Source organism: Engraulis encrasicolus, chromosome 7 (assembly GCF_034702125.1).
Source record: "Engraulis encrasicolus isolate BLACKSEA-1 chromosome 7, IST_EnEncr_1.0, whole genome shotgun sequence".
Taxonomy (NCBI): Eukaryota; Metazoa; Chordata; class Actinopteri; order Clupeiformes; family Engraulidae; genus Engraulis; species Engraulis encrasicolus.
The window spans coordinates 20,555,799-20,627,887 of NC_085863.1; the positions used below are offsets into that span (position 1 = coordinate 20,555,799).

General features: G+C 41.9%; 3 protein-coding genes and 1 long non-coding RNA gene across 4 annotated transcripts in view; all 4 read left to right on the forward strand.

Moving 5' to 3' along the window:
• Positions 1-14,597: 14,597 nt before the first annotated feature.
• LOC134452590 (GTPase IMAP family member 4-like) lies at positions 14,598-26,413 on the forward strand. Its single transcript, XM_063203053.1, has 5 exons — positions 14,598-14,772; positions 15,899-15,929; positions 22,710-22,757; positions 22,853-23,409; positions 26,335-26,413. The coding sequence occupies exons 1-4, from the start codon at positions 14,752-14,754 to the stop codon at positions 23,266-23,268; spliced, it is 516 nt and encodes a 171-aa protein (XP_063059123.1). The 5' UTR covers positions 14,598-14,751; the 3' UTR covers positions 23,269-23,409; positions 26,335-26,413.
• Positions 26,414-26,487: 74 nt separating this feature from the next.
• LOC134452587 (golgin subfamily A member 6-like protein 25) lies at positions 26,488-29,263 on the forward strand. Its single transcript, XM_063203046.1, has 2 exons — positions 26,488-27,003; positions 27,239-29,263. The coding sequence occupies exons 1-2, from the start codon at positions 26,556-26,558 to the stop codon at positions 29,191-29,193; spliced, it is 2,403 nt and encodes an 800-aa protein (XP_063059116.1). The 5' UTR covers positions 26,488-26,555; the 3' UTR covers positions 29,194-29,263.
• A 35,372-nt stretch (positions 29,264-64,635) lies between these two features.
• On the forward strand, positions 64,636-65,286 carry LOC134452591 (uncharacterized). Its single transcript, XR_010035482.1, has 3 exons — positions 64,636-64,701; positions 64,798-65,121; positions 65,268-65,286. It is a non-coding gene; the product is annotated as an uncharacterized LOC134452591 (long non-coding RNA).
• A 6,506-nt stretch (positions 65,287-71,792) lies between these two features.
• The window catches only part of LOC134451738 (mucin-2-like), a 1,581-nt gene continuing 1,284 nt past the window's right edge, over positions 71,793-72,089 (forward strand). The window contains exon 1 of the mRNA XM_063202139.1: positions 71,793-72,089. This exon is cut by the window's right edge and continues 336 nt beyond it. Coding sequence (XP_063058209.1) covers positions 72,078-72,089 — 12 coding nt within the window. The 5' untranslated portion in view covers positions 71,793-72,077.

A 72,089-nucleotide genomic window follows, 5' to 3' on the forward strand; every position in this document is an offset into this window, starting at 1 on the left:
TGTGTGTGTGTGTGTGTGTGTGTGTGTGTGTGTGTGTGTGTGTGTGTGTGTGTGTGTGTGTGTGTGTGTGTGTGTGCATGTGAGAGTGAGAGAGAGAAATGTACTGTGAGAAAGCAAGAGAGCGGAGAAGAAGCAAGACGTTAAATGGTTTCAGTGTTTTTTTTTCTCCTTTTCTTCTTCTGTCAATCTTTTTTTTCCTCATTCCTTCGTTCTGTCTCCTGTTTGGTTCCTGAAGCACTTCCACAGCCTCCTCTCATAGGATGTAATGGTTGAGAGGGCATCCCTGACACACACACACACACACACACACACACACACACACACACACACACAGTAATGCCTGAGAGCCCATAGCCCATGCAATCCCTAGCCCCCGCTAGCCAACCTTGACTCTCCTCGGCCTCCTGTCGTCTTCTTCTGAGAGGAGAGGCTTCATCCTGAGTCTGTGTGTGTGTGTGTGTGTGTGTGTGTGTGTGTGTGTGTGTGTGTGTGTGTGTGTGTGTGTGTGTGTGTGTGTGTGTGTGTGTGTGTGTGTGTGTGTGTGTGTGTGTGTGTGTGTGTGTGTGTGTGTGTGTGTGTGTGTGTGTTTGCATCTGGTCCCTGGCTACGTCTGAGTCTCCACAGGCCTCTCCTTTGCGTATCTCCTGTCCATTTCTTCCCTCATCCCTGCATTCCGTTTTCCACTGCCTGGTTCCACTAACGTGGTGTTTCTCAAAGAGGGGCTCTACAGCCCCCCCAGGCGGCGTTTGGGAGCACTAGAAGAAGACAGCTGACACGGCACAGTCTCATTATGAGGTCCATATTCAAAAAAGGTTGAGAAACAGTGCACTAACGCCTCAGAGACTCTGCCTGTCTGTCTGCCTGTCCTGACACTCCACTGCCTCCTGTAGTCTTCCCGTGTGACATCATGGCATAAGTATTTCACGTTATAGTGAATTCCGCATTGAGGTGTGACGATTTTGAAAAACCCACCCCTAACCCTAACCTGTCACGGGCCGTTGTGGAGCACGACTTAACATGCAAAGTCGTGATGCGCTAGCGTGATAGACGGTTCAAGATGGCGTTGTTGTATGATGTCATGTTGAGTCTCCACAGTCATTCATAGTCCCAGGCCACCCCAAAACCTCAAGCAGTGTCCCCTATCCAGCCCTGCTGTAAGGCCTCAAGCACATTATGTGTGTGTGTGTGTGTGTGTCTGTGTGTGTGTGTGTGTGTGTGTGCGTGTGTGTGTGTGTGTGTGTGTGTGTGTGTGTGCGTGCGTGCGTGCGTGCGTGCGTGCGTGCGTGCGTGCGTGCGTGTGCAGGGAGGCTGACAGTGGAGACATGTATTGGGTTTGGGGCCCCTTCGTATGTCTTTGTCCTGGGCCCATCCAAAGCTGTCAGCGGCCCTGTGTGTGTGTGTGTCTGTGTGTTTCTGATGCCTCAGAGTCTCGACGTCTTTTGTCTCCACAGGCTCCTGTAGTCTCGAGCCACCCCCTACCTGATGCTGTCTCCACCCCCAACCAGCCAGCCAGCCATCCAGCCAGCCAGCCAGCCAGCCATCCATTCAGCCTTGATGCCACACATCAGAGGCCCCTCTGCAGGCTTCCCCAACTGTTTACAGCCCATCCCTACTGCCAAATTGCAGCCAAGATGTTCTCTGTGTGTGTGTGTGTGTGTGTGTGTGTGTGTGTGTGTGTGTGTGTGTGTGTGTGTGTGTGTGTGTGGGTGGGTGGGTGTGAGAGTGACAACTGAAAGGATTCAGTCATGGTCAACAGTCTACTCGGTGCATCGCACACACAGATGGAAAGTTCTAGAAAGGGCTACACCCCCACCTCCGCTCCAGCAGAACAAGGAGAAATGACGCAGTGGTGATACATGGGTTCGCAGTGTTTTTAAACATGATGTTATGAGGAGGGGCAAGTCACTGGCAGCCAACCACGTCAGCTAATGTTTTGACCGACAGCGGTTTCCAACAATCAGAGGTTGAGTTGTGAGCAGCTAGGTTCGCACAGCCATGGGAAAACAAACATTTAGAACCCATGTATACCTATACTGTGTGTGTGTGTGTCTCATGAAGCCTTTGTTTTGTGTAATTTGTTTAACCTGCACTGTGGAGTAACTTGTGTCGGCCGTGCTGAACATTTATACTTATTTGCAAAGCGGACTTCAGGCAACAGCGGTGTGACAGTGTTTGAAAGGGCTACAAGGCAATGGCTCTTATGTGAGACTTTGTAAAAGGGCTACAACAGGTGTTGAAGGCGTGGAAGTCGGCAGAAATAATTGACGTGAAAGCTGCAGAAGCGTTTCTAGCTTTCTAGTTTTCTGTGGAAAATAGGCTATAATGAGCTATGACATGCTTCGACAGCAGTAGGCAGCAGCCAATGGAGTGTTTACATATTTCTAAACACAAGCTGCGGTTGGTCGCTCTCCCTGATGAAACGTTAAAGCTTGAATGATTCGCCACGTTCATCACCCCTGATCTGTGCAGAGACAGGACAGACTTTAGCTCTTTCAACACCTGCTGCCTGTTCCTACAGTAAAAGGGCTACAATAGGCAATAATGAGAGCAGGATACAATCAAAGCATTCATTTGGGATTGGAGAAAGGTGTGTGTGGCTTTGTAGTTTGTGAAACATTTCAGATAGTTAATTTTGTTAAAATTTGTTTTTATTGTTTTTCATTGTTACAGCGAAAAACGTGTTCTTCCTCTACTGCATCATCATGTGTGCTTCTTCCGAACCTTTACCAGACTATTGACGTCGAAAAGATGTCCACAAAGACAACATTTGGACTAAAATAGTTCCTATAAGGACGTACTGTGGACGTTCATTAGATGTCGGGTAAAGACGTTGCCTGGCGTCACAGTCTGCACATGCAGATGGCTTAAATCATACGTCCAAAAATGACTTGGAAAAAAAACGTCATATAAATGTTGGAAATGAAAACATGAAGTGGAGTGGATGTCGGAAATGAAAAAAACATCATATAAACGTCTCTTTGCTCAGTGGGTTGACCTTCCTTCTCCAGTCAACACCATGCAACAACACAGCCCCTCTTTTCTCCCCCTCTGTCAACTCATTGGCACCTCATTTTGCCTCCTCTGTCTCACTACACCACAATGCCACCCCACTGCCCTCTTCTCTCTCCCTACATCACACCACTGCTTCTCTCTCCCTACACCAGTGGTTCTCAAACTTTTCCCATCATTCCCCCCTTTTGAGGGTCTGGATGCTTCCGAGCCCCCTCCCAAGCAACAGAAGTACTCGCGCAGACTGATTTTACGATCGCTGCGCGGCGCAGAATCAAAGGAAAGGTGACTGGTGAGATAAAACAAAGAGGGACGTTGTGTTCATCACGCCCCCCCAGCAATGCCTCCGGCTTGCGCCCCACTTTGAGAAACACCGCCCTACACCTTGTCAATTCAGAGACTTTTTTCCTACGTACAACCAAACTCAATAAGACCCGATTCTGGTCATTTTGCTGTCGTGTCATATCGATTTTGTTGTGACACTGTGGAGGGGGCATTTGTGATGTGTGTGCGTGTGTGTTGAGCAGGTAATGGTTAAGTTGTCTGTAGTGAGAGGGCCTCAGATAAGCATTGAACGAATCAGCATGCACGCACACGCACACACACACACACACACAGTAGTGTGTAAGGCTGGCCTATCCAGAGAGAAGATATAATGTAATACATGTTGATGCCATTTACACACTACTGACGTGTTAAGTGTGTAATCCACTAAAAACTTTCCTAATTGACCTGAATTGTAGACCAAATTGTGTCTCCAGTTAGATAAATCACCAGGGACTGCTGATTTGTGTTCATTATGCAAGAAACCAATCAGAAGGTAGTGTGTGTGTGTGTGTGTGTGCCTGCGTGCGTGTGTGCCCTTGCTCTAAACAGCAGACTACCATATCTATGATTGGTGCTCATCTTTGATAACACTCCCTAAACGCCGTGTGTCGACAGGGCACACACACACGCACGCACACATACATACAGAAACACACACATGCACACAGAAACACATACCCATGAAAACACGTCATTGTCTTTGTCTGATAACAGTATTTAGCCCGTCAGGGGTGCTGTCTCTTCTGATTGTGTGTGACAGGTACCACACAGACACACACACACGCACACACACACACACACACACACACACACACACACACACACACACAGACACACACACACGCACACACACACACACACACACACACTCAAAGGCATCAGGTGTAGAGCAAGGGGACTCTGAGGACATGATAAGCCTATCTCTCCTCTGCTACTTTGGTCCATTTTAATCCTGTCAAACTCGTTTTGGTCCTTGGGCCACATACAGTCAATTTGATCTCAAGTGGGCCGGGCCAGTAACGTAATTACAAAATATTGAACATTTTCTCCTTCTTAATATCAGAATCACATTGCCAGTCAATCAGCTTAAAGGTGCATGACAGCGGGTATATTAGGAGCATTGATTGTAAATGGTGAACGAATAAAGGCAAATTTGTTCTCAAGTATTGAAATCTCAGACACCTGCAGGAACTTTGTAATGGGTTAGAGATGTACTTGTTTGACATTCTTAGTTTTTTTTTCTCTATGAGTCTGGGGCTGGATTAAACCATCTGGCGAGCCGCATCTGCCCGCCGGGTCATCATGTTTGACACCCCTGCTCTAACCTCTACTCTGCTACTTTGGTCTAGTCTGATCCTCTTCTGAACATGTCAATTCGGTCTGTCGACTGAAAGTTTAGCGATTAAATGAACAAAGGGATTTAAGTGTGCAGACATTTTTCTTTCCCCATACCTTTGCTAGTAGGGCTTTTTCTCCGAGTCATCCTCATCCTCGGAGTGATCATACCCAGTAGGGACATCACAGAGAGTAGAGTAGAGTAGAGTAGAGTAGAGTAGAGTAGAGTAGAGTAGAGTAGAGTAGAGTAGAGTAGAGTAGAGTAGAGTAGAGTAGAGTAGAGTAGACATCACAGAAGTTGCCTTCACCTCCCAGTCACCAGAGGGTGCTCTCTGTTCAGATAACACAGATGTATCCATCTGCTGCTCTGTAAGGCCTTAGATAACCAGTTGTTGCCCTTTTAATGTATTTTGATTTTGTTTTGTGTGGTTAGCAAAAAGAGAAAATAACTGAACCAACACCAGCCTGCTGGTTGGAGCTGTTAAATAAATACTGACAATTGTATCACTTGAACCCATGCATCTGCCTTTATTTACTTACCTGTGTGCGGGAAACCCTGGTTTAAAACTTGGTCTAAGAACCATTGTTATACAAGTATGTCTGGTGGTGAAAGGCCACCAGTGGCGTAGTCGTTAAAAAACACAGTTTGCCTAGACCTCCAACTTACCCCCGGTTACATATGGGAACCTGGAGGAGTATGTGTGCCACAGGCTTGGATTCCGTGTACTGTAGCATAGTAATCATTTGTTCACTGTGTCTACTGTAATTCTTGCCTATTATATTGCACACTTGCATTTTTTCCACTGCTTGCTGCCTGCCTTGCTTGTTGGCCTCTGTTGATTATTTGCCTGCTGCACCTCTGTGTTTACGTACGTTTGCGTACGTGTCTGTGTTTACGTACGTTTTATGTGTGTCCTCTGTTGTCTGTAAGCCTTGTGCATACATCTCTTCTATTGGTCTATATTGTATTGTATCTTGGCCAGGATTATCTGGAATAAGAGATTCCTGTGTCTCAGCGCGAACTTCCTAATTAAAAAAGGTCAATTTATGGGATGCTTTCCCCACGTCAGGGTGGGGAGAGACATATTCTTGATCACGGCAAACATCATCCATATTTTCAGCAGCAAGTGGAGAGGTGTGTATGGTTTGGTGTTTCTTTACTTCTCTTATCGTTTTCTTTGTCCTTTGTAAAAGTGTTCAATGTCACCTACAGATGTCAGGGACTTCAGATATGGCACACATCCGTGACCTACTCTCACTAGGGACTTCAACCAGGACCTACTTGTAGTACGGAGATATCTCAGGCCCTGGTTCTCCAGGAGGTCCCTGATGCTTTGGCAGGTAGTCCATTAAAAACAGGTTTTTACAATACATGACACGAAATGTCTTCAGCAGTAGGCCCACATTTCAGGAAAAACAAATGGACAATTGGTCGTGGTAACAGATTTTGGAGTGTGACTGTGAGGGGGTCCGTGGAAAATTTTCTGAAACTCAGTCATCCCCGCAACACACTCCCATGGAGACCTCTGAGGGAGCTTGTGTGTCACACTGCAGGCTTGAATTCAGCGTAGCCATGGCGATAATTATGGGATGTTTCTCCATGTCAGGGTGGAGAGAAACGCGTGCCTAATTAAGGCAAACAGCATCCTTATTTTCAGCAGTGCAGGACAGGTGAGATTAGCCTTTACCTCTTCACCTGTCATTGGAGACACACAGCACTGGCTGGAGTCTACCTCCACATAACAGGAATCATACTATTTTTTCCCTTGGTTTCTTTGGTTGTTTCTATTTTTCTTCTCTTCCTCTCCTCTCCTCTACTTTTCTTCCTCCTACTCTCCTCTCCTAATCCTTCTCCTCCTCTCAGATCCTCCTCCCCTCATTTTCCCTTCTCCTCTCCTCCACCTGACTACCCTCCTCTCCTTCTTTCCTCTCCTCTCATGTCTCTTTTCCTCCTCTCCTCTCCCCCTCGTCTCCTCTCCACTCCTTCTAACCTCCTCTTCTCTCCCCCTCCTTTCCCTTCTCTCCGCACCGCTTCTCTCCCCACCCTCTTCCTCATTTCCTCCTCCTCTCCTTCCCTCTCCTCTCCACTCCTACTAACTACTTTTTTCCTCCTCTCCACTCTTACTAACCTACTAACTACTCTTCTCCTCCTCCTCCACACTCTTCCTCTTCCAGCCTGCTGAGAGGGTGACCTACTGCGTCTCCATGGTGATCCCAGAGGGAGTATTGAGAGTTCTAATTATTATGGGATGGGATAGCCCATCAGCCAGATGGGGGAGAGATGCACTCCCCATGAAGGGGAACGCAGGGGTCATTTTTGTCTTTCATATTTTACATTGGACGATTTATTTATAGTACAGAGAAAAACGAGTGGTGCAATGGGAAGACAAAGGGAGTGGAGAAGTTGGAGGGGCTTGTTACAGGGGTAGGGGACTGCTTTTTGAAGTGGAGCTTTATATTTGTAAAATAACCAAAAATTAAAAAAGAGGGCCTGCGCCTTTCAATGTGGCTTTAGTTATGTGGTGGTGCGTTGGCTTGGAATATGGAGTAATGCAAAGTCAGAAAGTCTGGAGCTCGCACTCAAAAAAGACTTGAAAAGAGATGCCCAAATAAAGTGGGTTTTTAAAAAAAAAATGACAAGACAGAAAAAGTAGCTGTAATCACGTGGAATATGTGACAATGTGAAGACAGTGACAAGGCTGACCATGTGAACGCTGTCGCTGTCTCTCTCTCTCACACACACGCACGTGCACACACACACACACTCAGGGCGCATTCATGCCAACTGCTGACTGCCGTGCCGATGCCCGTTCCCGCACCTAATCGCAAACCAGCTGTTGTGTTCACGCCACAGATCACACAACAGAAAGTTGGTTTCGCAAAATACTCACTAATTTCTCTGTGAACCATGACAACAACGTGGCCGTCAGCAGGTTCATCCGGGTATCACAGTCACGTGCAGAAAAAGTTCAGAGACCAGTATGAACACGGGTGGTTCGCAGCTAAGCACTTTAGTGCCTAACGTAAATGGTGCGGGCACTGGCTCCATTCTCAGAGACAAAGAGTAGTCAGCCTTAACTCACACATAGAACTTAGATATAATTCCAGTTATATACAGCATGTCAGCTGCAAAATCCACACAGATAAGATCTATAAATCCACACACATATACACACTCTCTCTCTCTGTCTTTCTCTCTGTCTCTCTCTCTCATTCACACACACCTTTCATTTATTTATCTTTAGAGGAGATGAAAGACAAATACGTTTACTCTCTTATTCACCTGTAATGAGATGTAATAAAAGTAATCTTGAATCTTGAATCACCGGCCTCTACTGTTTCACTCTACCACCATACAACTTCGTAACCATCGGGTCCTTGGGTGCAGGAGTGTTTGCTGTTGAATGTCGGCTGCAAAACTCGTTCATAAAATATTTTTTTTTAAATGAGTCTCATTCAGTCTCCCTGAGTGAGACATGCAATATAACCGTATATTTCTTTATACATCCAGTCTAACTCTTTTTCCTACCATTTGTTTTGGGACTGTGGTTGTAGAAGTGTGGAACTGTATGTTGTAGAACTGTGGAACTGTAGAACTGTGGAACTGTACAGTTGTAGAACTGTAGAGTTGTAGAACTGTGGAACTGTAGAACTGTGGAACTGTACAGTTGTAGAACTGTAGAGTTGTAGAACTGTTGAACTGTACAGTTGTGGAACTGTTGAACTGTGTAATTGATGGAAGAATGGGGAGCGACTGCCGCAAAATGCCAAAAGCTTAATTTCTGCCGACCTCGTGTTTCAGCTCACACACACATACACACACACACACACATGCACACATACACAGAGATTTCTCAACACACACACACACACACACACACACACCGGACCGTTTCCCTCTTTCTCTTTCCATGCTGCAGTTTTCATGGCCGGTTCCGAGGCCTTTAATAGCCACCCTGCAGATTAATCTCGTTACGATCACAGCGGTCTGCTGCCTCATAAAGAGCAAAGTTCTTCTCCGCTAAAGGCAGACCATCCGCGGCACTTTCCTCTAAGACGCCGCTGAACTTTTTAAATGGAGAGACATTTACTGGCCAAATGTAACAGAAAATGGAACAGGAGGCGTTAGGAGTTGATTTATATCAAGTGCAAACTAAGGGTTCTATGGCCTCCACCAAAACACACGCTGCTCTGAACCAGCGAGATGCTGATTGCTTCTTAGGACATTCATTCATTCATTTCCATTTCTGTCTTGGTGTTTCAATGTACACAGGTGGGGATGTATGCTGCAAGCTCAGAGAGATGTAAGCACACAGGTAGAATAAAACACAAATGCCCTAAATGTCTAAGGAGAGTGTCGGTGCTTCCTAACACCTGCTATAAACCCAGGAGCCTTCATGAGGTTGTTTCATTGCCTCTTCCCAAAAAATACACGCTGGTCGTCTGCATGCACCAACGAAATTGCTTTTTAGGACATTCATTCATTTAAATTTATGTCTTGGTGTTTCAATGTACGGTACACAGGGCGTGGGGGAACCTGCTTTGGTGACGTTCGGGGCTACTACTAAATGATTGACAACCGAAGGCGGGCTCAAGGCTATGTACGTACCTGGCACGGCCTAGTCTCCCTGAGTGCGTTGCAATATGCGACCTTGCCTCCTCCACTTGCTTCTCTCCTTGTACCAGGAAGTAATATGTCAGAGTCTTTTTCTCATTTGCAATTAGGATGGTGAATGAAAAACAGTCCCTCAAAAGTTGTTGTGGCTAGGCTGACAGCTGGGAAACGTAACCATTTTCTCCACGAAGGAGGGGCCAGGAGGCGGGACGAGGAGACAAGCGCAAGTGGAGGAGGCAAGGTCGCATATTGCAACGCACTCCCTGTCTGGTGGCTTCCGCCTGCTGCCAGGCCGCATTGTGGGCACGCATCGCTTGTTTGTGAGAGAGACCGTGAGTCGAGGGAATATGCGTCAAGCTTTTTTCAAAGCTCGTCCTGTTGAGCACTCTGGTGCTGCGTAACATTAGATGCTGGCCCAACTCAGCTCAGTGTAAGTGCGCCTGTATCCAGACGATAAAGCACTTAATCTGGTTGATTTGTTGGGTCCTAATTTGAAGTGTTTGTTTCAAGTCAGTTAACCAGGAGGACGTGTGTCCTGTGACGTGGTGGCTCAAAGCTGCGCTAGTGATGCGTGAGTTCAAGGTGGGTAGCCCAATGTGCCCTGCCAACTGGACTGTCATTATACCTGGCCTGCACAGCTCATTCGCACGTTGGCTTGGCCGCTCTGGTTGCGGTTGATGAACACCTGTGACTGCAACTAATCACCTTCCTGAATACCACTAATTGTGTGCAGTGCATAATTGTGTGTTTTTTGCTTTTGTCTTTGCATGCTGGCTTCATGTTTGCAGTGGGTTTATTTTCTTATATTTAATTTAGGCCTACCGTGTGCCATTGCTCTGATTTGTATTAATTGCATGTCATGTGGTATCAGAGGGTATTGGCCTTGGATCGCTTTCTTCAACTCCCCTCCGAGTGTGCTGTCTGTGCATATGTGCGTGGGTGTCAAGTGACTTGCCAGTTTGCACAGGATTTTAAATATGGAATTTATATGGGATTAATAAAAATGATTGCATGTTGGACCCTCGTCTTTGGTTTCTCCGTAATGAACCTGTGTTCAGCCTTTGGTAAGGTAAATAATTTTTAGTGGTAGATTTCTTATCTACCCCTAGGTGGCGTAGTCGAGCTCGAGATTAAGATTAAGTGAAATAGACAAAAATAGTTGTCCCACTCTGCTACATTTGCACACATGAAGAATAAAACAGAAAAGTTTTAAATACCTAAGGAAGGGTGTTGAGTTATATCCAATTTTGTAGGGTGTAGTTTCATTGCCTCTCCCAAAAATACACCAGCTTGCTGCACCAGCAAGATTGTTTTTAGGACATTCATTCATTTAAATTTTTGTCTAGCCCGAACGCAAGAAATCATTAGATGTTTCATTGCCTCTCTCAAATATATGCTTGTCTACTCCAACAATGTGTCATTTTGTTTTTTAGCACATTCATTTGTCGTATTTTTGATGTGGTGCGTAAATGACACATGCATTCAGGGCCGCGCTGACAGCCTTGGTCAGACCCAGTACAAAGTCATCTGACAAGGAGAGTAAGCTATTGCAGCAGGTTCACAGGTACTAGAGCATGAGCATTTCAAATGCTGTCGCCCACATGTATCCATGTATGGATACATACAGGTAAGTATACATACTTTGTCACAGATACAAGGATGCAGGTAGTGGTGTCAACAATAATCGATTCGGCAATGCATCGCAATGCTGGGCAGGACAACTCAATTCAATTCGGCAAGTGCCATAATCGATGCGGCATAGTTTCAATTGCTTCCGTGGATATTTCCAGAGCAAAGGAATGATGAAATTAAATAAAAACACTTCAAAGCATTGAAAACGGCAAGACTGATGCAGAAAACAGCCGATAAAATGTTGTTCAGTATCTGACTACTTGCATTGCGTCATCATGACTGAAGAAAAATCTGCTTTGCTTTCAGTAGAAATGTAATGCATCGTAGAATCGAATCAAATAAAATCGCTACTTCCAGAATCGTAATCGAATCGAATCGTTAGGGCAGTGGCAATGCACACCACTAGATGCAGGTATATCCATATAGGAATGCATGCATTCTAGGTGCCATGCATAAGGGCAGTTTGGCCAAGGTTCTATGGCAGGCATGGGGTCATGGTTGGGGAGGGGATCTTAGAGGGTTGCAGGTTCGAATCCCACTTTCACCTCTCCTTACATGTATCATAGAACCCTCTAAGATCACCTCCCCAAACATGACGCCATGCCTGCCATAGAACCACAGTGAAAATGCACACACAACTAATTAAGTCTCTAAGTGGGGGAGGCGAGACAAGACGTCTTTCAAGCTACCGGTACAAACAAAAAAACAAGTCCAGCTGCCAAGATCTAAACTGTTCTGACGTAATACTTCCTAATCCCATCGATCAGTGAAAACATATAGGCCTGCTGTGTAAAAGTATGAGGAGTAGAAAAGCCACGCATGGGGAAAAAAGAGAGCATTATCTCCCTCACAAACACATTGCATCTGGCACCTGCGTCTCGTCTTGCTCGGACCTCTCAAGTCGGGCACGTAGCCAGAGTTAAAATCAATACTCACTCAGGCTTCACAGAACATCATTTGAGTTGACACAGCAGCTCTGGATTGAAAGCATACTATGTGGATTAATTAAGTACGCACCCACCGAGCATGACTTGACTAAATACTTTTCTTGACAGTGTTTTTTAAGTAGTTTTTTAACAGACACCTCAAGTAAGCACTTTTTTTATTTCATTATTTGAAAGACGCTTCCAACCAGCACCGGCTTTGGCGGTAAAAAAAAACAAAACAAAAAATTGATGAGATCCCTGTCACTTCTTTGAAACATTAAGCATGATATGATTATGTAATGCCTTTTTGAACGTGGAGACATAAGAGTAGTAACTTTATGCTTTCACAAGGAGGACTGATGGTGAGGGAAGCAGTGGGCAGGCACTCTTTTAACCCTGGTGCAACAGTGCCATCTGCAGGCCATTGGTGGGAGTGTCGGGACACGTGGCTGTGACACATGGGGCTCGCGCCAACGATGAGGGATACAGCAGGATGTGAGAACGCAGACCATGCACACACACACACACACACAGACACAAACACACACACACACACACACACACAAATGCACATGCACACGAAAAAACACACACAGGCACAATTAGACACACACATACACGCACACACACACTGACATACTTAGGCACACACAGGCACAATTAAACACACATAAATGCGCACATACACACACAAATGCACACGTAAACACATACAAAAAAGTCCATGCACTTACCCATGCACTTGCACACAAAAGCCCATGCAAACACACACACACACACACACGCAAATGCACACGTAAACACACACACAAATGCCCATGCACTTACCCATGCACTTGCACACAAATGCACACGTTAACACACACACGCACGCACATGTAAATACACACACCCACAAATGCACACGCACACACACACACAGGCACAATTCGACACATACACACACACACATACACACACACACACACAAGGAGTATTTGATACTGACATCACATTCACACACACAGGAAAGGTGTTTGATATCTACATCAGAAAACCTTCGCAGCCCAACCCTTAGACAGCAGAACAGGCCTGTATGTACACACACACACACACACACACACACACACACACACACACACACACACACACACACACACACACACACACACACACACACACACACACACACACACACACACACACACACACACACACACACACACACACACAGCTGTAAATCTTGCTCACCCCAATGATGGCAGCACAGGTGTGTGTGTGTGTGTGTGTGTGTGTGTGTGTGTGTGTGTGTGTGTGTGTGTGTGTGTGTGTGTGTGTGTGTGTGTGTGTGTGTGTGTGTGTGTGTGTGTGTGTGTGTGTGTGTGTGTGTGTGTGTGTGTGTGTGTGTGTGTGTGTGATGTCTTCATGTTAAAGTTGAGCTATAAAACCTATGCTTACTGATATGATAATACTGTGTTGATATTCATGTACTTAGAGCATGATGATTGGTCTGCACCCCTGACTTTTGCTGTCCATCTGAGTCCCACACTATGTGAGGTGTGTGTAAATGTCCAGGAGGAAACAACAATCCAATAGTACTCTTAAGTGTCCTGCTGCCCTGCCACAGACAAGTGACCCTATTGGAATAGAGTGGCAGACTAACATGTATCTGTTCAAGAGACTATCACCCTAAGGTGAATCTGTCTTGAATCCTTTGCTGAGCTTATACCACTTGTAGGGTAGTATAAAGGTGTGGGAGCTCTGCAACATTGTATCTCTCTGTCTCTCTGTCTCCCTCTCTCTTTCTGTGTGTGTGTGTGTGTGTGTGTGTGTGTGTGTGTGTGTGTGTGTGTGTGTGTGTGTGTGTGTGTGTGTGTGTGTGTGTGTGTGTGTGTGTGTGTGTGTGTGTGTGTGTGTGTGTGTGTGTGTGTGTGTGTGTGTGTGTGTGTGTGTGTGTGTGTGTTCGTGTGTGTCCGTGTGTGTGTGTGTGTGTTCCTTTGCTGAGCTTATACCACTTGTATAAGTGTTGACAGACTGCTCACAACTGCAAAACTGTGCAGGAAAATACACTGAAGTTCGATGTCAAAGTTGCAACATGAATATGAACCATGTACTGCACTCCCATGTACTGTAGTCTCCATCCAGTTAGCAAGCTATTAGCTTGAAATGACTCAAGTGTTTTCAACCATTAATATGACTCATCTATTTTCATTCCTAACTTCATAGGACTCGTCTGATTTCATTCCTAACTTCTCCTCACAGATGCTGAAGCTTTTTCTACTGTACATTCTAAGGCCCTGTGTGGTTACATACTATATACAGTAGGTACGTACAGTAGGCCTAAGCTTGAGCAGCTAGGTAAATACCTATGGAGCTATGTGACTATGCTCATGTTACAGTGCTTCATGTCAATTACAGTACAACTTCCTCATGTCTTTGCTTCACAACAGAAAGCCTGTCACAACTGCAAAGATGACATTAATATTTTAATATTCACACACATTTACAATGATTGAAAATGTGTATACATTTTATTGGGACACCCTGTGTATGTAAATCAAGATTACCAGGCAAGAAATAGCCTAATTATTTTACTCACACACACTCAAACATACTCGATCTCCGATCTGAGTTTAACAGATCATATGTCACGGGCCACAGTCTATTTATATCCAGTGTGTCTGCGTGTGTGTGTGTGTGTGTGTGTGTGTGTGTGTGTGGGTGGGTGTGTTTATTGCACAGTTGCTCCGTAGATCAAGCCAAATGTGCTTACACTCTGAGTACTATCACATATGATTAGAATTTTTGCAAAATTACGAGTTTGCACTATGACGTCAAAACCATTCTGTGGGGATTTTAAGCACAGAGTTCTATGAGAGCGGTAGAATGTCAGAGTAAAATTCTAGAAGAAGTGGACTAAGGCTGAAAATGGAAATGCACACCAGCAAGGTAAATGTTTTCATTCGGTCACGGCACAGTAGGCTACATAGTTTAGCCTTCTGTAAATAGTCCTGCACGTGATAATGCCTTATTATGATTAATTTGAATATTGTGTGGTGTTAAGCAGCTAAGTAACACGGTGTCACACATTAAATAATGCCACAGGCAGCTGGACATATAAGCCCCATCTCTGATCTTATTTTAAATACAGCAAGCTATTTGACACTTGTGAACATGGGGTGGTCTTACGATACAGACTTCAACAAATTCACTTAGATTATGAAGTAGGGCACGAGGCTGGCTTTCTAAGCATATCTTACATGGGCACAGTCACAGCCTGTGTATATGTTTTATTTGTTTATGAACACGGTGTTGTGAGGAGGGGCAAGACACAGGCATCCAACCACGTGAGCTAATTTTTTGACCGACAGCGGTTTCCAACTATCAGAGGTCGAATTGTGCCCAGCCAGGGTCGCGCAGCAAGGGGAAAACAAAAATTGAGAACCCATGCATAGTAATAGTGCATCATATACAGTACAGGGCTTGACACTGGCACCCGCGTACTGGCCAAATGCTGCTAAAACTTGGCTGTGGCTGATAACAATTTCAGTGTCACTAGCCAATTTGTCAGGTAGCTTATTCTATGGTATGACATATCAGAATAGTGTATATTCTGCACGTTGCCCCCTGTGTAACAATTGTTTGTATTTAAGTTCAAGAAAAAGATCAGTTTTACTCAGTTTCTATTTGTTTGCTTTATTTCAATGTAGAAACTCATGCACTCATTTCTTGCTAAAAGCACCTCATCTTCTGAGGTTAGATACAGCATGATGATTTAAAAAATCGAATTTTTGGCTAGAATAACTGGATGACTAGTGACTCTGGAAAACCTGTAGCCACAGTGGCCGGCAAGCGAGAAAGTTAATGTCAAGCCCTGATACAGTAGCCATTTACAAACAAAGAGAGTGAAGGCCCTGCCATGCGTTATAGCTGTCCTTTATTTAAAACAAATTAACCTAACTGCTGTCTATCACTGATCTACAAGTCCACTTAGATAAAATCACAACGTGTGTGAGTTGTATGTGAATTGCACACAATCCATTTTTCACATTCACATAAATTTTTCTCCCCTCAGCTCGATGAAAAAAGGCCGGCTATGGAAACATGTGAGTGCATCTTACCTCTTATAGTCCACGGGCCAGGTGAGATGTCGGTACCACTCAGAAGGGCAAAGGATGACTATATTTTTTGAAAAGATGCATGTCTGAGGATAACATTTTTGTATGATAACCCTTCTGGATTTACAGCCAAGTCAGGGTTATCAACTGTCAAAGTGACACCCCCCCATTAAAATTAGATGCTTTTGAGACAGGTGCATGTCTTGCTACTGGCCTTTGTTCAAGGCATATAGAACAATTTCATATTGCCATGTGTGATACCATTGTAAAGGGGAGGCTTGGAGCTTTCATTTAAGCCCTTCCGTGAACATTTTGAATAAGTATAGCCAACCCTGGAGCTCCTCAAACATTTCCTCACACACATTTTTCAACCATTTCTGCCCAAATCATCTTTTGTCGTTTAGTCCTGTGGCATCAGGGAGTATCATAGAAACCAAATCAAAACACTAACATAATGCCATGGGTCTGAGGAATCCGAAAATGTGTCATTTACTCATATTAACTCCTTTTAAGGGGGTGATTTGGAGTCTTGTATCACACATGGCATTTTTCACAAATTCACACAATTGTCAGGTGGTGGCATCATCATAACAAAAAAGATATAAAGCTACACAAATAACATCACTCAAAGCAATATTTTTGTTATGTTCAGTCTTCTGTCAGACATAGACCTTTTTGTTTTATTCCATTTCATCATTTTTATTCTTTTTTTTGTATTTTTCACTTTTCATCCTTTTTTTTGTTTTTGCTTTTTTATTTGAAGACATAAACTATAGACCAAAAATGAAACACTAAGCAGACCAAATACAGTATGATTATCACTCTAAGAGTTCATCACTATCTTCATCTGACTCCCCAAGTTCAAAGCTCATCATCTCCTTTTTGGTTGGTGCAGGTTTGCAACTTACACATGTCTGTGCATTTCAGTCCATTTGACAGACATGAGCAATTGGGAAGTTTGCATAAACAGACACACTTGCATGACAGAAGCTCCAAAACAACTTCTGGTGCAGGTGGGGAACACATCCAATGAATGGCCAACTTGCCATCACTGACTGTCCATCCATGCAAAGTTGGGCTTGGCACCATGGGACATTTTTGAAGACAGCACTTCCAAATTGCTGCTTGGTAATTTGACCGTCGGACATGCATGTACAGACAGACAATCTCGACACGGTGGCAACTGGCTCGATTCAATAGTTCCTCTTTTGGCACGGAACAGCTGGTGACGCAATTCATTCACTTTACTTGTGCTGCTGTTGATTGCATACATGCAACAGGTAAAGTGTTCAATTTTTTGGAGAAGGTCCTCTGTCACATCCCACGACTTTCCAAGTTGAGTGAAGGTCTCTCGGAATGAGGCATCCTTTTTCACCATCTTCAGGGCCTTCACCTTCCCCTGTCCAGCGAATGCACTGACTGTATCACAGCCAGTGAAGGCATGTAGGCCAATTAGACTATCACACACACCATATCCAACTGAGCATGCCAATTTAGTGATGTCAATAAAACGAGTACGAGTCTGCGTTCCACATTTCTGATAAATAGGACAGCCGATATCTTTCTGGAATGCAAGACAAAGCACCATGACATCAGTGTCTTCAGCTATGATGATTACTGACTTTGATCCTGCATTGGATGCATGCAATGCAAGCAGGAGCAAACGTGTGTCAGCTTCCTCATGTGTTGACTGCAACTCTGTTTCTTCCTCACACTTCTCCATTGTCAGCTTGTAACATGTTTCCTCACATGTCATGTACAAAGTTTTGCCCTGCAGCAGTTGTCTGTGCTGTGTATTTTTCCATTCTGCCACCAAAAACTTTATGAGGCAGGTCTTGTTGGCAGAGCTACACAGGAATTTCCTCCACTGTCTTACATAATGTCCACCAACAAGATTCTTGTGCTAGACTGCAGATTCTGCACCCCGGTGTATTCGTTCAGCATCTTTGATGGAGGTTTGATGATACACATCGAAAACAACATCTATTCTCTCACTCTCTTTACTTTCTTGCAGGACCATCATCAGCAGTGACTTTGCCACCTGTGCAAAGGTTTTATTATCGCCATTCATTTTTTGAACAAGGCTCATTCCATCAATAATGCAGGTAGATGGAGTTTGGATGTGCTCTGCAGGAGACATATTCTTTTCAAGCGCTCTAGCCAGTGCAGCCTTGTTGGTTTTTCGTAAGGTACCATCAGAATTTGCCAGTGCCCATGGCAATGGACCAAGGGGATGAGCAAGAACATCCTTCATATTAACATTCCTGCTTTCAGCCACAAGTATCATGTGACTGAAGAGGTTTCGATCAGCCTTCAATACAACATCCTGACCTTTCATTTTATGAGGTATTTTACTGTTTATGTTGGAGAATGTTTTCAGGCCTCTTTTGGTTACCTTCTCAAGAAGAATTTTAAAGATGTGGGGTCCTCTTCCAGTCTTGACCGTTTAAATTCCTGATAAGCCACTTCCCCTACCTCTGAGGCTTGCAGGAGATCTGTGGTCACATCAGGGGGAGCAAAGGAGCCCGTTGAGAGGCTAACCAGGTCCATGTCATTGGGGGCCAAAGGATTGAGCCAGACAGCTTGGAACTGCCTTGACCGATCATGTCTCTCAGCTGTCTGAGGAACAAACATCTGTATTCAGCTGTCAGGTAATATTTTGTCACAGCTGCTGGCTTCAGACTGAACCCCTTTGTCCCTCCTGCTGTCTGAGTGTCTTTGTTTATTGTTTCCTCTATGGTCTGGTCAACAGGAATGTGACCAAAGGGATTGGTGGAGCCCATCTGAACCGAGAAATAGCCTTCCATGAACTCTTTGAACACATCTGGGTGTGTGGACGGTAGTTGAGACATTTGTGAATAGTAGAAACTAAGGTAGCGTGCATAATTTATTCTGTCATATGCAAAGCACCAAGGGATCATTGCCCGAATGTTTGCCAGGTGCAGTATCCAGTCTCCCTCTCTAGATGCCCTTATGAGTCCTAACACAATTTCAACCATATCCAAGTAGGACATCCAGAAGGCAGAAAGAGTGCCATTGTCGTTTTTAAGAAACTCACAGTACACTTCGAACAGCTCGAAGATGTGAGCACAAGGGCTGCTCTCAAGGACCTCCTGCAAAGCATCCTGTGACATTTCTTCTCTGAGGCTACAAATTGACTTCTGTGTCTCCTCAAGGTGACCTTTGGCATTGGGGTGGTTATCTTCCAACCAGGCCAGGAAACCATTCCAGGCCAGCCGCATTAATGCCTCATACAGAAGTTTATGTACTCGCACTGCCCTGTTGTACTTATGGCCATCCATTACACCAGCTATAGAACCTTCAGCTACAACACCAGATTCAATGCAGAGGTCTCGCAGGCCAGCATCTACAAAGCATTTCCCTAGAATTCCCAACATTGCGCAAATTGTGTGGAATACACCAAGTCTGGGGATGATGTTTTGGAACTCACTGTGTTTCCATGCAATTTCAACAGCCTTTGCATTAAGAGCTTGGTCAAACACACAAACAATCTTTGTAAGGCCTAACTGTTGCATGATCTGTAATGACTGGTGAAGCACCTCATTGACAGTAGCCAGTTGTGTTGCTGGGGCATTGATAGTGGGTAGGTAGCCTATATTGTTGGGGAGGATCAACATTTTATCCCGAGTGAGGATGTTGAAGCCTGTCCAACTGCTGATTGATTGTCCCACTTGTTGTTGCATACGTGACAGAACCCATACAATGTTCTTTTTTCTAGCAACCCGAGTATTGACTGCTGTATGTATGTCTGCACATTTGCTTTGTGGTGGTCCAATTCGTTGCCCAGCATTGTAAGAAGGCAACATTGTTGCAGATGCACTGATGCTTCGCTGCTTTGTTTTGGGTACAGTGGGCATGGGTTCAACGGCAACATTGTCATACGTCTTTGCCTGCACAGCAATGCCATTTACCCTATGAGACGTCCCTTTGCCACTGACTGTTTCCTCCATGCGGTCAACGTTGTCCCATGCTAGATTAGTGAATAAGCCAGGATGGATGTTAGTGGGCAGAGCTATGTCACTTTCAGCCAAAAGAAGTTTTTGAAGACACAAGGCTGTGTCAATCTCCTCCATTTGTGAATAAGACACACAGTGGCCTAATCGGTTTAGAATATTTATTAGCTCCACATTTCCTGTCAATGACTTCACAGTAAATGGGAGGATAATGTGCTTGGAGGGTTTTATAGCTCCACATGTCACTGCATACACAATGTCTCGACCAAATGACTGCACAAGCCGCTGGACTCTCACGGTTGTGTGTTGAACATCCTGAGAGCCATTGAGCAAATCACACAGGAAAGCACAAAGACTCTCTAGAATGGTAGGGCATTATCTTTCTCTTTTTTTAACATCAGGTGGCCAGGATTGAAGAACATCCTGTTTCTTGATGGCTGCTCTCAAATTCATTGCTACTTTTGCATCATCTTTGGCAGTAATTTTTAGCCTGTTGTTTTCCATCACAAGTTCCCTCATGGAGAGGTTGTCTGGATAGACCAGGAGTTTGCTATTGTGATCAGGAAAGATATGCAGTGCTCCTCCAAATTCTTGCTCCAGTTTTCGCCGAATGTGCTTTTTTGTTGTATTTTTCACATGGGTTATTCCTCTCGATTGCATAGACAAAACCAGTCTAGATGTCAGATCAATCATAGTCATCACTTCAGGTTTGGCAAAAATCTCCACCTTGATGAACTGGAATAGCTCATCAAATGATGATTTTACAGCATCTTCATACTGGGCCTCAGCAGTACATTCATTATCACAGAGTGACGGAGGTTTAGGGATGTCTTTTCTTGTGCAAGATCTGTAACATGATCTGTGGTAGTGTCCCTTTGCTGCTACAAGGTCTCTACTCAAAATTGCCAGGATTCTGCTGTCCATTTTCTTTGTGGCCACCTTCCGTATGTTTTCATCAGCTCGAAGTTCTCTACACTGTACCAATTTCTCCTTGTTATTGTTTCCTACATATTTGTGAGTTTTCTGACAAAATAGGCATTCGTCACTGTAAGTCCTAGATGTTCCAGAGACCTGTCGAAGTGATCTTTTGGGTTCTGTCTTCTCACTAAAGCTACTAGAGTTTTGTTTCTCTTTTTCAAGAATGCTGTCAAGAAGTTTCTTCATCGTGAAGATACTATGGCACTTACGGTGGTAATTAAGTGTCGGAATCTGGCCCTCGGGAAGGTCTTTCAGAATTTCAAGAATTGGAACATGATTCCGTATCTGAGCTGCCCTGAGCAGAGATCTCCAAGACTCAACTCCCTGAAGTGTTACCAGGTTACTTTTATCTTCAGAGCAGTGAATTACACACTCCATTGGTTGTTGCATTTGCTGTTGACTGTCATTTACTTCCTCACTGGACATAATGATTAATACACAGTCACCATAACAGACAGATGTAAAATGGTTGTTTCATAGGTTGATGTGCTGGCACTGAGTAGCCTAACTGGCCACCAACTCTCAAGATTGAAACCCTGCAGAGCTGGGGCAACATTCACTAAGCTTAAGCAGAACACTGACCAACAATGCTGTCCCCAAAGAAAACTGCTCAGGTAACAAACTAAATAGAAATCAGACTGAAAAAAACATAAAGTACAACCCACAAACCCATGAAAAGCCAATAGCATTGAAAACCTGAGTAATTACCAAACGAGCAATTCCATCGTTATGGACGTTACACCTGGAGTCAAATGAAGAGAAAGGCAATTGTAAAAGTAGCAAGTTGTCCATGATTAAGCTCATCAATTGTTATTGATTGCTACATCTAAAATATAGAGTGTTGAGGTTTGCGTATGTGACAGAGTTTCAACATATTTACCTACATGTCAAAACTGCCCATAACTGTGCTTTGTGAAAAATGCCATGTGTCATACAAGACTCCAAATCACCCCCTCAAAAGGAGATAATATGAGTAAATGACACATTTTCGGATTCCTCAGACCCATGGCATTATGTTAGTGTTTTGATTTGGTCTCTCTGATACTCCCTGATGCCACAGGACTAAATGACAAAAGATGGTATGGGCAGATATGGTTGAAAAATGTGTGTGAGGACAAGTTTGAGGAGCTCCAGGGTTGGCTATACTTATTCAAAATGTTCACGGAAGGGCTTAAATGAAAGCTCCAAGCCTCCCCTTTACAATGGTATCACACATGGCAATATGAAATTGTTCTATATGCCTTGAACAAAGGCCAGTAGCAAGACATGCACCTGTCTCAAAAGCATCTAATTTTAATGGGGGGGTGTCACTTTGACAGTTGATAACCCTGACTTGGCTGTAAATCCAGAAGGGTTATCATACAAAAATGTTATCCTCAGACATGCATCTTTTCAAAAAATATAGTCATCCTTTGCCCTTCTGAGTGGTACCGACATCTCACCTGGCCCGTGGACTCTTAGTTATGTTTTCATGGAGTCTGTTTATTTGCCAAGCTGTCTGGGTTTGCTTTGTTTGGACATTTGGCATCTCGGGTAGTTGCTAAATGCAGGAACACAGTACAGAGGAGAGGAGAGGAGAAGAGAGGATTTGTTTTGGTTGTTTCGCTTGGACAGTTGGCATCTAAGGTAGCAGCTGAATGTTTGAGGTGTGGTGCTTACAGTTCACAGTGCAAACAATTAAGGCCTTAAATAACTGTAATAATAATAATAATAATAATAATGAAGTGCAATTTTATAATAATAATAATGTTGTGAGTTTCTGCTTGTCTAACTGCTCATTAGAGTTAAAATGCTAACATGTGCCTCTGATTTTCAGCGTGTAAAGGTCCCATGATCAGGAAGAGGAGGAGCATAGATATGCCAGGTGAGAGCTACATGTCCCACACTTTGTGTCTACTCCATTATGCAAACACATACAGTGTACTATAGGTTGAACTAACTATGCATGAAATATTACAGTAAATTTCAGGATTATGTTGGTCGGAAACAACTGGCTAAGGACTAGCAAGGTGGGCAACACACTCCTGGACAAAGAGGTGTTTGAGTATAAAGACAATTCCAGCCCAGGGAAGAATCACAGCTCAGCATTCACTGGATATGTACGGAATACACACACAACTGTGGTCTGTCCAGCTGACCTGTTCGCCTCAGACTTCACAGATATCACTGTTAGACAGAGGGTGAAGGAGTGCACATCCCTGTGTCATCCTGGACCTCACGCACTGGTACTGGTGGTGGACCCCAGTGACTTCAGAGAACAGCACAGGCGGCGGATGGAGCAAATCATGGACTTCTTCTCAGAGCAGGCCCGCAAGCATGCAATTGTCTTCATCTACAAAGAGAAAAGGGAGAAAATAAGGAAATTGAAAAAATAATCCAAAGTTGTGAAGGACGGAAGCATCTGTACAAGAAAAGTCAGAAGGACGCACTAGGGTCCATAGAAGAGATGGTCTTGAAGAATCACCACAGACTTCTAACCTATAAAGATGCAGATGATGATTTGAAAAGCAGCTTAGGTGAGTCTGGTAAATTTACATTTAAGATTTTAATAATGTAGAATTATGATCTAAAGGTGCACCATGTAGGACATTGGCAGAGTATGTAGGTATTGAAACTTCTGCTCATTGATATGCTGTCTATTGCCAAATTTGAACATGAAGGTTTACTAAATAAACAAGTTTTGCAGCTAAATGTCTATTTCTGAACATTCAAAATGGTGGACTTGGAGAAGGTTCACATTTTCATGTATAAAAAATGCAATTTTACCAGTCACAATGAATAGTTAGAATTTGTGGTAAGTATTCGTGAAAAGGGGAACATTTGTGAAAGGGCAGCATGAAAGAAACTGCTAAATACATTACAGCGTGCACCTTTAAAGAATAATTACTTACTCTTGCCTGCTGTTATGTTTTTTTTGTCTGTGGACACTTTATAATTTGGTGTGTGTGGGGGTGGGTGTATGTGTGTGTGAGAGAAAGTGAGAAATCTGCCTTGGGCTATGTTAAGAGTGAGCTATATATGGTTAATATACTGTTTGTGTAAGGATGTGTGTAATGTATGTGTAATGTCTTCTGTATTTCTGTATGTATGTATGTATGCTACTTGACACCTTAACACTAGAACTACCACGGAGGGGTCAATTGACCTTTTTACCTAAAAGCCCCACAAGGGGGTCATTTGACCCTTTGGACCCCCTGCGGACACTCCTTTTGTTGTGGAAATGTGGCTGTTAGCAGCTCACAGCTGTCACTTGAGACAGAGTGTGTGTGTGTGTGTGGATCATTTCCAATGCCTGTTGAGTGCTGTATCTCTGCATCTTCGTTCCTTGGAGAGGAGCTTCTTTCACCACAACATTTTTGAGGGAAATTAAGCAGTAGTCCACATGCACTGGTATTTATCAATCTAACAATTGCCAGGTTGCATTCACATGAGTCGTTATGGTCACATGGCATGGGAGATTCACACGTTACAGTTTTTCGATTGGTTTGGCTAATTTCTCGAAACTGAGATGACATTCTCAAAACAACACGGACAAATCCCCAAACCAACTTGCAATTTCCCAAAACAGAATGGCATTTTTCATTGCTTTCATCAGATATCAAATGCTTTGTACATGTCTCAAATGTTTAGTACATCTCTGCAGATGGATATGTACAAATACCCTTCAGTTGACACATTCAGCATACATTCAGCACATTTTCCAAATAAATTCACCTTGCTTATCTAAACGAATTAGACAATTCTCAGTCTAATGGTTGCCCTCTCCAAAACACGTCAGCATTATTTCATTGTGTAAGTCATCATATGCAAAGTGGTCTACGTAGTTCCCAAAACTGTCAAGGACATCATATTTTAAGAATTTCATTACATAGTAAATTCATGGCAGTGTTCAACAGGTCAGATGGTATTGTAACTTTACTAGTTAGTAGAAAATAATTTTACAACCGTGTATACTACAGTTTCCATGTTATTTGGCTAATTTCATGACATTTTTTTCAAACGACATTCTGTTTTGAACAGTTGCTAGTTGCTTTGGCATTTGTCCATGTTATCTCTGTTTTGAGAAATGAGCCAAACCCATGAGAAACCTGTGATATTTAGGCATTACTTTCTGTATATGAATTTACAGTAAAGAAAGTTACTGATAAATGTCCTTGGTAAATTATCTGTGTTGTCAAACTTCAATAGTTTCACTCACTTTTCATTTTTATACATAGTCGAAATCTGTTAGCTGAACGTAGATAAAACACCTAACCATTTTGACTGGCAGTGCTTACACAATGGCAAAGGGACAATGTATTTTGAGGGTACTGATGATATATGTGGGGAAGAAATTTAGTTTTGACACATGGGTAAACTGTTTTTGTGGTGATATGAGCGAGTGATGAGGATCCATGTAGTTATGCTGAACCATCCAGTTTATTTTGACAGAAGGACTAAATGAATGCAAATGAGCCAAAGCAATTGAGAAGGATCTATGCCATTTTGATGGTACTGACTATTTATATGTCAGACGGTTTAGTGCTGATGCAAGAATGAGGTGTTTTGGGAGGTATATGACATTTTGCTAGTTATCTGAACTGTTGTGCAGAAGTGTAAGACTGTTTGTCCAAATGACCCAATGGTTATAGGAATGTCATCTCAGTTTCAAGAAATGAGCCAAAACAATCGAGAAAAACTGTAATTCAACCATTATCTGGTTGCAGTCATATGATTCGTCATGATCACATGGGACATTCACACGTTCGTTCATTGATGACTTATATGAAGAAAATGTGCTGACATGTTTTCAGGACAACTATTACACTGAAAATCAACCAATTGGGATAGATCAGCAAGGTACATTCAGTTGAAAATTCTACGAAATATAAGCTGATTGTGTTAACTGTAGGATACTTGTACATAACCATTTGCAAGGATGTACTAAATGATTGAGACATGTACAAAAGCATTTGAAATTTGATGAAAGCAATGATAAATGCCATTCTGTTGTGAGGAACTGCAAATTAGTTTTGGGATTTGTCCATGTTTTGAGAATGACATCTCAGTTTCGAAAAATGAGCCAAACCAATGGAGAAAAACGGTAACAAACTGTCCGCCAAACTGTGCTATCTGTCTTTATTGCTGATATCCTCATGCAAGTTGCTATTTACCTGTGGTGACTGATTTTGGAGGCTGACAGCCCTTGGGAAGAAGCTGTCTGTCCCTCTGTCTTGGCTGTTAGCACTGTAAGGTGTGACCCCCTCACCCCTCACCCCACACACGCCCCCTAACAGCCTCATTACCATAACAAAATGAGTGATTAGTGTATTAGGTAAAAGCCACCGGGTCAAATGACCCCTCTCTGGTACTTCTAGGTAGGCAGAAAAATCCTGGTAGTTCTAGTGTTAATTTCCCCCTGGGATCAATAAATGATACTCTACTCTAAATTGTATCATCAGGTGCTGTGTCCTCAGAGAAGCTAACTCTGGTGCTGTGTGGGAGCGATGCTTCATTGAAGTCTACAGCAGCAGACTTGATATTTAGCCTGGATGAGCGGACAGGACATGGCCAACAGTCTGTGGCTAGAGCATGTCTGAAGAGAGAAGGTTGTGTGTCTGGACACCACGTCACCCTGATTCAGCTGCCATCACTGGAAAGCTGCCAGGCCTCTGAAGAGGACATGTGGAAGGAAACACTTGAATGCCTCCGTCTCTGCGTTTCTGGAGTCGACGCCTTTCTACTCATAATTCCGGAAGGCCACCAAACAGATGAAGACAAGTCAGCTTTGAAAACAATTGAGCACTTTTTTGGAGAAGAAGTCCGTGCCTTCTGCCTGACAGTGCTTATGAGACCATCAGAACAGCTCTCAGAGACTAGACATGGGGACTCTGTAGTACATCAGGGAACAGGAACTTCAGAAGGGCCCGATTTCATCATGGATCACGCCTCGAAGGTTAAGCCACTCTTGGAGAGGGTCATGAAGATGAGAGAAGACAACAGGGGCTGGTACTCCTGTGAACTGCACAGCGACTCTCAATTGAAAAACCACCTGAGTTGCCACAGTCAGTTTAAAGAGAGAGTTTTTAAACTCGAATGTGAGATCAACGAGTTGAAAAGCTCAAAGCAAGGTAAGAGTTAGACCACATTACGTGTGTTCTGTGTGTTTGTAACGAAGTATTGTGCTCATGTGTCAATGCTAGAAGTGCAAAAATTCATCTAGGGATGAGATTCAAACCCATTCATTTTAATTTTTGGTGTTCAGTTGGGATGAACATTTTGGGCTTGGAACTAAAATTGTGTATGTGGTAATTGTAGTATACAGTACCCTGCATGTTAATGAATGTCACAATTTTACATTTTCAGATCTTCAGGAAGACACAAAGAATCTGAGAATTGTGCTGCTGGGAAAGACAGGTGAAGGGAAGAGTGCCAGTGGAAACACTATTCTGGGGAAAGAAGTGTTTAACGAGGATTCAGCCTTTGAATCAGTGACAACTGTTTGCCAGAAGGAGACTGTCATTATCAATGGAAGACCGATAACTGTCATTGACACCCCAGGATTGTTTGATACGGAAACTGACAACACAGAGATTAAGAAGGAGATTGTAAAGTGCATCGGCATGGCAGCTCCTGGGCCCCATGTGTTCCTCCTGGTGAAACAAGTGGGCCGTTTTACAGAAGAGGAAAGAAAGGCTGTGAAGGAGATTCAGGTTATGTTTGGTGATCAGTCTAGAATGTACACAATTGTGTTGTTTACGCATGGGAAAAAACTGAAGGGCAAGTCTATTGAGCGTGCAGGTAGTGGGGTGAATAGTCTTCTTCGTGCATTCGGAATGAGATACCATGTCATTGACAACAGCACCAAAGATAATAAGGTTCAGGTCAATGGTCTTCTGAGTAAAATAGACAACTTGGTGGAAGTGAATGGTGGTACCTGTTACACCAATGAGATGTTTGAGAAAGTAGAAGAGGCACTCAAACAGGAGCAGGAGAGAATACTTCTGGAGAAGAAAGAGACGATTGAGAGGGAAAAACAGGAACAACTGTCCAAACATGTCGCTGAAATGGAGAAACTGAAGAAGGATATGGAGGAGGAGAAAAGGAAACAGGATGAGGAGACGAAAAGGAGAGAGGAAGAATTTAGGAGCAAGGAGAAAAGCATGAGAGAGAGAATGAAAGAAGCCATGGAGAAAATGGAGCAGGAAGACAGACGCAAAGCCAAGGAAATGGAAGAGAAATATCAACGTAAGAGAGAAGAGAATGAAAAATGGATAAAAGAACGGACTAAAGAAATAGAGTTGGAAAGAGAAAAATGGGAGACAAAGGCAAGGGACGATCAGAAGAGGAGAGAGGAAGAAGAAGAGAAGAGAAAAATTGAAGAGGATCAAAAGAGGCAAGAAATGCTATTCAATGAAAGAGAACAATACAACCGTACAGTGCAAATCATGTTGAAATCATTTGATGATGAAAGTATGAAGAAAAAACATGAATATGAAGAGAGAGCAGAAAAGGAGAGGGAAAAGCAGAAAGAGCTTGAGGAAAAGATAAAACATTCAGAAGAAAGTAAAGTCAAGGAGCTGGAGGAACAGAAAAGAAAGCATGAGGAGGAGTGTCAAAGAAATCTGGAAAAAGAGGAGAAAAGGCTGAAGGAAGAAGAGTCAAAGTGGAATGATAGACTTGAGTCCATGAATAAAGATTGGGAAAATAAACAAGAAGAGGAGCGAAAGAGACACGAGAAGGAAAAGCTGGAGGAGCAGCAGAAGAGAGATGCTGAGGAGAAACAGAGGAAGATACAAGAGGAACAGGAGAGAAAGAAAATGTGGCAGGATACTGAGAGAAAAATTAAAGATACAGAAGACAGGATGACCAAGCTTCAGCTAGAGTATGATCAAATGCTTCGGGAAGAGAAGCATCGCAGTAGAGAACGAGAAGCAAAACAGAGAGCAGAAAAGGAGGAGGAACTGAGGTTACAGAGGAAGCTATTTGATGAAGAGATGCAAACAGAAGTTAAAGCAAGCGAAGAGAGAGAGAAAAGAAATATTGAATATCTTACAAAAGCACATGAGAAAGAAAAAGACCATCTGAAGAGAGAGGTGGAGATGGAAGCCAGGAGGCAGGCGGAGGACGAGTTTAACAAAAAACTGGACAGAATAGTTGAAGAGGCAAAGCTGGAAGGGTATGAAGAGGGAATTAAAACAGTTCAGTCAGAACGAAGTCAGGCTGGCAGAAGTCTAGATGAAATTATCATTAAATATTTAAATGTTGATTTTTCGCACATTTTCACACAATTGAACAGATGTGGACAGAGGAAGAAATGAATACCTGACAAAAAATGTCCTTCAGAATGTTCTGCAGAACTTCAGACCCGTATCCAAACTGCCTTTCATGTCCAGAGAACAACTCGCAGCCCACTCATCTGACAACTCGAAACAAATTTCAGAAATTGGAAACACTTAATAATAATGTCTGCTTATAAAGCATTTATAACACTTAGTAAATAATGAACAAATGATGAACTCAACATTAAGAAAATGTGTGTAAATCAATAAAAAATACCCTTTTAAAAGGTTTGTAAAATCTTGAACATATTGGTAGAAGTTTAGATTAAGCATGAATCAGTGGTGTAGTCTACTTTTTTATGGTGGGTATACTGTATATTTGAGCATTTTTTAAAGTGGGTATACTGTATATATTTGTGCTATTCAAAATAATGGATCAATCAATTCTAAGTGGGTATACTGAAATCCCTGAAATTTAGAAGTGGGTATACTCCGTATACCCGTGTTCTACATAGACTACACCACTGGCATGAATCACATTTAGTTGATAATAAAAACATTTGTTAATGTTTTGTTCATCATTAGTTAATTATTTACTAAGTCTTTATAAGCAGACATTATTATAAAGTGTCACCGATAAATTTCGGTCCAGTTCAGTCAAAGATGGTGATCGGAAATGAGTGGAAACGCAGTTCAAAGTATGGAGCAAAATCATTAAAAGTTTTATATGGAACTACAGAAAACACAGAATTAAGTTGCAGTCACTAACTCAACAGAGAGGAGAGAAGAAGGGGGCTTAACGGTGTCAAACCTACAAAACTATTTTTATGCAACACAAATACAAACAATATTGAAATTAATTAATAAAAAACAGGAAGCTAAATGGATCAATATAGAAAAAGAAGTGTGTGATATATCTTTAGGGACATTACCTTTCCAAGAAAGTAAAGCGCAAAAATATTCAGGACATAGCTTTTGTATTTTCAATACAATGAGGAATTGGAAACGAGTGTGTAGAAATCTAAAAATAAAACTTAACCTAAAAGTTATCTAAGAGTGATGGCACATGATCCTGATTATCCACCAAATAAAATGGATCAAATTTTGAATCACTGGGCTGCTAAAGGCCTCATAACATATGCACAAATGTTTAATAATCAAGTAGTTGAATTATATGAAAATATTGCCTTTAAGTTTAATTTGGATACAAAATATTTCTTTAAGTACCTACAAATAAGAAGATATATTAAGGAGCACCCACCAGACTTAAATCTGAAGTAAAACATAAATGGGAAGAAGAATATCGACATTACAATGGAAGACTGGATGGACTAATCGGAAACATCAGAATTACACACTCAAAATACTGGAATGAATTTGCATGGAAACTACAGCACAGATTTCTCATTACACCAGACAGATGTAGGGGAATGCAAACAATAGGGACAAGTTGCTGGTGAACAAAATTGTGGTGAACAAAAAGCAAACCATAGTCACATATTTTTTCATGTGCTCAGTACTGAAAGGATTTTGGGAGGGATTTGAAAGAGCGGAAATACATGTTTGGAATTAATCAAGTTTTGACTGTAGAGAACTTATTAGGCATAAATCTCCAAAGAGAAATCACTACAACAAATCACAAGTTATTCAATATTCTACGTATTGCCGCAATAAAACAAATAACAAAAGCATGGAAACAAACAAAACCACCGGACCTGGAAAAATGGCATAATACAATAGAAAATATTTTAAATATGGAAAAACTTACCTTAAACTCCAGAAATCAACTACATAAATGGTACAAACTATACCCAAACACTATAATAAACGAAATAGCAAGATACTTTAGGGAAGCAGATTGATGCAAATATAAGACAAAAAGAGCATCTACCTACAACCGTGCACACACAGGCACGCACACACACACACACACACACAGGCGCACGCACACACACACACACACACACACACACACACACACACACACACACACACACACACACACACACACACACACACACACACACACACATTTCCTTCTACCTGTGGTCCTTTTTTTTCTTCCTCTCACCTAATTTCCCCCTGCACACAGGCCTATCTGTTTATATTGTCAACATTTATGTTATCACTTTACATATACACAAAAAAGAAAATACCTGCAAGTTGAATCTATGATCAGATGAAAATGATGACTTGAATAAACTTGCAATAAAATAATAATTAAAAAAGGAAATGAGTGGGAGACAGCTGGGGAAGGCAAATGACCTCGGGAAATGACCTATGGCGTACTATTCCAGTGAGCCAAGTTGACCCCCAGAACATTTACTTTTCAGGCACTAATACTCTGACTTAATAGTTCAGGACTTAATACTCTGAATTGACAGGCCATGAATTGAAATGCTGACTCTGGGGACATGTTGGGTGTATATTTACCCATATTTTAGTTAGCCACCTGTTTACTTAGCCACTTCTTGTGTGTACCATTCCGTTTTGATTTTTCCCATTGTATGTTTTACATTGTTGTTATTTCTTGATCACTATTCTGATTTTCTTTTTTTCTATTATAGGCCTATATTTTTTTAGATTAAGTACTCTATATCCAGTATTATGTGTTCTTAATTGTCACTGCACTAAATTAAAGAGAAATTGAAAGTAATTGAATTGTTAAATCCCATTTACTCCAATATACCATAAGGAGTCTAATTTTCAAGATATTTTCTCATGTACATTTTCACTTTAAAGCAAGTTTATACATGACGTGTTTTTCATTCACAGAATCCATTAAGTGCCTCTTGTACTTATTAAAGATGCTGTGTTAGTACAGAAAGGGTATACAGTATGATGTATATAAAAGTATAAACTAGCGAAAATTAGACATGGGGATGCAGTGACTTTCGAAAGAGTCTATTTGTATTGTAGGCAACTGGACATCAGTTTACAAGCTTTGTATTCTATTGTCTCACATGCATTGTAGTGTTCCGGTGTGTAACCTAAATGGAATCATGGACAACCTGGGGTTCCTTCTGCTTCTTGTAAATTCTAAATCAATATATGCCCCATTTTGTCTTGGCCTATTTAGCCAACCTAGAGATCATGTAGCCAACCGTAGCTGGTTACAGTGTATGTAGCTAAAGAAGGTTAGCCAGGTTGGAACACTTACACAGGGGTGATGAATGGAGTTACTATAGGTTGTGACCAGTAGACACACACACACACACACACACACACACACACACACACACACACACACACACACACACACACACACACACACACACACACACACACAGACACACAGACACACACACACACACACACACACACACACACACACACACACACACACACACACACACACAGCCTTCATGTGGGGTCACAACCCCTAGTTTAAGAAACCCTGACCTACAGGATGGCATTGGTGTGATTGTGTCCTCAACTGAAGTGGTTCTAAACTTTTTTAAAACAATAAATGCCCCCTTGAACTTATCATAAGCCTGCCAATGAATCAGATTTGTTCATCTCATGTCATGAGGCTACGGTATTTTGAAATATTGAGTGAATGCCTCATCTTTTTTGTCTTCTGTGGTGTGCCAAAGTAAACTACATAACTAAATACATATTTCAATTCATATTTCATATTCAACATTATATTGATGTTTTATCGCATTATCATATTTATTCATTTACTTCATTTACTTTTTTGTCACACAACATAAAACACTTGTAGTGATGTTGTTATTCCAGAAGAGAGCGACAAAGTAACAATGATCCTGACACTCTGTTGCCTGGCAAGTCTCCACCCGCCTGCCGTCTACAGGTAGTGGAAAGGAATGTTGACGACCTGAAAGCAGCACTCCGCCTGTGCCACTCAGACAAGTGTGTGCAGCCAGTGTTGCCAGATTGGGCAGTTCCCTGCCAAATTGAGCTATTTAGGAAGACCATTTGCAGGTTTAAAAGATGGCTATTGAGCGGGATTTTCTGTAGATTTTTGGCCATAGAAATCAATAGAATTTAGTTCAAATTGGGCGGGGGATTTGATCACATCTGGCAACTCTGGTTGGAGCCGTTGCAAAGGCTACTGTAGCAGCTGCTGTCCAACCACAATTCTCACTATCCTTCAAAAATGACAAGTGGCTGCAGCCGACATACGGACAGTGGTTCTGTAACGTTTTCTGTAGCGAAATGTGAATTGAAACACGTGAAAATAATATGAACATACTGTATGTCGTTTTTTCAAGCTCTGTAGTAGGCCTAAAGCTTGTAATAGGGCCTAATCTAAATTTTAAGTTTCTAAATAGTCTGAATCATCTAAAGTTCTTCAGTAAAACATTAAGCATTACATTAAAAGATCACAGAAATCCTTTGCTTTAACACTACTTTAACATTCCTATAGGCTATGTTTTTCATTAGGGCATATGAGAACACCTGATTGACCTGCTGAGTAAATTTGGCAGCAGCATTTTGCTTCGACTGTAAACGGAGAGGACTGCTCAGGGATGCATTTCTCAAAAGAGAAGTTGTTAGCCTGTTAGCAATTTCGGTAGTTGCCAATGAGAAAATGCATTGAAAACAACAAAGTAGCTAATGTAGTAACCAACTTTGGTTTTGAGAAATGCACCCCAGGGCAGCAGTAGTAATACTTGATATTCCAGCAGAGCAGCCTAGTATCGAGGCCACGCCTTGACTTGTCTATGTGTACAGGTACACAATCTCCGTTAACGTGCTCCATCTTGCCTCTGCCAAGACAAACCCAGATGCATCTGCAACCCAAGCAGCTCGATCACCTCAGGTGCGCTGATGATCAGGATCCACGTTATTCTTGTAAATACCTTGACGTAATGGACACAAAGTTGTCTACACTAGGGCATCAGTAGCGGGGAAAAACAAACAAACAAAAAACACAAGTTAGACTGCTCAGATCTTCCACAAAAAGCAGGAAGCATTACAACATTTTTGAGCAGTGTCCTTTCACTTTTGTTCTAATGGCGCACGCAAGAAAGGTAAATCTTAAAACCTTTAATATTTTACTTTTTATTCGACAATGTTAGGCATATATATTCAATAGGTCTAATAGGCCTAATTCTTAATTTGTAACCATGTAATTACCTAATGACGCACTTAGGGAACTTACGGGCATGATCATTACAGCTGTGCCTACACCAGAATTTCATTTCCACAGATGCTCCTTTGAGATTATCTTTAATGTTTAAGAGTTATCAGCAGGGCAAATCTGCCTACACGTAGCTGTTTCTTGATTTTCTTACAATCGTTACGGAAATGTTGACTAAGATTAGAGTAGGCCTACATGGTTTTGACTTCCGAGTCCATTATTCATTGTCTATTTTCTCCCTCAGTCTGGTGACTGGTGGATTACGGGAAAAGGTGAGTGCTTTTCTAATTAACATTTGGCCTATTAATTCAGTTTTCATCGCACTGAAGCATATAGTGGCGAGCGATTCTTTTAATAATTGTCGGCAAGTTAGGACTGTTTTTAGATGCGCTCAGTTTTACATTCCAGCACGGACGATTTCATGTAGGGCTGTGTGATTTTATCACAGAACGTCAGTAATAGCAAATGGTCGATTCGGACTGGGCAGGGGCGGTTTTAGCTTTTGATCTTTAGGGGGGCCTGGCCCCTGGTGCTGACAGTGGTACCTGACAGAGCAAGCGTTCCATTTCTATTTCAGATGCTGTGCTCAGGTTTAAGATTTGGATGAAAAGACATGATTTAGACCTGCATACATGTTTAAGACTGTTAATAAATTGATCATTTATATTGGAATATTTCCCCTATTTCAATTTAATTCGGCATTAATTAAATGTATTGGTCTTAGATAACATACCTTGTTTTCGAATAGGCCCCCGGTAGAGTCCATTACAATACGAACACTGTCACTGAAAAGACAACACTTACTACCCACATACACTACATTCACTCCCTCATCCCCACCCTGTCGCCACTGTTAATGTAAATAACAATCAAGCATAACATGGCAATGTTCGGACAGACCACACATTGAGAGAGTACATACACACACAAATGTGGCAGAGAAGACATTCTTATTGGAACGCCAACGTACACATACGTACGTATATTTACGTACATTTAATATACCCTCAGGCAGATTTCAATTCAAATTATAATGCATTATACCATGATGAAATGTTTCCATCTCAAACCACCTCCCATGCTCCCATCTTTTCAACCATAAAAGTAAGTGCACACACGAGTCTGCCTAAATAATTCTTTTTATACAACTTTACAAAGGAAATCACTGTTTGCCAATTTTATTCATTCAATCTATGAATAAAGGAGGATCGAGTGGCGAGCTGATGTGTAGAATAGAATAGAATAGATTGGAATAGAATAGAATGGTGTGTGTCACTATGCACATGTTCATGTACACTTCAGAGCACACATTTAATTCACAAAACAGGTTTATGTTAGCAGAATATACAATTAGTAGTGCCAAAAAAAACACGAACAGAGCAGGGAGTGCATACGGTGTGTGTGTGTGTGTGTGTGTGTGTGTGTGTGTGTGTGTGTGTGTGTGTGTGTGTGTGTGTGTGTGTGTGTGTGTGTGTGTGTGTGTGTGTGTGTGTGTGTGTGTGTGTGTGTGTGTGTGGACAGAGGACATACTCATGTATTGGTACTCATGTCATACTCATTGGTATCCAAAAGGTATTGCATCAATTGTCTTGCTCAATGTAGATATTACAGTAGCGGTGGCTCACTCTGCGACAAACACAACCATTTTACATGGCTTGTGTTCATTCTGTATTACGGTACTTCAAACCTCAGTTCAATATGTTGTATGTGCTGTATCAATTAGTCTATTGCAAAACACCAGATGGATGGAAAGAGATCAGTGGATTGAGGGATACCAATGAATGGTCATTCTGTGCATGTGTGTGTGAAATGTGGTTATGGCCCTTTGTTGAGTTGTTTTGGTCCTTGCTTTGACACACCTGTACCAAGAGGACAGCAAGGCAAAGAGCTGAGGACCGGGTTGGAGGCTGTCCTAGATAATGTTTTAGCTCTGTTGATGCAGCAGGAGGATTAGAGAGGGGCTAAGTTTGTTCCTCCTGAAGGCCGCAATTATCTCTTTGGTTTTCTTTGCATTCAAAGATACAGAGATTATTCTCTGTATACCAGACTGCCACCTTTTGCTGGCCACAGCAACTTCCATCTGGAGCTACGCCATAGGCATAGAGGTCCAAAAGAGTGGATTTATTTAAAGAAATCCTTGCACTTATGACACATTTTGTGTCACATTTGTCTGAGCTGCGCTTTAACTATTCACAGATTCGAAAAGTGACTCATTGGAGCAGCCATTGTTGCTGAAAGAACTGCTTTTTTAACTTCTTTTAACCTATTTAACTTCTCACCACCATACATTTTGACTATGTCACAGCTCACAGGCATTGTGGTTTGCGATCAGGGCGAATCCGAAGGATTAGAGGTTATCTACTGTACGTGATGGAGTGACCAAAGTGCCTGAAGTGTGATGGCTGCCTTGTGGCCATGAGAGGCACACCCATGAGTGAGTTGTAATCCCATGTGAGGGACCCAAGTGATAGGTAAAGCTTAGATGATGGAGCACATTGGATGGGAGAAGCACAGTTGTGTGAGGGACACCATGGGGGTGAAGTGCAAGTAAGGGGAAGGCAGCGTGATATTGACCATCACTAGGGTTATGGGTGTGCTCTGACTGTCCCACTTATGATACAAGTCCTTTGGAGTAGAATTCAGAGCCCTAGGTTAACTTATTCTCAATCACCTCTCCTCCACTCCAGTGATTTTGAAGGAGTTGTTTGCTTAAATGCGACAGCTATGTATGCCCAAGACAAATTTATCTTAGGACGAATAAAAAGAATCTTGAATCGTGAATTTGCAGCAACTGAATGACTCCATGTACTCCATGCCTCTTCTTGCAGATCCAGAGGGGGATGAGGCACTCCTTGGGGCAAGCAGAAGTTGTGATGTCTTTTCATGCGTTGTGAATGGCAGATACAGGAGTAGTGGAACCAATGCCCCATTCAATTTCATCCATCCTGTTTCAGTGACTGACAGGAGGACAGGGTGGAGTAGTATGTGATTCTGCCTCAGTACATTGGCTTGATAATGTGGGGGCACAATATGTCATTGTGTGGCTTCTGATGTAGATAGCAAAGACTCATCACTGCAAAACAACTCCATTGCTTTCGCTACATCTGCAGCAAAAGTACAATGTAGTGCATGGTGTTATGTAGTGGCTAAACATGTAGTGGCCAAATCACTGAGGAGGAGGAGCTTGATAATCATTGGGAATAGCCTAACTATCAAGAAAGTAAATATTTCTTTTGTTCCACCGTTCACCTTTCTACCGTTCAAGGATTCAATCTAAGTAAGGCAATAAAATCAGCAGACAATAACTTCCCAAAACTAGATATTCATATTAGATGAAGGTACATTCAGGCATACAGGCTTATCTGTGTATAGTTTTGTCATAATGGAAGAGGTGGGCTGAGGTGGACACATTTCATTGTGCATAAGCAATTGAAATAGACAAACCTTTTTAAATAGAAATTAGCCTGTCAGTTAATTGGCATGAAAAACAATGGTTGTAAACATGCATTCAGACTACACTGAACTGCCTGACTACACTGACTAACTTTGATTATAATTTTAAATTTGATTACATACATTATTTCCCCATGTATGAAAAGAAAACATATAGCTACATAATGTTTTTAAGAGTTCGCCTTGTTTAATCAAAGATATGTATATCTCTGGTGACGGCGGCCATATTGGATTCCTTCATTTTGAGGCATTATAGGATTTTTTTGAGCCTGGTAAACGGCAGATTTGAATTGAGCATATTTCAAAACCCATGGAAATGATGTATACCAAACATGAACACTATAAAAAGGCACATTGAAAAGATATGGACACAGAAGTGTACTATTTTTGGATCAGAAATCAGTGCTTTTTTGGAGGCGTCATCCCATGTTGTACTGCCAGTAACTAAAGAATGAAAATAGGTAGACACAAACTTATTTTTTCAGGTGAAAGTAGACAGTTCAGTGCAGTTGTTGGTAGTGTTGATGTTCACAAAGACATCAGACATTATTTTCTGTGGATCTTGAAAGTTTGATAATAATGCTAAAAATCGTTGACAATATGAGGCTCCCTGTTTTTAAAAATCTGCCAGCCAATTATATAAGCATTTTCTTCAAATCTGACCTTAAATCTGATTAATGAATGGGGTTCTCCATATATGAAAACATAAAAATAAGTCCTATTTTCACATTCATACCTTTTTTTAGTCAAAAAGAAAAGGGATTGCGAGATTTTAACCTGGTGTCGGCGGCCATATTGGATTTTGGCCGTTTGAGGCATTTCCGTACATTTTTGCGCCCGTTATACTTGTACAACAATTTGGTTTCAGCACCCTTGAATACCCCTAAAACATTCTTCTCTAGTCAGTTGCGCCCTCTACCCGAGGGTGAGAAGTAGTGATGGCAGTCTGGCACAAGCGCGCCGGAACGTGTTTCAAACCATCAACTGTGAAAACCATTAAACCACTGTTCCGAAGTTTGCTTCAGTACGGAAAAACCATGTGATATATGACGTATGAAACAGTAAACTGGTTCAGTTTTCCGAAAGAAGCTGCAGTGTTTCGCGCTGCCACACGAACCAGCAGGCGCGCGCAAATGTGTTTGGCCTGTTGCAGAGCCGTCTGCCAGGTTGCAGTGGAGAGAATAGATATTTTATTGACTGTCATTAGGCCTATAAGTCCCACTTGATAGACAAGTAGACAACATCATCATACGTTATGAACACAACAAGGAGAAGACATTAATGTTCAGCAACATTTTATTCTGATCGCCCAAAAAATAGCCTAATAATAAATTAATAAATAAATAAATGTGGCATCGTAGCCTTTGTAATGTCGTCTACCTCAACTGCCTCATCAGTAGCCCAAAATGTCAAATGTCTGGAAGTTAGTGTGCAAAAGTATGAGAGCAGTCCAATATTGGGGGTAATGTCGCAGATGATGAGGGCACAACATCTCATCTTATCGAATTGAGCCCGTTTAATTGCAAACATGACTTTTCACCAGGAGAGGGCCCTGTTACTGAAGCTTCAAGTACTAACCCATTTTTTGAAGCAATGTGCCTAATGGTTCAGAGCTTCAACAAAGCTTCATTGGCCCATCACTAGTTAGAAGGCTGATCGTGTCAAGGCCACCTGGATCCTCGCCTCTCCTAATAGGACGCATTACACGTGTCTCCCTTGGGTCGGTCACCCCTTACTGTGTGTGTCTCATTCGCTCAGCAGGAGCACGAGTGTCAATTGTGCTGCCTGGAGTGCTGTCCCTGGGTAGGGCGACCGTGGTTAGCTAGACCATACTTCTCCAATGAAGTATCTCAGGCCCCTGCTCGACCAGGATGCATGATCGAGGGGAAGTGTATCTTTGATGTCCCCCTTGGACTTTGGGAACCATAGTGTGTGCCCTCAAACGGGTATCTATCGGGGCTGGCTTGGCCAGCTTGCTGTGGTGGTGGTTGCTACTAGGTTCTCCGTCCGCAACTTGGACCTACGGCCCTGCTGGAGAATGGTCTTTTCTGCCAGCACGGTTGCACCTGCGGATGTTGTGTACTGAACATGCTGGAAATTCCCCCTTGTGCCAAGGCCTGGTTTGCCATTGGGGAATACCACTTGGTATTGGGGGCCTCGCTACACCTCTGTGGGCTCCACCTGCACATCGGTTACACCCAGACGGGTGGTTTCCGTGCCCTGGGTTCCCTCCACTGCGTGCTCTCCGTGGTATTGGATATCCGGACACTGCCTTTGTGCGCCTGGTGCCTAGCCTCTCTTCTTCGTGTTCGGAACGAAGACCCTGGGCCCTTGGACGGCTGTTGCGTCTGGGGCTGCGTGTTGGGTGAGCATGACACTTATCACTGCTGATGGACGCTGCCTCTTCGACTTCATCGGCAGGAGAATGGTCTGTGCCCCGGCCAAGCTTTTGTTTGCGCATTCTACTTTGTAGGTAAAGGCAACTCAATCTGGAGTTTTTCAATACCCATAGTGGGATGTCGAGTGTTTCGACAGAAAGAGAACTATAGGTTACCGAGGGTAACTCTGGTTCTCTGAGGGAGATGAACGAGACATCTCACTAGATTGCTACACTCACCCACAAGCTCAAAGGTTAGTTGCCTCAGATTGAAGCTCAGAGCCCAGCGCACCTGGGCTTTGTCCCCGAGGGGGCGGGATCCCCAGCTGTGCAGCTCATTGGCCTGACGGCATGATTGAAAGCAAGTTTTGGCAAATGGTCGCGGGCGTTACCCATAGTGAGATGTCTGGTTCATATGCCTCAGAGAGCATCGGTAGCCTATAGTTATGTGCCTTTTTGCTTGATTGTGTTTCCTTCTATGATGAAATCATTGGAAATTCAAACAGTGAATGTTAACATTGATTTGGGCCACATCTGCTAGATTAATTGCAATTAATGAAGTTCTAGTGTCTTCTTCCATACATTTTCAAGTTGCAAATGAGTGGATTTGATTATAGGCCTATTGCTCTTAAGCACAAACACACAAAATTACATACTTGTATCATCATTTTTTTTGCTCACCTCTGGGCTAAATTCAGCCTTTTTGTGGCCATATTATAAAATGGCTTCCATTTCAAGTGGCGAGTCAGGAAGATTTGATTGTATTGTTTTTTTTTGCACATTCATGCCAAAATTGATGCTTGTATAATAACTTGCTTGATCAATCCTGTGCAACAAATCCATTTCTATGGTATTTTTTGGCGCCGTCATTTAAACTGGAAAATTACTTAGAATGTATTGTGTTGGTCTTAAGCACATAACTGCCAAATTTCTTGGTTGTGCTTGTATCATAATTTCCTTTCTCAATTCTGTGCAACAAATCCATTTTTAGAGTTTTTCATGGTGGCCATTTTGGCAAATGGCAAATCAGACAGATTTGATCGTATTGGTCTTAAGCACATACATGTTGAATTTCATGCTTGTATCATACTTTTGTAGGTCAATTTTGTGCAATAAATCACTTTCTTGGGTCTTTTTTGGCGGCCATCTTAGAAAATGGTAGATTTGATCATATTGGTCTTGAGCACATATATGTTGAATTTCATACTTGTATCATAATTTTCGAGGTCAATTACATGCAATAAATCAATTTCTGGTGTTTTTTTGGGCGGCCATCTTGGAAAATGGCCGCCATTTCAAGGGGCCAATCGGGTAGATTGCACATACTTGCCGAATTTCACGCTTGTATCATAATTTGCACGATTTTTCCTGTAGCTGCTCTACTATTGGGGAAACACACGCACAGTCCACTCAAGGGGCTCAGCGCTACAATAATAANAATAATAATAATAATAATAATTAGTTTTATTTAAAAGCGCCTTTCAAAACACTCAAGGACACTGTACAGAGAGAGACAAAAAATAGGCTAAAACAAGACACATAAAGAGAATTTTAAACAAAAAAAAATGAAAATATGAAATAAAATAAAACAAAACAGAGTTAAATAATCATTAAGAATAGCTGAGGAGCAGAGCAGGAGTCAGAGCGCAAGTGACTTCCCATTTACAAATATCTCGCAAGTCTCGCAATACATTAATCTGAACAGTCCAATAGCGAAACAGCACAGCTGTCTACACAAACCAAAGAGGTGCCCAGCACCAAGAAAATAGTGCCAGTTCCTCTTGTGCATCAGGAGGTAATCCAATGAAAAGTAACATCCATTTCATTATGTCCTCCTGAATGACCCTCTACAGGGGCTGTCAGTGTGAAGCCCAGCAGGTAGAGCCAAACAGCAGGCACATTGTTTATGGCAGTTTTAGATCTTTCGCTGATTGCTGATTTAAATCAAGCAGATAATGTTTTCATTGTAGAAGTGCACAACGGAAACACTTAGTAAAAAAAACGGACAAAAATAAAACGCAGACAAAGATAGCCTACGTACATACAAGCTAGGAGGCCAAACGATGATCATCATTTCTCATCACCTGCTTTTTCAAATAGTTTTCCCTGGCTGCTTGCTTGTTTTGGGGTAAAAGCCAGGGAGTAGAATGGTGTGTCACATGGTGATTTTTCTCATGAACCGTTTTGATGAGGTGACGAATAGAAAAAACAGATTTGCAGTTGCTGACTGCTCAGGCCATCAATAGGCAAACACAAAAGCAATTCACATAATACTAAATACATTCTTTTATGGGGTATTTATGTATAGATGGATGACGGCATTTTTTCGTGGCAAATGTATGTGACATTGACATTTTACAAAACTGACCCACATTAATCTGCGAAACTAGCCCACAATCATGACAAAATAAGGCAATGACACCCTCAATACAGTAAATCTTGCATTAAGAGAGGGTTTTCACTTCCTATCTCCCCCCCCCCCATTGCATTTGCAGATTGTTGCCTAGAAATACTGCAGATCTTAATTTGCTATCTTTAATTTGTATACTTGTGTTTCCTCCTGATTTGCAGTGACTTCCTTGTTGAGGGGAAAAACTGCCCCACAGTCTTCAACTAAGAGGCGGAGCAGCATGAATTCACCCCGTGAGTGTTCTTATGACCAGCATTTCCAGAATACAATCTATGGTTTATTTTATGATTGTGTGCTAGTGGAAGATTGGAAGAGTGGAAGACATTTTTTCCATTTTTTCCTTCTTGACAATGCAATCAATTTAAAATGATACTGTACTATTTTTAGAAATAAGCTTATATTACACATCCCCTTAACTTTAACCCTCTGGAGTCCCGAGTGCCCGCTGGCGGGCAATTTCACACTTCTCCAAAAACACATATGTAACTCTGTGAGTGTTTGTCATTCAGACCTATGTGACACGATTAAAAACCTTGAAACGTCTATATATATATATATATATATATATATATATATATTGAAAAAATGATATAGCTGGCCATTTTTAAAGAGAGTGAATCTCTGACTGCAGCAGCCTCCGAAGTCACACCTATCTTAATTCACATGTAAAGTACCCAGTGTGTGAGTGGCTATACAGAGGTGTGAACACAGCCCTTTCAACCAGCAAAAACAAAAGACTGTGGGAAAACAATGCCCTGCCAGAGCACATGGCAAGTGACAGTCGGGTGGGGGCCATCAGAGGTGTTCCCAATACATCTCATTAGTATTCTGAATTACAGATGCAGTACCTTGACATACAATTACTTTTTTACACTTTGTACAGAAACAGCAAAACATTTCAAAATGCTCTTTGTACTTATATGCAGCCAACACCTTTGCTTACAAGGTTGAAACTTCAAAAGTTTTGGCTAAATGTATTTGTATTGTTTTTCTTGCACTGTTCGAAGACCTCTGAATCCATTACTTTTGTACAGTTGTGTTTACACTCATAAAACACGTTTGTATTACATTCACTTTACTCTCATATTCTTTTTTGTTAAGTTTTTCAAAATACAACCATATGTGCCACATTAGTATAGATTAAGGGTCGACTGATATATCGGCCGGGCGATATATCGGGCCGATATTTGCGTTTATTAAGTGTATCGATATCGGCCGACACACATGCAGTTTTGGCTGATACGCCCACCCCGAGATTTTGACTACAGATGGGCAGCTCTGTGTTGCTGGCAGACCCGCAATGCACACTGCTGCGTCACCCCTCCCCCTATCATTGAGTAAAGTAAACAGCCTTGCAGGCTGCCACAAAGTTTTAGACTTTCAGACGCATAATATTTTAATGTGGACACTGAATGACATGACATGTGTATGTAATAGGCCTAAAGGGAGAATGTTTCAGCTCCATCCATTTTCTGTACTGATTGTAATTCCCTGGTTCATTGTCCAGTCAATAATCACCACCATTTGCCATCTTTTACCTACCGTTGTAACTGTCTACCGGCATATGTTTCAGTGTCTAATTGCCACCGCCTTTCAAAACGCGCATTTCATACCGTCATTCATTTATCAACTTCAATCTGTTTAGCGACATAATAGGTAGCAAACATCACTTGCAAACTGGCTAAATTAAAATATTGTAAACCATTTCTGTAGCATTTAACCAACCAGCTCTTCCAATGAGGGTAAACTACTGTTTTTATTTCCCTGGTTCATTGTTCGGTCATTTATCACCCCATTTGCCATAACTCTTACCTAGCGTTGACGAGTGCCTTCCAGCATGTTTCAGTGTACATTTCCACCGCGTTTCAAAACACACATTTCGTAGCGTCATTCATTTATCAACTTCCATCTGTTTAGCGATCTCCAATGAGTAACAAACATCACTTGCAAACTGGCTATTTCAATTCATAGAAGTTTATTTGGTTAGAAATACTGTGTAAAACATTTCTGTAACATTTAACTGACCAGGGGCCGGATTCACAAAGAATCTTAAGAACAAAATAGTTCTTAACTGGTACTTTTCTCTTAACTTTTGTCTTAATGTAACCAAGTGGTAAGGACAGGAGAGTTTTAAACTCTAAATTTCACAGTTTTTCTTACAAAATAGACTACGCCACCCTGGGATAAGGAAGGGAACTACAGCCCAGGGACTGTATGAAAACCTTAGATTTGACCCCCACACAAGTTCTGTTGCATTAATGAGGAAACGTGGATTCCGTAACAAAATAATCTCTTTATTAACAATTTCACATATAAATATAAAAGTCCGGACATTTAAAATATTTCCCACCACAATGCACACACACACTCACACTCACATACACACTCACACAAATCAATACAAAAGGGAGGGTTCTCAAATACAGGGCAGGTGCACCCAAGAGGGGGGAATTATACTAAGCCCCCTGTATAGGCCTTGGATAAGTACACACAAACACATGTGCCCATGCACACACTAAGTGAAGGTGAATTATTGCACTCACACACAGGTAACACTGCATTGCAATGCAATTCACTGCACACCACGTGACCGGACCCACCAGCAGGGGGGAATAGGACCTCCCTCCGGGATTACCTGCACCTGTTAACAGAAAAGAAAGGGTAAACAAAGGGGTAATCAAAGGCCTGCCACTTGCCCAGCAAATAAAGACAAACAAAATGAAATAATCTGAATTGCAGGGCTCACCAGCAAAATCTAACTCGCCACAGACAGAGGTTGCTACAGGCGAGAGCAGGACTGATGGGAATTAGTAACAACAATCAGGCCAGGGGCATTGGTTTAGGCTACAAGCCGTGCACACTCAGCAGTTACAGAAACAAAAACAAAAGAATTCCAATTGAAGTTCCCAACTCAAGTCAAAAGAAAATAATCAAGAAACATCCCTCAAAGAAAATGTACAAAATAAACAAACTAGAATGGGCACTCGGTAGAGCGCAAACCTTCGCCTACGCCACTTATTTTTTTCTGGCCATCTTCAGAGTGTGGGGCATAACATTCTCCAAATATGGGGGTGTTAATTTCATTTAAATCGGACCGGAATATCGTAATATTACATTTTTGGCCCAGTCTTGACCTCTTATTCAATTCAGCATGCACACGTTGTTCTGGCATATAGTGCTTGGCAAAGAAAAACATTTTTGACCTTTTCGTGACCTTGACCTTGACCTTTGACCCAATCAATCCCAAAATGTAATCGATTGTTCCTTGGGTCATGACCAATCATCCCAGTAAATTTCATAGAAATCGGCTCAATTTACGTTTTTGACCTTTTCGTGACCTTGACCTTTGACCTTTGACCTTTGACCCAATCACTCCCAAAAAGTAATCGATTGTTCCTTGGGTCATGACCAATCATCCCACTAAATTTCATAAAAATCGGCTCAATTTACGTTTAGATAGGATGACACCAGACAACCATTCAAAAAGTTAATTAAGTCAAGACGGGGGCAAAAATACCTGGGGAGAGAGTTTTCAAATCTATTATGGACTTGGGAAAGTGACTCTTGGCAGACAGGGTGGATGAACCCATGGCTGGATCTTTTAGAGGGAGAAAATCGCATCATTTACGAAGACAATGGTATTTATGCAGTAATCTGCTGGTATTTGAGTGGAACTCGGGAACTGATCTGAGTGTGCACATCACTGATCTAGCCATAGGCTCATCAACCTGGTGCATTAACAGTCACTTTCACTAGTTCATATAACCATTGAAAAAACTGTCTAAAGACATTTCTTGACCCAGTTTTGACTTAAGTTTCTTGTTGAGTGGTCTTCAGGTTTCAACCTGTTTTACCTTGGCCATGTCTCTGAGTGCTGAATACAATGTTCTTGTGGACACTCAATGTAGGTTTCAGTTCTGGAATATAACAGCACTGCAGGGTAATAGTTTTGTGGTAGTTTCATCTTCAATTCTTCTCAATCTGGCAGTTACTTTGTGAGCACATGTCATGTGACACTGATGGCTTGTAACGGTGCATTAGATGGATGTGACCAATATTTCAAGACAGCCACACCCTTCTAGAAGACTTCAAAATTGTTTATAGTCTTTACAGAGTTTGTTAGATCTCTTTTGTGGCTCATTTTCTGAGAGGAAAACAAAGTTGCCTAATAATTATGCACATTAATTTTGCCCTGATATAGGGTATTGGGCTCCTTCGATCACACCGTCTCTTATTATACCAATATGCATGACCTGGAATGCTTAAATCCAATAGGTGTTCATGTCCATAAAGGGTGGTGGCGGACAAAATGCATAAAATGGACGATATTGTCAAAACACTTGTTTGCCTAATAATTCTGCACACAGTGTAGAATGGGCACTCGGTAGAGCGCAAACCTTCGCCTACGCCACTTATTTTTTTCTGGCCATCTTCAGAGTGTGGGGCATAACATTCTCCAAATGTTGGTGTTAGTTTCATTTAAATCGGACCGGAATATCGTAATGTTACATATTTGTCCCAGTCTTGATCTCTTATTCAATTCCGCATGCACACGTTGTTCTGGCATATAGTGCTTGGCAAAGAAAAACGTTTTTGACCTTTTCGTGACCTTGACCTTGACCTTTGACCCAATCACTCCCAAAAAGTAATCGATTGTTCCTTGGGTCATGACCAATCATCCCAATAAATTTCATAAAAATCGGCTGAATTTACGTTTTTTGGCCTTTTCGTGACCTTTGACCTTTGGCCCAATCACTCCCAAAAAGTAATCGATTGTTCCTTGGGTCATGACCAATCATCCCACTAAATTTCATAAAAATCGGCTCAGTTCTGTCTGAGTTATACGAAGTACAAACAAAAATTTTGACCTTGACCTTTGACCTTTGACCCAATCACTCCCAAAAACGAATCGATTGTTCCTTGGGTCATGACCAATCATCCCACCAAATTTCATAAAAATCGTCTCAATTTACGTTTTTGACCTTTTCGTGACCTTGACCTTTGACCCAATCACTCCCAAAAACTAATGGATTATTCCTTGGGTCATGACCAATCATCCCACTAAATTTCATAAAAATCGGCTCAGTTCTGTCTGAGTTATACGAAGTACAAACAAACATTTTGACCTTGACCTTTGACCTTTGACCCAATCACTCCCAAAAACGAATCGATTGTTCCTTGGGTCATGACCAATCATCCCACCAAATTTCATAAAAATCGGCTGAATTTACGTATTTGACCTTTTCGTGACCTTTGACCTTTGACCCAATCACTCCCAAAATGTAATCGATTGTTCCTTGGGTCATGACCAATCATCCCACTAAATTTCATAAAAATCGGCTCAATTTACGTTTTTGACCTTTTCGTGACCTTGACCTTTGACCTTTGACCTTTGACCCAATCACTCCCAAAAAGTAATCGATTGTTCCTTGGGTCATGACCAATCATCCCAGTAAATGTCATAAAAATCGGCTCAATTTACGTTTTTGACCTTTTTGTGACCTTGACCTTTGACCCAATCACTCCCAAAAAGTAATCGATTGTTCCTTGGGTCATGACCAATCATCCCACTAAATTTCATAAAAATTGGCTCAATTTACGCTATTGACCTTTTCGTGACCTTGACCTTGATCTTTGACCCAATCACTCCCAAAAAGTAATCGATTCATGACCAATCATCCCACTAAATTTCATAAAAATCGGCTCAATTTACGTTTTTTGACCTTTTCGTGACCTTGACCTTTGACCTTTGACCCAATCACTCCCAAAAAGTAATCGATTGTTCCTTGGGTCATGACCAATCATCCCACTAAATTTAATAAAAATCGGCTCAATTTACGTTTTTGACCTTTGCGTAACCTTGACCTTTGAGCTTTGACTCAATCACTCCCAAAAACTAATCGATTGTTCCTTGGGTCATGACCAATCATCCCACTAAATTTCATAAAAATCGGCTCAGTTCTGTCTGAGTTATACGAAGTACAAACAAACAAACAAACAAACAAACAAACAAACAAACATATTCACAAATAAATAAATACACGGCGGTCAAAACATAACCTTCTGGCGAAGGTAATAATAAATAAATAAATAAATAAATAAATAAATAAATAAATAAATACACAGCGGTCAAAACATAACCTGGTAATAATAATAATGAATCGTGCTCTCACCACGACATAACAGGACACTCATTCACACAGGCTACATTCACGCACGCACACACTGAACTCGGCCACATGCGACGCTACCAGCGCGAGTTGTGGCTTGCCCTATGCTGGGCTGCTGAATGCTTTCGGAGTGATAGCCCTCGGATGACCGGACACTGCGACGCGTCAGTCCGAAGCACGTACCGAGGGGGGACAAAACAGCAGCAATTCAGAGGGAACCGGGAGTCTGCAGCTACACCCAGGCGCCTACAAATACAGAGGATAATGCGATGTAACTGGGCTATTGTACCAATTTTACAACGTGATGAAAAATTGAAGCGGTATACTCACGTTCCACAACAGCAGAAGAGGAGAGGAGGGAGACAATAAAGGCCGACGAGTCAGAGGAAACTCAAACCCACGCTACAACGAAATAGATCAGCGGTTAGACCCGAGTCGAACAAATCAAAACTTTTGCAAACGTGTGCCGTCATTTGGATGGCCTACCTGAGCCAGAAGGAGAGAGCTCTCGGAGCTTTGGTAGATGAACAGGGTAGCCAACAAACAGCTGATGGCACCGGTAGATACACTTGTATGAGGCGGAGAGCGTGTCACACCAAGTTGATTTTGGCAACAGATCGGAGTGCACAGAGTAGACCAGAATGCGCGTCTGGATGGACAAAGGAAAGCACGTTGACCGACAGCTATTCCTCCTAGCTTGCGAAAAGCCAGCTGTGAGATCAGCTGATAGGTCGGCGCGACGTGATGACGCACGCACCGCAAATGAAAAAGGAACGTCAAAGCCCACTTTGCTACAATCTTAAGTCAAAAGTTAAGAAGATTCCATATTCACAAACTGGCTTCTTAAGTTGTTTCTTAACTTTCTTCCTAAGATTTTCCCTAATAAAAAAAGTTAAGAATATTGGGATTCTTGAAGACTATTTTCTTAAGATTTATCTTAGTTTTCTTCTTAAATTTAAGACAACCCTACACCCTGTCTTAACAGTCACATTTTATTTATTTGAACCCTTTTTCACAAAACACAATTATTATTATTTTTTAATATAATATATGATTATTGTCAATGTTTTGTGACTGTGTGTAATATTTTTGTTCAGTTAGTCTACAAGCTTATATTCAATGGGACTTTTAGTGGNGTTACCTTAAGCTTGTTGAATGTAGTCAGCTTGTTCAACTAAAATATTAGATAGGCCTACATCTTATATAGACTCTTATATTCTATTATACAAAAAGTATAGGCCTATTGTTTTTATTTTTTTAGTATTATTTTTATTATCATTATTACTATTACTATTATTATTATTGTTACTATGAATATTAGCATTATAATACTTATCATAGTAATAAAGTAGTAGACATAATTCTGATAATGTATTACATTGTGTTTAGGAGTAAGCATTTTTTTTCTAGGCCTACTTAGGGCTTCTGCACACCGGCTCCGACAAAGTGCGGCGCACTTTTGCTTCCGACAGAATTCGGAACCCCACACCCAATTTCACACGAACATTGCATTGATAGTCATTGGGCGGCGCCGACAAAATAGAACTCGTCTCTAATTGCTATACGACATCGGCCAACATCCACGGACATCGGCGCCACTGTGCGTTGTTCTATTGAAAACAATGGAATCGAATTTTAGCTGAGCAGTGCTCAGCACTTTGTCGGAGCCGGTGTGCGGAAGCCCTTAGTGTTTGGGGCAGGTAGAATCCTGTTGATTGCCATGGCAACTAAGAAGCATTATTCTAAAAAGTTCTTAAGTGAGGAAGAAATTAAGAAGTTCTTAAGAACTGGCATTGTTCTTAAGAAAATATTGAAGAATTTCAGTTGAGATAAATCTTAGGAACTTCTTATTTTTTTTCTTAAGAATCTTCCTAAGATTTATCTTAAGAACTTTTTTGTGAATCCGGCCCCATGTCACTGGCATGCTGCCACTTCCTTGTTCAGCAACAAGTGAATGTTCCAATCTGTGTAAAATAGAGGGGTGTCCGCCGTTTGGCGGACCAAACCATTTTGAACAGGGGTGTTTTTACTGGTGGGATTCTTTGCAATGTATTTTATAATATGAAAATAAGAACATGGTTTTACTTGTCTATGTGTTTTGTTTGCATTTCTTTGGTTTGTTATTTTGGGCTTTTGTTTGTTATTTAGTTTATTTGATTTATTTTGTGAAAGGCCCTAGTAAATCAAGTAGGCCTACACCTATAGGCTACAGGTGAAAAAATAGGCATACATATTTAAACCCATAATAATCTTGGGGTCATCTCCAACATTTTTCAAATGTACAGCCAAGCTCTATGCTATTGTACCACTGTCAAGCCACAGTCCTTTGAATTGTTAATTCCTTATGTATACCTCTTTAGGTGGCTATAATGAAAAACTTGAAAAACTAGTTGCTCAGTGTGCTTTGTACATGACAGCTATTTTCCTGTTATTCATGTTATGGTGTGATGAAAAGGTGATGGGATAGGATTTTTTTTTTTAAATGATACAGTACTGATTTTTGTCATTTTTAACACTTTTTTAACAATATCGGCATCGGCCGTATCGGGTATCGGAAATCGGGTATCGGCCAAGGGTGATGGAAAAAATATCGGTATCGCATCGGCCATTAAAAAACCTGTATCGGTCGACCCCTAGTATAGATGTTTACAGTTAGTTGAAATACTTGAAAAAAGTAAAGGTGTCTGAAAGCCTCTGATAATGACATCTCATAATGCTTCATGATGTATCATATCAAGGTATAACTACATCTAGCTTATGATGCCTTTGGGTAATTATAAGATTTCTTAAGCAAGCTTAAAGTGATACTGTGCCAGTTTTGGAAATAAGCTTATTGTATACCCCTCCTTGAGTTAAATGATTGAGTTTTATCTTTTTCCTGTACTTTCAACCATTCTCTGAGAGCAACAGTGCAAATTTTACCTCCAAGCTAGCAATTAGCATTGAATCCTATAAGACCAGCTAGCCGCCAACTGGTCTCATAGGATTCAATGTTAATTGCTAGCTTGGAGGTAAAATTTGCACTGCCATACTCAGAGAACGGTTGAAAGTACAGGAGAAAGGTAAAGCTCAATCATTTAACTCAAGGAGGGGTATAAAATAAACTTATTTCCAAAAAATGGCACAGTATCACAGTAGTTGGTTAAGAAATCTTATAATTACCTACTGTTGAACTAACTACAGTATAACTTTAATATTACAGCATCATTCGGGATAATGTTGGTTGGGAAAAATAAGCCGAGGACTAAGAAAGTTGGCAGTACTCTCCTGGGCAAACAAGCATTTGATGACTTCAATCCAGATGTGGTCCATATGCTCAACAAATACATTGAAGTGGTCCTTACGCCTGACCTGTTTGCACCAAAACTCTCAGAAGACACTCTCAGGCTGAGGGTGGAGGAGTGCATGTTCCTATGTGCTCCTGGACCTCACGCCCTGGTGCTGGTGGTGGACCCCAGTGACTTCGGAGAACAGCAGAGGTGGAGGATGGAACAAGTCATGGGTTTCTTCTCAGACAAGGCATGCAAGCATGCAATTGTCTTCATCTACAAAGAAGCCAACCAAAGCCAACCAAAAGAAAAATAAGGAAATTGAAAGGATAATGCAAAGGTGTGGAGGAAAACATCACATGTACTCAGGAAATCAGGCAGAAGCACTACAGGCCGTGGAGGAGATGGTTTCAAAGAATGGCTACAGTCTACTAACCTATGTAGGGGTTGAACATGAAAAGGAAGTATTTGAAATGGAGCCAATAAGTTCTTCATCAAGTAGCAGCTTAGGTAAGTCCTCAACTTAAGATTGCAATTATATAATTAATGTGTTTGTGATGTGTCACAAGTCGTTCTATTTTGAGTTATTTAAATATTCTGAAATTATTACCTCCACCAAGGAGGTTCTGTTTTCGGTCACGTTGGTTTGTCATTCTGTTTGTAAGCAGCATTACTCGGAGAGTTATGAACGGACTTGGATGAAACTTTCTGCTGTTAGAAATGACAAAAGGAACAAGTGATAAAATGTTGATGGTGATCTGGATCACGTTCCGGAACTAGGACTTTTAAAAAGATTATGCACCATTGCGTGAATTTTGACATTACAGTTTCTATAGCCACAAAAACAAGGTAGAAAGGGTGTAAGATAGTCAAATGTTCTATCAAACAGCTTCCTTGGCGGAGGTCTGCACTCTCGGATTGCATTTCAAGTTTGATAATATTTTAATCAAGCTCCACACCTAGTTGTAATATGAGGTAAAACTACAGTGCAGTTTCCAACTCTTTGGTATCTCTCCACCTTTCATCTGCACTTTATTGCACTTTTGACCACCAACAGGTTATTCATTCTCATTTCAACACACACAATCCCTTTTCACAATAAGTGTTTTTGTGATAGCCCTAAATTCATGTGTTCTGTCTTCATCCACTAATACACTAAGATTAAGTAAGTAAACTGTAAAATCAAATTGAGAAGATGTCGTTTTTGGGTAAAATATTGTTTTGCAATTAGTGTTGAAGTCTCTCTGGATTTAGATTTTTTTTAAATCAAGTCCCACCACAATGTGCAATTGTAATGGACAGTCACTTATTCTTGTCTGTCAACAGTGTCTCTCGCTGCTCTGTTCTCGGAGAAGCTAACTCTGATGCTGTGTGGGAGCGACGCATCATTAAATACATTGGTAGCAGACATGATACTGAGCCTGGAAGAGCAGACAGGACGAAACCAACAGTCTGGGGTTGGAGCTAGGGATGACTCAGCATGTGAGAAGAGAGAAGGTTGTGTGTCTGGATTCCATGTCACCCTGATTCAGCTGCCATCACTGGAAAGCTGTCAGACCTCTGAAGAGGACCTGTGGAGGGAAACACTTGAATGCCTCCGTCTATGCGACCCTGGAGTCGACGCCTTTCTAATCATCATTCCGGAAGGCCAACAAACAGATGAAGACAAGTCAGCTTTGGAGAGAATTGAGCACTTCTTTGGAGAAGAAGTCCGTGCCTTCTGCCTGACAGTGCTTATGAGACCATCAGAACAGCTCTCAGAGACTAGACATGTAGTACATCAGGGAACAGGAACTTCAGAAGGGCCCGATTTCATCATGGATCACGTCTCAAAGGTTAAGCTTCTCATGGAGAGGGTCATGAAGATGAGAGGAGAGAACAGGGGTTGGTATTCACATGAGATGTGCAGTGCTTCCCAACTGAAAAGTCACCTGAGATGCCACAGTCTGTTAATGGAGAGAGTTTATAGTCTTGAGCGTGAGAACAGAAAGCTGAAAAGCCCAAAGCAAGGTAAGAAGATCATACAGTTAAACTTGCTCTGATTTTGTATCATATAAAGTGAATAAAGTAATGCGTTCCTGTGTTCCACCTCAACAATAGAAGCCCAAAAATACATCTTGCTGGGGATGGGGATGGGGATGGGGATGGGAAATACCTGTGGTAAATATACATTTTAATGCTTGTCACAATTTTACATTTTCAGATCCTTGCAAAAATGAGAACAGTGTGAGAATTGTGCTGCTGGGAAAGACAGGTGAAGGGAAGAGTGCCACTGGAAACACTATTCTGGGGAAAGAAGTGTTTAAGGAGGGTTCTGCATTTCAGTCAGTGACAACTGTTTGCCAGAAGGAGTCTGCCATTATCAGTGGAAGACCGATAACGGTCATTGACACCCCAGGATTGTTTGATACGGAAACTGACAACACAGAGATTAAGAAGGAGACCGTGAAGTGCATCGGCATGGCAGCTCCTGGGCCCCATGTGTTCCTCCTGGTGAAACAGATAGGGCGCTATACAAATGAGGAGAGGAAGGCTGTGGAAATGATCCAGGACATTTTTGGTGCTCAGTCTAAAATGTACACAATTGTGTTGTTTACTCATGGGGATAAACTCAAGGGAATGCCTCTTGATCTTCAGAATGTAGGACGTGAACTGAATAGTCTTCTTGGCGCATGTGGAATGAGATACCATGTCATTGACAACAACAACAAAAACAATATGGTTCAGGTCAATGAACTTCTGAGTAAAATAGATGACTTAGTGGAAGTCAATGGTGGTATGTGTTACACCAATGAGATGTTTGAGGAAGTGGAAGAGGCCCTCAGACAGGAGCAGGAGAGAATACTTCAGGATAAGAAGGATGAGATTGAGAGGGAAAAACAGGAACTACAGGCCAAACATCAGGCTGAAATGGAGAAACTGAAGAATGAGATGGAGGAGGAGAAAAGAAGACAAGAGGAAGAGACAAGAAGAAGAGAAGAAGAATTTAGGAGCAAGGAGAAAAGCATGAGAGAGGCCATGAAAGAAGCCAAGGAGAAAATGGAGCAGGAGGACAGACGTAAAAGCAAGGCAATGGACGAGGAATATCAGCGTAAGAGACAGGAGAATGAAGAATGGATAAAGGAACGGACTAAAGAAATACACTCAGAAAAAGAAGAATGGGAAAGAAAGACAAGAGAAGAACAACGGAGAAGAGATGAAGAGGAGCAGAAGAGATCAGCCAAAGAAGTAGAAGAAAATAGAAAGAGGCAGAAATTACAAGAAGAAGAAAGAGAGAAACATAACAAATTTGTGCAAAACATGCAGGTCACATTTGAAGAGGACAAGATGAAGAAAAGGCAGGAATATGAAGAGAGGGCCATAAAGGAGAGGGAAAAACAAGAAGAGCTGGAGGAAAAGATAAAACATGCAGAAGAAAGTAAAGTCAAGGAGCTGGAGGAACAGAAAAGAAAGCATGAGGAGGTGTGTCAAAGAAATCGGGAAAAGGAAGAAGAAAGACTGAAGGAAGAAAAAAGAAAGTGGAAAGAAACACATGAGTCAAAGCAGAGAGAATGGAAACATAAACAAGAAGAGGAGCAAGAGAGATATGAGAGGGAGAAGCTGGAGGAGAAGCAGAGGAGAGATGCTGAGGAGAAACAGAGGAAGATACAAGAGGAACAGGAGAGACAGAAAATGGAGCAGGATACTCAAACAAAAATTAAAGAGAGAGAAGACAGAATGGCCAAGCTTCAGAAAGAATATGAAGAGAAGCAGCAAGAACAGGAGCAGATTAATAGAGAGAGAGAAGAAAAACAGAGAGCGGAAAAAGAGGAAGAGCTGAGGTTACAGAAAAGAAAATTTGAGGAGCAGATGGAAAAAGAATCTAAAGCTAGAGAAGAAGAGGAGGAAAGAAATATTGAATTTCTTACAAAAACACACGAGAAAGAAAAACACCGTCTGAAGAGAGTGACTGAGCAGGCCGCCAGGAAGCAGGCAGAGGAAGAGTGTAACAAAAAACTGGACCGAAAAGTTGAAGAGGCACAAACACAAGGATACACCAAGGGACACAAGGAAGGAATGGAAAAAGTTGAGGCTGAGCGAACTATGGTAGGTAAAGGTATAGATAAATTGTATCATAAGGTCTTCTCATAAGAGAAGAAATAATACATTTCTGACAGAAATTCAGAAAACAGTACATCGGTGCCGTCAGAGGCGATTCTAGGGTCAGGTGGGGCCCCAAGCGAAAATGCAAAATAATGAACATTTGAACCAAAATCACCACTACTGTAGTACAGTGTGGGCTGTTATTCACTATCTAGGGGCTTGGGGGCCCCAAGCGGCTGCCTGCCTTGCCTGGTGGCAAGACGCGCCTCTGGGTGCAGTAGTGGAATTGTGTATAGTCAAGTCACAGGCTTTTCCCTTTTAATTCATAATGACCCCGTTTTTCTCTATGGGAATGAATATTAGTTACCAGTTTTTTGTTTATTTGTGGATCTTTCTGTTTCCATGTTTCCATGTTTTTTCACCAAAAAAAATCGCTTCCGTCCCACGACGCTTCACCGCCTTGGTGGGAAAGTGACCTTAGATGGGAAATGGCTGTTTCATGTAACCATTCACTCTTTGGCAAAATCAGTTCAAGGTTGAAATCTTGAATAGGTCAGGATGACTTCTTATTTACCGTCACCAAATTTGTGCCTGTATTGAAATATGCGATATGTAAAATAATTGGCTGCTGGGATGGGGATTGCTTTGACACAGCTTTTTATAATATGATGAAATGATGTTCATATGAGGTATTAAAATATGCTGTACTTCATAGAAGTCATACTACTATATTATAACATGCTAATGCTTGACGCTTAGATACACAAGTGGGGTCAAGATTACCATGATGGTGTTTTCTTTTTCCTTAAATCATCCATGTATTTCTCAAATATGTTGTTTTTAACATTAAGCCATTTGTATGTGTATGTAATCTTTCTACTGCTTTAGTAATATTTTTTTGTATTAATACCCAACTTTTCCATACTAAAATGATGGCAAGCATTTCAATGGAGCATTTTGTCGTTCAATTTGGAGTTACAAGCATTAAGGATAATGGCCTTCTATTTGCAAGGTGGCCGACATTCAAATATTTTTTAATCATTGTTTGGGGCATAGTTGTTTGTATAATTAAGTAGTTCCATTTTGATTATCAAATGTTATGTTTTTATGCATATATAATTCTAAAATACTATGATATCAAAACCAAATATAATGGAAATGGGTGAATATTCCTTATGCTGTTCACTGAAGAATGTTGGGTATAAGTCTAAAACGATGGATATGAGACAAGAGTTCAGAATGTCAGCTTTCATTTCCTGATAAAAAGTAATGTATGATCTGTGAAACAACTTGGGATTTACCACCCTTGGAACAGGTGACCGATATGTGTTTCTTGTTGATCAGTTGTTGAATTCAACATTGATTTTTCAAATAACGAAATGCAATAGTACAAATAAACTTGAAAATGACGATAGTGTTGTGCAGGAGCTTTTTTTGTCTCTAACATTGATGACCCAGGGGCTGTCCTCCATCGCACCTGAGTAAAGGAGTTGTGCAAGAAGACTTAAGAAAAGCAAACCCAAAAAGCAGGAAAATAATCTGTCGTAAGTCTGGAAATTTGTGGACATTTTAACATGTTACTCCTCCTAGGGCTTTTGAGATTTTTAAACATCTAGAGGGAAAAGAAACTCATGCTCGGCTTTTCTTTACAGAGGGTGCGAATCAATGGAGCCCTGTCGGACCAGTCCTGCAGTTCCACTGGCTCGCCACAAGCAGGGCTGTCGTTAGGCCTATTTTAGGGGGGCTTTAGCCCCCCCCCCCCTACATTAGTATTAGCCCCTCCTTTAACGATTTTGCAACAAAAAAAACAAAAAAAATACTTTTTTTTAAACATTTTTCCAAAAACAAATGCAGTAAAGCACTGAATACGAACCACCAAGAAGGCAAGTTAATCTGAATACAAGTTCCTGTTTGCTTATTTATTGTTTAATGCCACTTATATCCTACTGCACAGCAATAAAAGCAGGGTGCACAGCAATATGTTATGCGGGGGGGAAACAGGTAGAGGATTGTGTTCGCAGAGGCAGGAACGAGCCAAGTGCAAACGGCAACTGTAGACTGTAGACTATTGTCCAATCAAAAAAACGTATTGTCTACAGTTGTCTACAGTTTGGACAGTTTTGTGACCAATGAGCGCGTCCCATTGTCTACAGTTGGGCCTGGCAACCGCGGCAGAATCCGCTCGGCCAATCAGAAAATTCGAAGTAGGTGGGATTGACACGGCGCTTAAAACTGTAGACTGCGGATCAGCGGACATTACAAGCGAGACGAACATCGACAAACTTTATAGCTATTTGACATCTGTCAAACTTTTTTGGCTATCGGAACTGTGTTGTTTAACGAATTCAATCATAAACGTTGTAGAATCCACAATGAGCTTGTGCTCAACTTTATTGAACGAGCATAATGATAACCGTGTTACATGTTCAGTGTCCCTGGTTCTACTAGTACTTACTCATAGTTGACCTTGTATTTATCACATCGGTAGGTCCACCTTGTGGCCATGTCCGGAACTACAATTATATGCATTCTGCATATCATATCAGAACATCCCCCCTTCTCAGGATCTGATAACACTGATACTTACTTCAAGCATTGATTAACATACTGATACTTACTTTAAACATAAATCCACATACTGATACTTACTTTAAACATTGCTCAGCACACAAATACTTACTTCAAACATTGAGCAATACATCAACAGTTTTAAACAACCATTTTCTTTTAAACAAGAAACACAAACTTCTTTTTTTTTATGTGTACTCTTTTCTTACTTTCTTTTTTTTTTGTACACCTTTTCTTTTTCTTTTCTTTTTTTTGCGTTAGTGTACTTAGATCTTTTTTTTTTTTTTTACACTTTTTCTTTTCTTTCTTTCTTTTTTTTTGTTGTTGTTTGTTTGTGTTTTTATTCTTTAACAGTGAACCAATATTCAGTCCATACACTTACAAATCCAGTCTATCAGGTCTTTTAGTCTGGCGACCAGATCTTCTCAGGACAGGTAATTCCGACTGAACATTGCTTGTGTCCTCCTGTGAATGTCCATCAGTGTCATCATTTGATGCTGCGCTTGCACTGACTGCATCAGCATCAATTTCAGTCTCTGTAAAAGTCTCTTTTGTTTTCAGAAGGCTGCGGCGGTTCCTTCTGAGCACATGTCCTTCCTCAGTCTTCACTTCGTAGGATCTAGGTCCGACCTCCTGGAGTACAGTTGCTTTCCTGTTCCATGCATCTTGATCCTGGATTCGTACCACGTCATCCTTGGCGAGTGGACTGAGGGGTTTCGTCGATTTGTCGAAGCGTTGTTTTTGTTTCCATTTCATGTTCTCCAACTTTTTCTGTATCCCTGTGTTGGGCTTGATGTCTGTGTAACAGGGAAGGGTTGTGCGTAATCTGCGATTCATTAACAGTTCTGCTGGGGATAAACCACATTCAAGCGGTGCAGCTCTGTAGCTTAGAAGAGCTAGGTAAGGATCTGACTTGCTGTCTGTGGCCTTTTTCAGAATCTGTTTGATGATGTGCACTCCCTTTTCAGCTTTGCCATTTGCCTGTGCATGCTGAGGACTGGAGGTGACGTGATTGAAGCCATAGTGGCTCGCAAACTGCTGCCACTCTTTGCAGTTGTAACATGGACCATTGTCACTCACTACAGTCTTTGCTATTCCATGCCGGGCAAATATGGATTTTACATGCATAATGACAGTACTGGCATTTGTGCTTGACAGCAGAGCAATTTCAGGGAAGTTTGAGTAGTAATCAATCACTAACAAATAGTCCTTTCCATTGCAATGAAACAGGTCAGTTCCAACTTTCTCCCAAGGTGCAGTGGGGAGATCTGGAATCATCATGGGTTCCCTTGCCTGTTTGCTCTGGTACTTTTTGCATGTTTCACACTTTCCTGCCATGTTTTCAATGTCCTGATTAATGCCAGGCCAATACACTGAGCATCTGGCTCTCCTTTTGCATTTTTCAATTCCGAGGTGTCCCTCGTGTATCTGTCTAAGTATCTCTGGCCTAAGACTCTGTGGGATGACAAGTCTATTGTCTCTCAGTAACAGTCCATTCGCCACAGTTAGTTCTGCTCTGATGTTGAAGTATTTTGGACAGGAGCCCCTGGGCCATCCGGTGAGCATGTTTTTCATTACTGTTTGTAATTCTGTGTCTTTGTCCAATTCATCGCGTACTTGTTTTGTTTTGACATCAGATACTGGCAGTGACTGAACAATCATGTTGACGTGATTTTCAATGTCTTTCTCAGTGGAGCTCGCCTCGTTCATCACTGGCGCTCGTGACAGCGTATCTGCTATCACCAAGTGTTTGCCTGGAGTGTATATTAACTCAAAATCATACCTCTGCAGCTTCATGATGAGTCGCTGGATCCTTGGTGACATCTCGTTGAGATTCTTTTTGATGATCGACACCAGAGGGCGATGATCTGTTTCGACAGTGAAAGAGGGAAGCCCATAGACATAACAGTGAAACTTTTCTAGCCCATAGGCCAATCCCAAACATTCTTTCTCTATTTGAGCATATTTAGTTTCTGTTTTGGTCATTGACCGCGAAGCGTAGGCAACTGGCTGCCAGCTATCTCCTTCTGCCTGCAGGAGGACAGCTCCCAGGCCATCTTTCGACGCATCTGTTGAAATCTTCTGTCTCTTTTCTGGATCATAATACGCTAGCACAGGGGACTTTGTCAGAGTAGCCTTGAGAGCATTCCACTCTCGCTCATTTCTTGTTGTCCACTTGAACTCTGTGGAGTCATGGAGTAGTTCCCTCAGTGCTGAAGTTTTCACAGATAGGTTTGGTATAAACTTGCCGATAAAGTTGATCATCCCCATTATTCGGAGTACCCCTTTTTTGTCTGTGGGGCGTGGCATGCTAAGGATCGCTTGTATTTTTCTCTCATCCGGCTCAATTCCTTCAGAAGACAACTTGTCTCCGAGGAATGTCACTTCTTGCACGCCAAACTGACATTTTGCACGATTCAATTTCAGTCCATTATCAGATATCCTGTGGAGGACTTTCGCCAGTCTCTCGTTGTGCTCTTGTAGGGTAGACCCCCATATCACCACATCGTCTATGTAGCAACGTACCCCTTCTAGGCCCTCAAGCATGTTGTCCATCGCACGATGATAGATCTCTGATGCTGAGATTATGCCAAAAGGCGTAGGAATCTGTATCGACCGTAAGGCGTATTGAATGTGCAGTATCGTGAGCTTTTGTCATCTAGCTTGATTTGCCAGAATCCTTGTGCTGCATCTAACTTGGAAAAATACTTAGCACCTGCCATTTCACTTGCAATTTCCTCACGTTTCGGTATCTGATAGTGCTCACGTTTTATGTTCCTGTTTAAATCTCCTGGGTCCATGCAAATTCTCAGTTCTTTGTTTTTGTTCTTTTTGTCTACACACACCATAGAGTTAACCCACTCTGTAGGCTCCTCAACCTTTGTGATCACATTCATGTCACACATTCTGTCCAATTCTTTCTTGAGGCGCTCCCTAAGTGGAGCTGGAATTCTCCTTGGAGCGTGGATCACTGGTTCTGCATCCTCTTTCAATTGAATTGTGTATGTGTAGGGAAGGCAACCCAGTCCTTTAAAAACATCAGGAAAACGTTGCACTATGGAGTCAACTGTGCCTTTGTGTGCCCTCAGAGCGTCTGAACAGCTGATTTGGTAGACTCTTCTCACCAAGTTCAGATTCTTTGAGGTGAGTCCTCCTAACAGTGACTCACGACCCTCAGGTACTATCGAGAACAGCACACTGTATTGTTTGTTTTTCACAGTCACTCTCAGTCTGCACTGACCTTTGCTTTCTATTTCTTTTCCGTTGTAATCTTTCAGCTGCACTGATTTCTTGAATATTTTCGGCTTTTCTTTCATAGCCCTGATTTCTGTCATACTGATCAGATTGGCTTGTGCACCCGTGTCAATTCTCAGTGCTCCCAAAGCTCCATTTATTGGCAGTGAAACAATCCAGTTTTCATCCTCTGTGTGCCTTTTATGTGCCTCTGCGGCTTGCACTTTCTTTACATTTTCACATGACACCATTTCTATGAAGAACGTCTCACCCAGGTCTGTTTCCTCAACTACCCTCACTGGCTTTGATCTGTCTTTAGTCAGGCACTGTTTGGCGAAATGATTTTTTCCATTGCATTTTGCACATCTTTTGCCATACGCGGGGCATTGCATTGGTTCATGTTTTCCACCACATCGCTTGCAGTTTGCTGCATTTGCGTTTTTGTTAGTTTTCTGTTGATCATTTCTTTTCATCTTATTTCTGACGACTGCAACTTTAGCGCTCTCGTGCACGACTGATGCACTCGGGTCTGCAAACGTCTTTGCATGCTGTTGTGCTAGTTCACTAGCATGGCATATCTTCTCAGCCTCAGCCAAAGTTAGCTTATCGTCTCTTAGCATCCTTTCCCTCGTCTTTTTGTCAAGTATTCCGTAAACTATCTGATCGCGGACCATGGAATCTTTAAGATCTCCAAAACCACAAGACTGTGCCTTCAGTTTTAAATCAGTCATAAAGCAATCAAATGTCTCTCCTGCCTGTTGCATTCGTGATCGGAACACGTACCTCTCGTACACAATGTTCTTTTTAGGGGAACAGTATGCTTCAAATTTCTCAATCACTTTACCGTAGTCTTCTTTGTCATCAGCCCTCTCAAACTCGAACGTATTGAAGACTTCCATGGCTTGGGGACCCGCGACCGTGAGCAGAATTGCAATCTTTCTTGGCCCTGGCTTGTTGTCCATGCCCGTGGCAGACAAGTACAGCTCGAATTGTTGCTTGAAAGACCGCCAATTGCTGTCCACATTACCGACGAGTTTCAGTCCCTCCGGTGGCCTTAACGTCTCCATCTTCGGTTAATTCAGTGGCTTGACACGAAGTTTTACTCCTGGTACCATGTGTTGTTTAATGAATTCAATCATAAACGTTGTAGAATCCACAATGAGCTTGTGCTCAACTTTATTGAACGAGCATAATGATAACCGTGTTACATGTTCAGTGTCCCTGGTTCTACTAGTACTTACTCATAGTTGACCTTGTATTTATCACATCGGTAGGTCCACCTTGTGGCCATGTCCAGAACTACAATTATATGCATTCTGCATATCATATCAGAACAGGAACATTTTACCCGTCTATAAAAACCAACAGTCAATTGAAGTCGTTGTGTCCCAGCTTCGCCAACAGTGGATTTTAGCAGGGAAGTCTGCCTTTAGCACGCTAACAACTTCAAGGCACCACCGAAAACGGAAGCTAAAAGGTAATATTTCATTCAATTGCTTCGATATCCTTTCTGCGGATGTTATTTTTCACCAAGTACAAGTATTAGGGTAATAATGTGTACATCGTGCCGAAAAGCGAGTGCCTGCCAGAACATGAGTGCCCTCATTGAAACCAATGGAAACCGATGACCAATTTTTCAGATAGTTTTTACCCATTTTTGCAGATAAATCCGACACAATTTAAGATGGAAAGCCTATCAATAAAGCATCTACATTCCTTCTGGAAGTATTACAAAGAACTGGTTACAATTTCAGTATTATTTCCATAAAAGAATCGAAGAATTGTCATAACAAATGTTACAGTTTCATTCAAATAGCTCATATTAAGTGGAGGACGAGTAATGTTTCATAAGCATATTTTTAGTTCATAAATTATGTAATTCATTCTGCAAAAAATTGTATAATTTTCTCTCAAAAAATGTCATTGGTTTCAATGAGGGCACTCGTGTTCTGGCAGGCACTCACTTTTCGGCACGACACCGGCAAACGCCGTAGACGGTAATGTTGTTGTTAGCTCACTTTGCTAGTTTCAGATGACATTGAACTGAAGGCTACGGGAAACGCTATAAATGTTGTTATTGTTGTCGTGTCAAAAGGGATTTTGAGATATAACTACGGTTTACTTTATTGACTACTGTTGTTTAAAAGTATGCCGGTATTTGGTCGTTTGCTTATTTGTGCCTCGGTGTTAAAGGCAGCTACTTGACTTGGGTTGAAAACAGTGCGGCCATAGGTAAACAAACAGCTGCTTGCTTGAGCTACATTGTATTTTGTATTAAAACGTACGGACATGAAAGCTTACATTGACGCAATTATGAGTGCTTTCGTACTGTTTGGTTGTATTACACTGTCATACAAGTGTAATATCTGGCGCAGTTGCCACTTCAATGACTTGCAACGTGTTGCTTTGCTGCTACAACATTGTATCTTTCATGAAGGCGCACCAACATCAAATCTTATGAATAGGAGTGATTTGGTACGGTTTGACTGTAGGACTTTGTTATAATGAACTATTAGGCATATCATTGTAATGCCTGGAGCAGTTGCTACTTCAATGCCTTTATATATAGGACTCCCACATGCCATGAGAGTCTGCACTTTTAGAAGTGTACAGTACAGGACCAGAGTCTAGTTATTACAGTTTCCCAACAATTGAAGCTACATTAGCCTTCTGAATTTATAACTGTAGTATACAATCTGTGTCGTCCCCCCTCCTCAATAACTAAGAGAATTGGTAATAGGCCTACTACTGTGTGTGTGTGTGTGTGTGTGTGTTTTTACAGAAGAGATTACATCCTCTGATGCCCACGCTGTCCATCCTGGACACCAGCGCCATCAAAGCAGGTTGAAACTCAGACACAGCTTACAAAGAAGGTGAGAAGAGTACACAAAGCCTGTGCTTACTTACAGCTGCACTACTGTCTAGACACAATGACTTAGCTTTTGTTCCCCTTACTCATCTGTCTACAGCTATGAAGAAATGCCAGCTGATTACACCTACGCTGACCAAGGCACAAGTACTGGGGTGAGATGAGAGATGTGGCACCCTGAGAAGAGGAAGACCATCAACGAGTGGCCGACTGAGAAGAGGAAGACCATCAACGAGTGGCCGAAGGAGCAGTTTGTCAAGTATGCGCACCACTTCACCCCGTACCGTGCTACCTGCAGATGAATGTGGACAGAGCCATCTATGAACAGACAGGGGAGGTTCAAGTCACTCACCTACCTAGAGATGTGGCAGTGGTACAGACCCCAGCTGGGAAGAAGACGCTCTGTCCACCTATGAAACACAAGGTACATATTAATTTAACACAGCTTGTATTAGTTTACTGGCAAGTAGTTTACTGATCATACCGGTCACATCCAGTGGGCTGCTGAAATGAAAAGTGTCATTCACCAGTGTGTATATAATCAATGTTTTTATGCTGTACTATTTACAGGGAGACAGTTACTGGAGGCAGTTGGCACTGGGTTAAGAGACGCCATCTTGTTTGACGCATGGTACAATTCCTGGGAGCCTGAGGACTCTGAGCTGCTCAAGCAAGACATCAAGAGGAGGATGAGGACAGGGGCCTCTTTCTGAAACCGCAGCCCTTCACAGACATGTACAGGAGGAAGAGGTGGAGGAAGGTCCTGAAGAACGATACGATGTGGTTCCAGCCTCCCGAGATGTCTGGTGTGGTGGATGGCAGCACGGTCCCCATGATAGACAACTCTTCTAGTACTTCATGCTGACCGAGGTCCTAGCCTGTGATGCCTGCCGGAAAGCTGCCAAGGGGCCGGGAGACCACACCATCAGCCGCTACCTGTCGTGGGAGGGGAAGATCCTCAACCAGCTGACACCCGCTCACAGAGCCGTGTTTCCAGCTGTGTTGACGCTGCGGTGAGTGTCTGCATGATACACATTACATTCATAAGCTATACTTTGTAAACAGCAAAACAACAGATTGAGTACATATCTAAAATGTCATATCTGATGTTTTTTCTTTGTTTTCTGTGTGTGTGTGTGTGTGTGTGTGTGTGTGTGTGTGTGTGTGTGTGTGTGTGTGTGTGTGTGTGTGTGTGTGTGTGTGTGTGTGTGTGTGTGTGTGTGTGTGTGTGTGTGTGTGTGTGTGTAATACAGGCGTGGAGTGGACAAGTCGGTCATTCGGCTCATGAGGGACCGAACAGAGGGCAACACCATGGCCAAGGTGTGGAGGCAAGTCCAGGAGGGCCACTGCGAGGACTACCTGCAGAGGAAGGACCTGTACACCACCCTGCTCTGCCAATACAACCAGCCTGGGAAGGTCACAAGTGAGTCAGGTCTCATCTTCATCTAAATGTTTTTTGGTTTTTTTAATGCAATGCACAAGATAGATTATACTATATATACCATCACCTCAGTCTTGTGTCAACCACATATCTGTAATGGAGGCAGAAAAAATATGCTAGACACATTCATTATTATTTCTTAATAAATCCTTTTGAGTATTGCGCCAGCAGTGTCTTTAATTGATCACTAGACCATTTTGTCTCGCTTGCTCACTAATTTCACTCTTGTCTCTCCTCCTCAACCAGGCCAACAAGACGGACCACCACCCGACGTACAAAGTCTACAAGTCAGCCGCAGTCTTCGCCTACAACAGGGACGACATTTACTGCGTCATCAAGCAGCTGTGGCTCCATCCTGAACACAGACCAAGGCGCAGGCGTCACCACTGAAGTCCCACATCACCAAGGCCTACCAGCGGATGCAACAGAGGGTGACGGTGGCCGACCCGGCGCTCAGCAAGTTGGGGGTTCCCATCCTCTACCTCTCCTCTAATCTGCGGCTTCCGGAGGAGGAAAGAGGCCCTGTCTGCCGTTAACGTCACTGATCCAGCTCTTGGTGTCCTTCGTCAGCACCACAGCATCAGCGCCACCTGCCAAGCCCTGCTCCTTTCCCCCCTGCTCCTTTCCTTTCCGGTCTCCTGCCAGGTCCACAATCTACAAAAGGAAGAGACTAGAGCGGCCTGGGGTCAACCCACACTAGGCCACAGAAAATACAAGAAAAAAACCTTCTGTGAAACCACTAACAAGTCCACTTTAATCGGGGTGTCTGGGAGGGTTTTCAAGTCATTTGATGACTTCACAAAGACAGTGAGCGAACTCCATTGGGGGACTGACAGTCACAGGCCTCAGAGTGAAGAGACTGATATTGAGGCCCAGAGACTGATCTTGGCTTGACTGAAGTGAACTCTTTTTGACTGATTTTTATTTCTCAGATGTGAACTTTACTTAACTGATGTTAACTTATGTTCTTTCATGGTGTTGTTTGTGTACCGTATATAGTTTCCTAATTACATGTATATAGTTCTCATTTTTCACTTGTTGACTTACACTTGATTTTTTTAGTTTGTTCCCATATTGGCTGTTTGCTTCATGCGGCTCTTCCGTCTTGCCCACTGCTCCTGGTCAGTCTGTCTGTCTGTCACACACACACACACACACACACACACACCCTATCTCTCTCTCTCACACACACACACACACACACACACACACACACACACACACACACACACACACACACACACACACACCTCATTTCAGATGTCTTGTCATGACAAATGTGCACTATATACGTCTTAACTTGTTTACCAAATGAGCCTGGACTTCAATGAATTAACTTTTACCATTAAAGTGCCTTGAATCGCAGTAACCGTGTGTTGTGTCACTTCTTATTCCAAGTCAACACTTTCAATGTTCATGATATGCCATCATTTATAATAACAATAAACACATGAACAGCATGCAACTGTGAAGAAATAACGTTTATTGACTTAATAAACAATGTTACAGAGGTAAGAATGTGCCATTTCACCCATAGTCAATGTCTCCATCACCATGTAGGCCTCAAACCAGCGGGTACACCTATGGAAAGACAAAAAAAAAGAGATTTAGAAGTTGTGTTTACATTTGCATCCACATGTTTCTAAAAATAGCCACACCAATTAGTCACATGACATGTCTCTTTTTTTAAACTTTTCTCTTTTTTTCATGGGTGGGTGGAAAAATAAATCACTCAAATGAAGTGATCAAGGGAAAGCTATGCCATGAATAAAACAGGATTCAATGTCCAACACTCCCAATTCAGCAAAATAGTAGTATAAAACAATAATTTAAGTCTTAATTTGTACATTACCCAAGATTCACCCTGCCACAACAATGCCACATGGCCTGGCAGCTTTTGACAGGTCATTGACCAATAAAAGACCATGCATATGATTCCCCATCCCTCCCCCTCCATGCAGTTGATTGACATTTTATTTACCCAATAATATGCTTCATTTGTCTACATGTCTACATTGGTTTTTGCACTTTGTACGCGCTGAGGGCCGTTCGCTAACTAACACCTCGAGAAAAGTGTAATTACTTACACGGATAAAATCTTCAGACCCAAAGTACCAATTTTCTCTCACAATATCCGTGTAATAAATCCATTTGACATTGTCTTGAAATTATAGTTGAGCTTTAATATTTGTCTTAACAGTTTGAAAACACACATGAACTGATTAAAATAGCTACTAATGGAGTAAAAATTACCTAATATCTGCCGGGGATGCATAGTTTTCCAAGTAAGGAACCTGTTTGAATGAATCGCTTCCTGACCACTGCTTCTCCTGGAGACGCGCAGTTAGTAACTCCTTAAAGTTCCTAGTCCTTGTGTAAATTAAATTATCATTTTAACTTCCGTACATAATATTCATCAGTTGAAACATTTTGAAATGTTTTGTTTAGCTTACATATGAGGAATGTTCATTAAAATGTGAGTAAGATAAAAAAAAATCACTAACTAGTGTTTAAAAATCGATATGGTGCTCTTAAAATAATTGTTCAAGAAGACGCTTTTGCACACCTCTGTAGGTGGGCAGGTGCGTAGGATATTATCCCAGTGGGGTTGTCATTCAAGTGTAAAAACATCGTGTACACTGTCCATTCCACCAACAAACTTAAAATACAACATGAAGAAGGTCGGATGACTGAAACAATGTATTAAAGTTTGTTGGTGGAATGGACAGTGTGCGGGATTTCTTTGCTCTTAAAATAATGAATTCATAGACAAAACCTTAGCAGGTGCGCTGGAAAAATGTCGGTGCGCACATTTCATCCCTCTGGGGCTAAGCCCCCCGTTTCCCAAACCTAGTGACGGGCCTGGCCACAAGGATGTTGTTCATCTTATATACTAACATGTGCCGTAGCAATAGAGCCAACAGATCAATTATTAAGTATGCAGATGACACAGTAATCCCAAGTCTGCTACATGGCAACGAGACTGGTGTGGAAAATCATTCCTACAGATGAACATTACGAAAACAAAGGATATGATTATTGATTTCAGGAGGAACCCCCAGAAAGGTGAATCTGAAAGTAGGCATCAACTTCTTCACATCTACTGAAGTGAACCAATCGTTCTGTCGGCCTCTGTCCTCTGCGGATCTTGGCGCTCAAGGAAATTCCTGCCAGTGGTCCCCATGGCCTGAGCTTGTTGAGGGCCTAGTCCACTGAGACCTATCAGGTGCCAGGAAGGGTGACCTTTGGCGCGCCACTGTGAAGTCATTTGAGATGAATCGTAATCAAAAAGCTGCTACAATTAAATTAAAACCAATCTGACCTGCCTATCTATTCTCAGTACTGTTGTATGTCCTGTAAAATTTAATTAAAAAACCCAGGCTGAATTTTCATTGTCTGCATTGGTCCTGATGATTTATATTAGTGGGGGCGTTGGGAAGCCCTAGGGGGGCATTGAGAAGGATACAACTGAGAGGGGGCGGTGCTTAGTTGTCATTGAGGTGCATTAGTACATTTTATTTTTTGATACTAAGGGGAGGCGTTGGTGGGCTTATGATGAGGTCAAGGGGGCATTTGTTCAGAAAAGGTTGAGAACCAATTATTTATATAATTTACAGTATATATCAAGACACACATCCAGACATTCTCTCACATCCAGATGTAGTACACGCACATCTAAGAACGTTTTCTGCCCTGATTTACTGCCCTATGAGCTTGGATTACCGTTCAAATTAAGTCTCTCTCTCTCTCTCTCTCTCTCTTTCTCTCTCTCTCTCTCTCTCTCTCTCTCTCTCTCTCTCTCTTTCTCTCTCTCTCTCCACACATCTCTGTCTTTGCAAGCATCTCTTAATCTTGTGAGTTCTCAGTAGTCTGGAAGGAATGCTATCTTCCTTTTTGCCTTGTGTGTTTCACCCAGATTGATCTGTGTTCCCATTCCGATCCTTAGTGTTCGGGATGTTATGGTAGTTAGTCATTAGGGTGATTGTGATCTTCGGGATTGGTTGATTGATTTATCAGGGGTATTGCACCGGCGTTCCAACAGCAGTGCCTGAGCACGTCTAGACCCCAGCCATGTCCCACAGGTGTTAAGAGAGACCGAATTGACACACACCCGCACACCCTCACACACACCCGCACATCCTCACTTCTTTATTCATAATGCAGTGGGGTGGTTAGTCGTTAGCCATTGTGTTCATCAGGATTGTTCATCAGGACTCTTAATCAGGATTGTTCATCAGCATTTTTGCACCAGTGTCCCCACAACAGTGGCTGAGCACCTCCATCGCTCCCCTGAGGACCCCCCGGACTCGCACAGGTAGGAATGAAAGTGTGTGCGGGTGTGTGTGAATCTGTTTTGAAAGAGTGTGTGGGTGTGTGTGAATCTGTTTTGAAAGACTGTGCGGGTGTCTGTGAATTTGTTTGTCCCATGTATTACGAATGAAAGTGTATGCGTGTTTGTGTGTGCAGGTGTGAATTTGTTTGTCGCATTTATTATGTGTGTGTGTGTGTGTCTAGGTCTCTCAAGTTGTGTGTCTCTCTTCATATCTCCTTTGGGAATTCCAAAGACAAAACCACTTGGGTGTGTGTGTGTGTGTGTGTATGAGTGGGCCAATTTCTGATTTTTTTAAACTTATATATTTTTCCCTTTTTTGGCAAATTTTGTTGTTACTGGTATATATAAATTCAAGAACGTCTTTACTGACAATTGATGGTTCAGGATTGTAGCATCTTGTTCACTCTTGCATGATGTTCTTGACTCTGCTTCTTGCTTCCTCTCCTCAATCTAATCTGCTCTTAATCCTGGTGCCAGTACCGATGCTTATCTGTGTGTGTGTGTGTGTGTGCGTGTGCGTGCGCGCGTGTGTGCGCGCGTGTGTGTGTCGTGTGCCCATTGCTAACAGTAACCCTAATCCCAATGCCATGCTGTCCGCACCAGCCAGATTAACCGCAGATTACAGTTTAGAGAAAGTTACAGATACTTGTGTACCCAAACGCAGTACCTTGGGGGAGACATAATATAATATAATATAATATAATATAATATAATATAATATAATATAATATAATATAATATAATATAATATAATATAATATAATATAATATAATATAATATAATATATAATACAGAGTACCTTTGTGAGGGATACATGTATAGTCGATTTTCCCTAAAAACCTTTATAACGTGCATACGCTACTATTATTCTAACACAGTATAAGAGTCATGGGGAATTCTCCATGGTCATTACGTTCCGACCTAATTTTTTGTCACGCCGTCAAAATCTTCAAATAATTATCAAAATGTATGGATGTGTTTGATAATAGCCTATGCATCAGCTTTTTCCTTTTATACTGAAATAAATCATGTCTATCATTTTTCACTCTCTTTTCCGTATCGCAGTCCTTTATTCAATACCACATCTTGTTTCAATTTTGGGAATGACAATAAAAGGATGAATTAACAAAAAAAAATCACCACAGCTCTGCGACACACCCAGGACCCCTCCGCGACTGACTTTTGGTTCCCAACCCACCAGTTAGGAAACACTACATACAATATAATACTCTTGCCAGGAACCATTTGCTTTGTTGTTTCTCTATTGTCTGTAACTGCTGAGTGTGTGTGGCCTACTGTTAGTTCTCTAGATAGCATCAGTCAAGTAAGTCAGGACTCCTCGTTACTACTGCATCTCAGTATCTCCTCAGCCTCTGTTCACAATGTCAATACCGCAGTTCATACTGTCCTCTACCACCATGGCATAGTTTGGTGTGGGTGTCTGTCTGTGCGCGCGCGTGCGTGTGCGTCTGTCTGTCTGTCTGTCTGTCTGTCTGTCTGTCTGTCTGTCTGTCTGTCTGTCTGTGTGTAAGTAGAGATACTTCAGTAAAATAAATTGGTGCGTGTGTGTGTGCGATCTTCCCTTTGTGATTCAGTGGCATCACAATGTCTCAAGAG

Excerpts from the sequence above, each read along its gene's own strand:
- LOC134452590 (XM_063203053.1), top strand. The coding sequence starts at position 14,752 with ATGGAAATGCACACCAGCAAG. Across the intron at positions 14,773-15,898 it reads TGGAAATGCACACCAGCAAG|CTCGATGAAAAAAGGCCGGC; the intron begins GTAAATGTTTTC and ends TTCTCCCCTCAG. Across the intron at positions 15,930-22,709 it reads AAGGCCGGCTATGGAAACAT|CGTGTAAAGGTCCCATGATC; the intron begins GTGAGTGCATCT and ends TCTGATTTTCAG.
- LOC134452587 (XM_063203046.1), top strand. The coding sequence starts at position 26,556 with ATGTGGAAGGAAACACTTGAATGCCTCCGTCTCTGCGTTTCTGGAGTC. Across the intron at positions 27,004-27,238 it reads GTTGAAAAGCTCAAAGCAAG|ATCTTCAGGAAGACACAAAG; the intron begins GTAAGAGTTAGA and ends TTACATTTTCAG.